Below are 60,948 nucleotides of genomic sequence, written 5' to 3'. Positions count from 1 at the left end.
ACTCCGTACAGACAGCACCCGTAGTCAGGATGGAACCTGGGTCTCTGGCGCTGTAATGCATCAACTCTACCGCCGCTCCACAATGCCCTCCCCCCCGCGTTAAATGAATGAAGGTTACATTGAGCTGGAGAATCGTTCAAAAGGAAATAAAGGGTTTGGGGTAAAGGGCAGGAAGAAGGAAATGCAATGGAAAATTGCCGATCATATTAAATGGTGGAGCTAGCTTAAGTGTAGACCAATCTTACCACTGTTTCTTAAATCCTTGTGCTCACCACCACTGCCACCAAGGTCCACTTTGAACAGATTCATTGAGATGTTACAATGTTTCACGTTCCTCGGGTAACTATGGATTGCTGATTCAAAAGTGAGTGTTTTATTATATATCCCAGACAGAACAATGACATTCTTGCTTGCAGCAGCACATCAGAATATGTTAGTACTCTGTAAATAATGTAATAAACAAAAAAAGTTCATATATATATATGTATATGTATATGTTATATATATACACACATATCCAATTAATGCAAAAAGACAAAACCAAGGCCCCCAAGTCTATGTAGTTCAGAGCTTATTTGGAGGTTGTGGTGTTTAATAGCCTGATGGCCGTAGGGAAGAAGCTGCTCCTGAACCTGAACGTTTCTGTTTTCAGGATCCTATACCTTCTTCCCGATGGCAGGGGTGAGATGAGTATGTGGCCAGGTTGGTGTGCTAAGATCTCACAATGATAATCCAGGAGATACTGTGAAATAGATCCCCTTCAAATGTTTCCTTGCCACAGTAGCAGTCTTTTATGGTGAAAGGAGCCGAATGGATAAAGTACTACTAGACTATTAATCAGAAGCCTGGAAGATATTACAGACACTCCCCGGCCTGTGTAATGGTTACATTCGGTGAACCCTTACGTAAGTCAGATTTTACGTAAGTCAGAATCTGCATACCCCGTCCAAAATAACTCACTGAGAGTATTTAAGAAGGAACTGCAGATGCTGGAAAATCGAAAGTCTGAAGAAGGGTTTCGGCCTGAAACGTTGCCTATTTCCTTCGCTCCATAGATGCTGCTGCACCCACTGAGTTTCTCCAGCTTTTCTGTGTACCTTCACTGAGAGTATTAACTGTCTCAGAGGAATCCGGCTCCGTCCAGGGCACTTTCTGCAGTGCACGGCCTTCTGGGTAAGCACCGCCGCCATTGCCGGCTTGTTTCTGAAGTAAACTTGAGTGTTGTGGAAATTGCACTCGGGACTGAACACGGAATGAGTGTGAGTAATTCGCCTATTGCGAAAGTCGGAGAGTGTCGGTACTTTGAATCCGACAGCAGCAGCTGGAGAATGTAACTTCAAATGCTTACGTTAATCATGAATAAAAAAACAAACAGTGACAATGAAAAGGCTGGATTGTTGTGACATGTTCTTCAGGGAAGTTAATCGGTCATCCTTACCCGGACAAACCTATTTATAACTCGATATCCTGCAACAGGGTTAACTTGCACCAGTGTAAAATTCTCACAGCATGGAAAAACTTCTGTGTCAGATATTCAGCTTGCAGCTTGAGTGAGCAAAACATGTTCATTAAACCAGCAAGTGGGGTTGCAGAGAATCCCATTGCTCAGCACTGACATCTAATCAGTGTAGCTTCCACTACATGTAACTACCAAGTGCACATTCGTTTAACCTTTTAACTTCTTGTTTAAGAAGGAGCTGCAGATGCTGGAAAATCTGAAGAGTCTGAAGAAGCGTTTTGGCCCAAAACGTTGCCTATTTCCTTCGCTCCATAGATGCTGCTGCACCCGCTGAGTTTCTCCAGCACTTTTGTCAACCTAACCTTTTAACTTCTCTTGGACTATTTAAGCTGTTTCACCACTTTACTTTACATTTTGATATTAAGGTACAGTGCGAAAACAGGCCCTTCTTCTCACCGAATCCGCGCGGACCAACGATCCCCATACACTAGCACTATCCTCCACACTAAGGATCATTTTTACAACCTCTACGTCTTTGGAGTGTGGGAGGAAACCGGAGCACCTGGAAAAAGCACATGCAATCACAGTGAGAATGACCAAAGAGCTTGTTCCAGTGCTGCATTGTTCTGTATTATATGTTTTATTTATCCCTTTGATTATTATCAGCATCATAACTCTACCTAACCCATTGGCCTCAGTGAGCACAGATTGGGTGCCTTGATTAATTATTGCATCTGTGGTAGATCTCAAAGATACTCTGTGGGATGACTGGAGGATATAGGAATGCAAATCCTGCTCAAAATCTTGAACATAACATTTGAGGAGTAATGGTGTAGTCTGAAGAAGAATTCCAACCAGAAGCGCCAACTATTCTTTTTCTCCAGAGATGCTGCCTGACCCGCTGAGTTACTCCAGTATTTTGTGTCGGTCTAATCAGCAATGGTATAGATCTGTGTTTTCATTTAGTCCTAAACTGAGTTATAATTCACTTCTGTGTTCAATCGTCACTTGGGGAAGGAAACAGTTTTAAAACCAGTTAAATAATATTGTCTTTAAATAAAATCTTTGGCTTAAGCAGGTTCCCACACGAGAGTTGAGTATCTTGGGCTTCTGCTAGAATATTATCAGGCAACTAAACCATCGTATCAACAACTAGAGAGTAAGTCCCCAGCTACCATCTACCTGATTGGACTCCCTCGGACTATCTTTAATGGGACTGTACTGGACTGTATCTTGAACTAAATGTTATTCCCTTTATCCTGTATCTGTACACTGTGAACAGCTTGATGAGCCGGGGTGAACCGCAGGAAGAGCGGGGCCATGCTCTTTGGCAACTGGCCCGACCGATCTTCCGTCCCGTTCACCTGACTTCAAGAAGCTTCAAGGTGCTGGGGATCGGGGGGGGGGGGGGCGGAGGCGGGGGACATGAATTGGCTGGAGCGGATAGCCAAGGTGGGGAAGAAACTGGAGCTGGGAAAAAAATTGGTCATCAGGTGTGTGGTGCTCTCGGGGCTGCTGTACTTGGCGCAAGTGTGGCCTGTCCCTCCCTCCTACGCCACAAGGATCACCCGGGCCGTCTTCCAGTTCATCTGGGGGTCGAGGATAGACCGGGTGCGACGGGCCACAATGCACAAGTCGGCAGACAATGGGGGTATAAGCGCGCCCAACGTCACCCTCACCCTGATGGCCACCTTCGTGTGTGGCTGCATCAGGCGGAGCGTAGAGCCCAGGCACGTGGACACCAAGTGTCACTACCTGCTGAGGTTCTACCTGTCCCCGCTGTTGTGAAGGATGGGCCTGGCGCAGATGCCACGCAATGTGCCAGTCAGCTGGACATTGCCGCCCCATCTGTTGTTTGTGGAAAGGTTCTTCCGGACAAACACCTTTGACCACAAGTCCATCGGGCAGTGGTCAGCACGGAACGTCCTGCAGGCTCTGCAGGGAAATGACTCCATGGATCCTGTGGTGTGGTTCCCAGAGCAGACTTCCCTGCTTGTCTGGCAAAACTTGTCTGATAAAAGGAAGGATGTGACTAGGAGGGCTCCCCTTATCACCAGAACTCACCAACAAGCACCAAGACTTGGCTTGGCTGGCAGTGAGGGGGGCCCTCCTAGTCAGATCCTTCCTGCACCATCGGAACCTCACGCTCTCCTCGGATCGGCTGCTATGGCGAGGAGACGGTTGCCCACCTCTTTGCTGAGTGTGGATTTGCAAAGCGAGTCTGGAGAGATCTGCAAGGGTTACTGACACGACTTATTCTGAACAGCTCCGTCACAGAGGACACTGTGGTTTACGGACTGTTCCCAGGGGCGCATTCAGAGACTGACATCGAGTGCTGCTGGAAGCTCATCAACTCGGTGAAAGACGCACTTTGGTCTGCCTGAGCTTTGTTGACCTCACAGCGGACGAGATGTCCGTCGGGGAATGTTGCCGACTGGCCCGCTCCAGACTGCAGGAGTACGGGCTGAGGGACGCACTGAAGCTCGGTGTAGCCAACGCCAAGGCTCGGTGGGGGAGGACCACAGTCTAAGATCCTTCCACTGCTGGACATGAGGGGCAGGGTGTGGTGGAGATGCCCCTCAAAATAAAGAGAGGGAATCCACGCCAGTGGACCACATGAGTGGCAAGGGTGGGGGATACATTTGTGTAATTTGTGTAAGCAGTATTGAATAATCTCAAATAAAATACATTTTGAAATTTAAAAAAAGTAATCATATCTTGTCTTTGCTAACTGGTTAGCACGCAGCTAAAGCTTTTCACTGTACCTCCATGTGACAATAAACTTAATACTAAACCAAGCTAACACAAGAGGGCGCTTTAGATAAAGCATTCAAGTTTGTACGTGGAAACATAGAACTGCACATGATGGGTTTATAGTTTAGTTTTTATTTTTAGAGATACAGCATGGAAACATGCCCTTCAGTCCACGCCGACCAGCGATCACCCGCTCACACTAGCTCTATCCTACTCACTAGAGGCAATTTACTGAAGCCAATTAACCTAAAAACCTTCACGTCTCTGTGGAATGTGGGAGGAAGCCATAGCATCATAGCAAAACCCACACAGTCACAGGGAGAACGTGCAAACTCCATACAGACAGCCCGTAGTCAGGATCTCTGGCGCAGTAATGGGAGCAACTCTACTGCTGCACCACTGTTACACAAATGGACACAAAGTGCTGGAGTAACTGCGCGGTTCAGGCAGTATCTCTGGAAAATATGGATCGGTGATGTTTCAGGTCGGGACCCATCTTCAGACCGATTGTAGGGGTGGGGGTGGGGGGGGGGGTAGAAGAAAACTAGGAGAGGTTCAACAAAGCATGTAAAGTTTATATCTTATAATCAGCTAACAAAGATGAACATATTATTCTGCAGAACAAGGAGAGACCTGGCGGGGGAAGGGGGGGGGGTCGCCTGCTGCCACATGCAGCAGCAGTCCTGGTTCACCGCTCCGTACAAAAGATAAAACTATACGATTTTACCGTGTTGCATGCAAAACAAATCATTTCACTGTACTTGGTTACACTTGACAATAAAGTATGAAGAAGGGTCTCGACCCAAAACGTCACCCATTCCTTCTCTCCAGAGATGCTGCCTGTCCCGCTGAGTTACTCCAGCATTCTGTGTCTACCTTCGGTTTAAACCAGCATCTGCAGTTCCTTCTTACACTACATCATTGAATCATTGACTGTTCACATATGGTGAAATATCCACTCTCTCCCCCAACAATAAACACTGCAGCCCTCTCATTTTAAGACGTTTTTTCCCGTCTCTGGGACTGTGAGCAGCCCTATCGCCTGGGCTATTTTTATTTAATTTTGCTTTTTTTGGTGAACTTTGTAACCATATTATTAAAACCTTAAAGACGCCCTGTAATCATGGGCGCCTCTCGAAGCTGGCAAGGGAACCATTAGTCTGAACCTTTTGCTGTTTCTGCTAGGATCTCTTTGAGTATTTAAAAAAAACAAATATCTGGATTTATTTATGACCCAGTTATAAGATTGTTGCAATTTGAAATTCTGTTCACAGATGAAATTAGCCAAGACAAAAAATTGTCAATTTTCTCTATGTGGAGAGAAGAAGGTTTAGTTTAGAGATACAGTGTTGAAACGGGCCCTTCAGCCCATCGAGTGCATGACTACCAGTGCTCACCTAATCACGCTAGTTCTATGTTATCTCACTTTTGCATCCACTCCCTACACACTAGGGGGCAATTTACATCGGTCCCATTAACCTACAAACCTGCACGTCTTTGGAATGTGGGAGGAAAGCAGAGCACCTGGAGAAAACCTACGTGGTCACAGGGAGAACGTACAAATTCCACACAGACAGCACCCATAAACAGGATCGAACCCGGGTCTCTGGCGCTCTGAGGCAGCAACTCTACCGCTGCGCCAGTATGCCACCCTGTGGAGCAGTGACAGGGTCTAGGACCAGAGAACGCAGACATTCAAAGTTGAAGCATTTCTTGAGGTAACTTCTTTGCACGGCAGAAGGTACCCGGATTTCCTGAACACAAAACGAAAGACCAACCACCAAAAATAAAAGCCAATGAATTCAAGCCTTCTGCAAGCTAAGCAGAGTGCAGCAGTGTGTGATGACTGGTCTGAGTAGCACTGATCCAGCTAGGTTGTAATTTGCCAAGAGTGCAGCCGCTAATTACTGATAAACCCCGCTGCGATCTGGTGTCTGTAAGTGTCGGAGGCTGCTCTGATTGGGGTCGTTCAGTTCGCCCGCTGACACTTGCAGTTAAAGGCTCATATTTGACAAGGCTTTGCCTGCGATTGGAACCCAGCCAGAATCCAAAGGGGGTGATTTTGACCCAGGTTCTACCTGCAGGCTGCTCAGTTGGTATTGAGATGCAAAGGGAGCCAGCACACTATATAAGTTCAAAAGTTCACAAGACTTTAGAGTTACAGCCTAAAAACAGGTCCTTCAGCCCGCCGAGTCCGCGCTGACCAGCGATCACCCCGCACACTAACACTATCCTACACACTAGGGACAATTTACAATTTTACCGAAGCCAATTAGCCGACAAACCCGTATGTTTTTGGAGTGTGGAAGGAAAACTGACGAAGGGAGAAAACCTGGGGAACGGGGAAAACGTACAAACTCCGTACAGACAGCGCCCATAGTCAGGATCGATCCCGGGTCTCTGGCGCTGTAAGACAGAAGCTCTACCGCTGCGCTATTGTGTCGCAAATATAACATGGGAACAGAATTAGGCTATTTGGTCCTTCGAGTCTGCTCCGCCATTTGATCATGGTTGATCTAATTGTTCCCTCCGTTGACTGGATCTGCCGCGGCCCGTGGGGAGAAGCCGCCGAGCCGGACCACACTTGTCTGCTGATGACCAGAGAGAAGGGAGCCGGCGATGACAGATGTGAGGAACAAGGCCGCTCGGAGAGTGAACCGTGGTCTGGCCTCCCGCTCCCTCAATGCCAGCCGCGGGAGGTGCCACGGGGGCACAAAGGTGGACGGGCGAGGAAAAGGGCATCAGTTCACTGGATGATCCAGATGTCCAAGGAAGGTGACAGCTGGGGGCAACTGCAGCAGCCTGGGGCTTGCCTAGATCAGTCGCTGCTCCATAAGTTCCAGTGCATGGACTAGACCGAGAAAAAATGGCACCAAAAACCTGGCACCTCTTGCATGTGGGCTCAGTAGACTATTTCTGTACACTTTGCTAATCGGGGAGATGCTTAGATATGACAATACTTTACTGAACTGCACTTTAAATAAAAACTGTCACTGTGCATTTGCACATGACAATAATGCACCGTTAGCCATTGACACTCCTGCCTTCTCCCCGTAACCTTTGACACATTTGCTCATCAAGAACCGATCAATCCCTTCTTTAAAAATATCCAGTCACTTTACCACCACAGCCGCCGGTGGCAATGAATTCCACAGATTCACCACCCTAAAGAAATTCCTCCTCATCTCCTTGTAAGAGCTACATTCTTGTATTCTGAGGCTGTGCCCTCTGATCCTGGCCTCCCCCACTAATGGAAACATCCTCTCCTCATCCACTCTATGTGGCCCAAAGTTGACTGCAGATACTGGAAATGGAGAAACAGCACTTCATATTCCCAACGATATGAACCTTTAAATTCTCCAATTTTAAGTAACATTCCTCCTTTCCCCTCTCTCTTTCCTGTGCTCCCTTCCCCTATGCAAACCCATTATTCCCACTATTTCCCTCCATTCCCGCCCTCTTCCTCCTTCCACCCATGTCCCTCCTTCTGGCTTTATATTTCACTCCTCACCTTACCTCACACCTTTTTGTCACCTTTTCATCCCTGGCCTTTGTCCACCCATCTTCCTATCACCCCGCAACCACCAACCTGTATCCACCAACCTGTATCCACCTGCCAGTCTTTGTCTGACCCCACCTCTCTTTTCCAGCTTTCTCCCCCTTACCATAATCAGTCTGATGAAGGGTTCCGACCTGAAACGTCGCTTGCCCATTCCATCCACAGACGCTGCCTGATCCGTTCAGTTCCTCCAGCACCCTGTGGTTTAGTCAAACGTTTAATTGTCTACTCACCTCACCGTACTTATTCATAGAACAATAAACTTGTTATCCTTTGAACCATCTCATCATTAACTGCAGAGTGATCTACCTCATTGTAGACCTGCAAACTATCTTTAATCAAACTTTATTGGATCAATTCATCAAACTTTAATTAATCAATCCTGCACTAAATGCTATTCCCTTCACCCCTCGCAGGTACTAGGAAGTAAGTAAGTGACTCAGAAAAGACCAAACATTAATAATCATAAAACATTAATGATAAAACACCATTGATCAAGTATGTGAACCAACAAAATACCAGATCAAAGGGAGGCTACAGATTTTTTGCTGTTGAGTAGAGCTACTACTACTTGCAATGTTTAAGAAGCATTCAGACAGGCACATGGATAGGATAGATTTAGAGGAATATGAGGCAAAAGCAGGCAGGCAGGACGAATGTAGATGGGGCATGTTGGTCGGCGTGGGCAAGTTGGACTGAAGGGCCTGTTTACACGATGTATGACTCTATCACTCTACCCTGTCACCCATTCCTTCTCTCCAGAAATGCTCCCTGTCCTGCTGAGTTACTCCAACTTTATGTGACTCTATCCTGCATCTGTACACTTGGACAGCTTGATTGTAATATTTTCTCTGACTGGATAGCATGCAACAAAATAGTTTTTTCACTGTACCTCAGTACATATAACCATATAACCTTATAACAATTACAGCACGGAAACAGGCCATCTCGGCCCTACAAGTCCATGCCGAACTAATTTTTTTCCCCTTAGTCCCACCTGCCTGCACTCGTACCATAACCCTCCATTCCCTTCTCATCCATCTGCCTATCCAATTTATTTTTAAATGATACCAATGAACCTGCCTCCACCACTTCCACTGGGAGCTCATTCCACACCGCCACCACTCTCTGCGTAAAGAAGTTCCCCCTCATATTACCCCTAAACTTCTGTCCCTTAATTCTGAAGTCATGTCCTCTTGTTTGAATCTTCCCTATTCTCAAAGGGAAAAGCTTGTCCACATCAACTCTGTCTATCCCTCTCATCATTTTAAAGACCTCTATCAGGTCCCCCCTTAACCTTCTGCGCTCCAGAGAATAAAGACCTAACTTATTCAACCTATCATGTGACAATAATAAACTAATCTAGACATGACCTCCCACTGACTACGCACCGAACACAGAGCTCCAAACAACTGCATGAAGGTTATAATCGCCTAGAGTTCCCCTCACCTAGTCTATATCAAACGTTTAACAAAACAAAAATAGTTTTAATGAGAACACGGCGAGTCGTGATTTAGATATGAAGACATAAAGTGCTCAATCATGCAACACGACCTGCAGCCCCGTGGGATCTGCTGCCCGAAAATGAGCCAAAATAACCACACTATTGTTATTTTTAGACCAGGGACAGAAATACATAGACACAAACACATCCCTACACACACACACAGAAACATGCACACACAAATAAACGCACTCGCCTACGCACAGACACGCAAATATGCACACACACACCTACACACAGAAACACATGCGCAGACACACACACAAATATACACACACCCCTACACACACACATACAGAAATACACATGCGCATACACACACATGCTCACAGAAACACACATACGCGCATGCATGTGCGCACACAGACATACAGACACCCCAGCGGACAAACACACACAGAAACACACAATCGCTCATGCACACATATACACTCAGACACACACACGTGCACACCCCTGCACACACACGTGCACACCCCCACACACACACATGCACACCCCTACACACACACGTGCACACACCTACGCACACACATGCACACACACCTACACACACACGTGCACACACCTACACACACATACATACTCAGACACACACACGTGCACACACCTACACACACACGTGCACACACCTACACACACACGTGCACATCCCCACACACACACGTGCACACCCCTACACACACACGTGCACACACCCCTGCAGTTGCGGGTTAGTAGGTTATTTGGCTTCTGCAAATTGCCCCTTGTATGTAGGATGTGGAAGAGGGATAACAGAGAACTAGCGTACGGGGTGATTGATGGTTGGCGCAGACCCGGTGGGCTGAAGGGCCTGTTTCCACTTTGTATCTACGCTAAAAAGCCACAAGCTTAGAGTTTCATGGAAAGAGTTATGCTACAAATTTGTGTTGAACCTGCCTGGTGGGATTATCTACCAGATACCAATCCACTAACCTCTGGAGAGGAGAGGAATTTGGTCTCCGTCTCCTAATTTTGACAGATTATGCCAAATTATGCCAAGCCAACGGCAGCCAGCATCATCAAGGATTCACACCCCCTTGGCCACACTCGTACATCGCTCCCACCATCGGGAAGAAGGTATAGGAGCCTGAAAACCGTAACCACCAGCTTCAAGAACAGGTTCTTCCCAACAACTATCAGTCTCTTGAACACACTAACCCCAGTAACACACAAGCCCTTCTTCAGTCTGAAGAAGGGTCTCGACCCGAAACGTCCCCATTCCTTATCTCCAGAGATGCTGCATGTCCCGCTGAGTTACTCTAGCATTTTGTGTTATCTTCAGTTTAAACCAGCATCTGCTGTTGCTTCTTACACATTTCGTCTTCACCAGAGATGCTGCCTGACTCGCTGAGTTACTGCAGCACGTTTCAAACCTCTGCAATTCCTTGTGTAACGTCAGTAACTATGATCTTCTACAGACTGCGGCTTTGGCTTGCACTAAGGATTTTTAAATTTTTTTTGCATTTGTATTACAGTCATTGTTTTATTGATTTAAAAAAAAAACGATTATATTGATCTGTGTGTGTGGTGTTTACGGGCCTGTTAAGCTGCTGCAAGTAAGAATTTCATTGTTCCGGTGTCGGTTACTTATGACAATTAAAAACTTTTGACTATTTCAGGGGCGGGCAGAGTGGCGCAACAGTAGAATCGCTGCCTTTCAGCGCCAGAGACTTGGGTTCGATCCTGACTGCATGTACTGTCTGCACTGAGTTTGTTCCTTCTCCTCGTGACTGCGTGGGTTTTCTCCGGATGCTCCGGGTTCCATCCACATTGCAAAGACGTACAGGTTTGCAGGTAAATTGGCTTTGGTCAAGATTGTAAATTGTCCCTAGTCTGTAGGATAGTGCTGGTGATTGCTGGTCGGCGCGGACTTGGTGGGCTGAAGGGCATGTTTCCACTCCGTATCTCTAAAGTCTAAAGTCTTGTTGTCTCTTAATTTGCAATGGGCAATGTTCAGAAAATAGTTTGCACTGTCACTAGGTGGCGTTCTAGAGTCAGCAGAGAGTTCAGATACAAAGGAGACATAAACTGAAGATGTAGGAATCTTGAGCAAAACACAAAGTGCTGGAGGAACTCAGCACGTATGCTTTAAACTTTACCCTTCTCACCTTAAGCTTTTTACTGTACCTCGGTACACGTGACAATGAACTAAACTAAACTGAACTAAACTAAGCTAAAGATAGACGCAAAATGCTGGAGTAACTCAGCGGGACTTTGCAGGAAGCAGGGTGGGAAGAAGTGTAGTCAAGGTAGTTGTGGGAGTCAGTGGGTTTGTAATAGACGTCTATCCCTTATGATGGAGACGGTGAGATCATAGTTCATTGTCACGTGTACCGAGATACAGTAAAAAGCGGAGGAAAGTGTCGAACAAGCTCTCTCAGGTCAGATAATCAGCTGCTCCTGAGTGGGCCTAAAACTAAGCAGAAGCTCAGAGGGGACCGTGTCTTTGCTGTGTCGGCACCCAAATTATGGAACGATCTGCCTCTCCACATTAAACAGGCCTCTTCTCTGTCTGTTTTTAAAGCCCTTCTTAAAACACATCTCTTCTCCGTGGCCTTTGATACCCAGTAAGATGTCGACTTTATTTACTTGATTTAATTTCTTATTTTGATTGCTTTATTGCGTGGTTATTATTTTTACTCATGTTTTATGTCTTTTAATTTATTGTTGTATTTCATATGTAATTTTTGCTCTTTAAGTGAGCTGTTATGTTATGTTCTGTTATGTTCTCTGTTTATGATGTCTTGTTTATTCTTCTGTACAGCACTTTGGTCAACATTGGTTGTCTTAAAGTGCTTAACAAATAAAGTTGGATTGGATTGGAAGTGAATTTGAGTGCAGAATGGAAATTGGTGGTGAAGTTAATGAAGTCAACAAAACTAAAGCTATGCCCTCTAGTGCTGGAATAAGGTACTGACTGTCTACCCTACATATACCTCTCATAATTCTATATACATCTTCTTAAATTACATTAATAATGATGTTAAATATTTTTGTGATATCGTTCAGAGGATAAACAGAGTGATGAGAAAATTACATTATTCTAGTACAATTGGTTCAGGAGTGATATGTGGTAAGATTTTAGGCTCTGTCCCTAGTAGCTAGGATGGAATTAGTGCACGGGTGATCATTGGTCGGCACGGACTTAGTGGGCCGAAGGGCCTGTCTCCACACTATATCTCTAAGCAAACTAAGCTAGACTCTGCGGATTCTGTTGAGTTTGTAGTGCCATACTGACCTCATTATCAACCACGGTATCAAAACAATACAGGTGGAGACACAAGGAACTGCAGATACTGGTTCATAAGAAAAAAGATACAAAGTGCTGGAGTAACTCAGCAAGTCTGGCTGCATCAAACACAATAGAAAACAAATGTGTACTAGTGCAATAGGTGGCCCGTAGTGTTCTGTGGCTGAGAGAGGATTAGGGTATCGCTGTGTCGGAAGGAACAGCAGATGCTGGTTTAAACCGAAGATGGACACAAAAAGTTGGAATAACTCAGCGGGACAGGCAACATCTCTGGAGAGAAGGAGTGGGTGACGTTTCGGGTCAAGAGTCTGTAGAAGGGTATCGACCCGAAAAGTCACCCATTCCTTCAATCCACAGATGCCGCCTGTCCCGTTGAGTTACTCCAGCTTTTTGTGTCTATCTTCTATCAGGGTATCTCTGTAAGATGCCACGGAACCTGGGTACTCGCTGGATGATCCGACCCGAAGGCTCGACGGAGCACAGAATCGGAGGTAGTCACTGGAGATGTCGGACACAAGGAGCAAGGGCCAGTCGGATGGTGAACCGGGGTAATGCCTCCAGCGCTTGCAATGTTGGCTACAGGATGCACCCCCGTGACACAAAGATGGCCGCCAAAGGAGAGCGCGCCGGTTTGTGGGCCGATCCGGTCGAGGGCAACGGAGGGAGGCCCTGCAGAAGCCTGGGTCTTGCCTGGATCAGGAACTGCTCCTGTAGACCGAGCGCACGCACTGTACTTTGGAAATGGCGCCAAAACATGGGGGCGCCTGCATGTGTGAATATGCAACAAGAATATTTCACCGTGCAGTTGTACACGTGACAAATAAACACCAAAGGTGCCCTAAGTGTGAAACAATATAAGCTTAGGCCAATTGTGCTCCCATGAAGTTACAGCCACTTTTATCCCGGCTGCACAGGAGATGCGAAGGGGCAGAGAGGGGAAGAAACAAAAGGCAGGGCGGAGAGAGGGCGGCAGGGTGGGAGAGAGAGATAGAGCGAGAGAGAGTGAGAAAAAGAAAGCCCAAAAGGGAGAGAAAGGGAGGCATTGTTTATGTGAGAGAATTAGAACACGAGGAAGTCTGAAGAAGGATCCCGACCCGAAACGTCGCCTATCCACATACTTTGTGCCTTTTGTTTAGTAAATCAGCATCCGCGGTTCATTGTGGGTAATGGAAGAAATCGGACAGGAAATGGGAGGAAAATCACAGTACGTGGAGGGGAGAGAGAGAGGGGAGGGGGGAGAGAAAGGTTCAGAGGGAATGAATGAAAGAAAAATGTTTCACAGAGGGAGGGAGGAGAGTGAGTGAGAGAAAAAAGATTCAGAGCGAGTGAATGAAAACGAACGGTTCACAGATAGAGCGAGGAGAGTGAGTGTGAATGTAAAAGGTTCATAGATGGAGGAGAGTGAGTGAGCTGGGGGGCGTGGGAGTGAGTGGAGGAAAACAAACGGTTCACAGGGAGGAGAGTGAGGGAGGGGTAAAAAAGAAAGATTCACAGAGTGAGTGGGTGAGTGAGTGAGTGAGTGAGGGAGTGAGGGAGTGAGTGAGTGAGTGAGTGAGTGAGTGAGTGAGTGAGTGAGTGAGTGAGTGAGTGAGTGAGTGAGTGAGTGAGTGAGTGAGTGAGTGAGTGAGGGAGGGAAGGAGGAGTGAGTGAGTGAGTGAGTGAGTGAGTGAGTGAGTGAGTGAGTGAGTGGTGGGTGGGTGGTGAGTGAGTGAGTGAGTGAGTGAGTGAGTGAGTGAGTGAGTGAGTGAGTGAGTGAGTGGTGAGTGACAGTGAGTGAGTGAGTGAGTGAGTGAGTGAGTGAGTGAGTGAGTGAGTGAGTGAGTGGGTGGTGAGGAGTGAGTGAGTGAGTGAGTGAGTGAGTGAGTGAGTGAGTGAGTGAGGGAGTGAGTGAGTGAGTGAGTGAGTGAGTGAGTGAGTGAGTGAGTGAGTGAGTGAGTGAGTGAGTGAGTGAGTGAGTGAGTGAGTGAGTGAGTGAAAGAAAAGGGCTCACAGAAGGAAGAGAGTGAAATGAGGGGGTGAGGGATGGAGTGAGTAAAAGACAAAGAAAGGTTCACGGTGATAGAGAGGTAGAATGTTTAGGACACTATGTAGAAACAAGGAACTGCACATATTGTTGTTTCATGGGGGGAAAGCACAAAGTGCTGGAGTAACAGTGGGTCAGGCAGGGGAACATTGATAGGAAACAAATGGAAAATAAAGAGAATTAGTGGCGCTGGGATGGAATCTGGGGTCAAGCTTGGCTCCAGTTTTATATCTCCACAAAGCATTTGGCAATAAGTTGTTTCTTTCTTACTCAAACATGTTTTCCTCTGGTTTTTTTTTTGTTGGCTCGTTATCTATATGGTGCAATCTCGCTTTAAGGGAGTTCCCATGCTTTTCCGGGAGTGCTGTGAATGCAGCTGGGCGACAGCTAGTGGTAAAGTAAACTCTCTGCTGGCTCCGGGCTTGTGTCAAGGGCAGGAAAGGCCGAGCGAGGCCAGACTGACTGGCGCCTCCGAACACCTGGAAGAAGTTCAGGTTAACTGCATTCCTATACACACAGCTGATTTACAGGATTAAATATACTAATCCTTTGTCAGCAGATGTGATCCGGGTATGACTCCAGGCACCACTAAACTCAGCCTGCGGCACATTTTAAAGAGAAGTTTCTTTTTTTTAAGCACAATTAAAAATCCTTCGCCACTCTCCCACTCGGTACTGACGAAGAAATGCATTTTTAATATCTTGATATGGCTTAGTTTTGTTTTAGGTTATTTAATTGTCACACGGCAACAGGGGAAAAGCTTTTTCTTATTGTTATCCAGTCTGCTATCCAGTCAGTGAAAAGACAATACGTGATTACAATCAAGAATTCCACAGTGTACAGATGCAGGGTAAAGGGGATTTTAAGAGGAGCATAGTAAGCATAAGAAATGCCTCTATTGGAGTAGAAAGAGAGGAGCATTTGTAATGAATGATTGTAGATTCACGTCTGGGACCAGCACGCAGAGATTAAACTAAGATTTTAATGAAACCTCTAATCGTGCATCTTATAAATAAATGATAAATAAGCTAAAGAGTTGGTGTCAACTACACCAAATTGTTTTTTGTTTGAAATCCCACTAGAAAAAAAAAAAAATTATATTAATAACCAGCAAAATTTACCCTTTCAAAAGCATTTTCCATGTATAATGTGCAACGCTTTTTTAAAAGAGATTTAGAAGGAAGTAGATGGCGAAGTAAAAGTTAAGCCTTTAAAGATACAGAATGGAAACAGGCCCTTTGGCCCGCCGAGTCAGCACCGACCAGCGATCACCCTATACACTAGCACTATCCTACACACTAGGGCTAATTTACAATTTTTACTGAAGCCAATTAACGTACAAACCTGTACGCCTTCGTAGTGAGGAACCGGAGCACCAGGAGACAACACAATCGGTCACAGGGAGCACATACAAACTTCGTACAGACAAGCACCCGTAGTCAGGATCGAACCTAGGACTCTAGCGCTGCAAGCCAGCATCTCTATCACTGCGCCACTGTGCCGCCCATAAGTTTTTTTTACAATAGCTTCAGTTTAAACTTATAAAAGTTTGATGTTATATATTTTATATGCTTGAAGAGTAGAAAGATAAATTATCTGAGGAAGAGTAAAAATTAAATGAGTTTGATTCTATAAACATTGATACGAATGCAGGTTTAGAATTGAGTACAGGTATGTAGGAAAGAACTGCAGATGTTGGTTTAAATCAAAGGTAGACATAAAATGCTGGAGTAACTCAGTGGGATAGGCTGCATCTCTGGAGAGAAGGAATAGGTGATGTTTCGGGTCGAGACCCTTCTTCAGACTGATGTCCGGGGAGTGGGTGGGACAGAGATAGAATGTAGTCGGAAACAGTAAGACTGGTGGGAGAACTGGGAAGGGGGAGGGGATGGAGAGGGAGGGAAAGCAAGGGCTATTTGAAGTTAGAGAAGTCAATGTTCGTACCGCTGGGGTGTAAACTGCCCAAGCAAAATATGAGGTGCTGTTCCTCCAATTTGCGCTGGGCCTCACTCGGACTATAGAGGAAGCCCGGGACAGAAAGGTCAGATTGGGAATGGGTGGGGGAGTTAAAATGCCGAGCAACCGGGAGATCAAGTAGGTTAGCGCAGACTGTGCGGAGGTGTTCAGAGAAACGATCGCCGAGCCTGTGCTTGGTCTGGCCGATGAGCAGAAGTTGACACCTGGAACAGTAGATGCAGTAGATGAAGTTGGAGGAGGTGCAAGTGAACATATGCCTCACCTGAAAAGACTGTTGGTGTCCTTGGATGGGGGAGGTAAAGGGACAGTTCGAATTGAGTAATTGCAAAAGGCAAATGCTGTGATTTTTATTACCTTTAATTATTCTGGCAAGAGATGTCTTTTCAGATTATTTAAGGAGGGCATACGGGGGAGTGGATCCTGGCATTGATAGTCCAATGATAATAGGTATTAGCACTGAGGAATTAGGTACATGGCAGTCTCTGTACTCTATCTCTGACTAGAGTTGTTGTGTTTGTTCAATGTGTGAATGCCCCCACTAACCAGCGGCACAGTAGTAGAGTTGCTGCCTTACAGCGCCAGGGACCCGGCTTCCGTGCTGTCTGTAGTTTGTATGTTCTCCCTGTGACCACGTGGGTTTTCTCTGGGTGCTCTGGTTTCCTCCCACAATCCAAAGACATACAGGTTTGTAGGCTAATTGGCTTGGTAAAATTGTAAATTGTCCCGAGTGTGTGTTGGATAGTGTTTTGTGTGAGGGGATCGCTGGTCGGCATGGACTCGGTGGGCTGAAGGGCCTATTTCTGCACTGTATCTCTAAATGAAACTAAACCAAACTTTTAGTAGCATCAATCCAAGTTCAAGTCCATTTGTTTACAATCAGATGTCTCCTCCTGATCACCACTGTCTTGAATGTTAGGGGGGAAAAGGGGAGACAGAATTAAATTGCACGGCCACCAATGTACAAGTATATTGGTCACACAGCTCAGAAACAGGCCCTTCGGCCCAAATTATCCATGCCAACCAAGTCATTTTAATTTGGTTTTCATTCATGAAATCTGTTACTGGCATTAGCATTTATAAATAGGTACATTCAAAACTGTGAACTTTAAGGCCTGGATTCACCCTTGTTCTGTTAACAATTTGCAAAGGAACTCCTTGCTCTGATCATTTAAGCTCCTTTGAAATTATGTTTAGGGTTGACGAAAGGGTCATTTTTCACAACGGCATGGCTTTGAAAGATGTGCTAGACAAAATTTTTTTTTTTTTAAGGATTCCCCAAACCCACAATATTGTATAAATCCTATTCTAGACCCCCCCCCCCCCCCCCCCTTGAAGTATGCACACGTGTATCAGGTGACAAGCCATTCATCAAATCCCTTTTCTTAATCTTCTGTATGTTAATTGTGTAATCTTGGTCATCAAGTTTGGATTATAAGAAACACTTTTTTGTCGCACTTTTGAGAAACTCCTTTCAGTATAATTAAGTCAATGTTTCCCATGTGTGTTTTCTTTAAAATGGGCTGGCTCGGTTTATAGATAAAACAAAAAGCGCAGGTCAGGCAGCATCTCTGAACAAAAAAGGATGGGTGATGTTTCAGGTCAGGACTCTTAGATCCAGAGCTTGTGTTATGTTATGGTTAGTTTAGGCACTTGCTTATTATGTGTGAGACAGAATTATTAGAAGGGTCTAGACTCGAAACATCATCTATTCCTTTTCTCCAAAGATGCAGTGACCCACTGATTTACTCCAGCTTGTGTGTATCTTCGACATACCAGCATCTGCAGTTCCTTCTTACACAAGACTGAATTATTTCCCTGGTTGTGAATTTACTTTGCATTACATTTAAATAAAGGCTCCCAACACCAATCCATGTTCTCATAGCTGCCAGACCCGCTCTTTAGTTACTCCAGCACTTGTGTGTCTATCCTTAAAAGAAACTTCCAGTGTAGCCCAAGGTACAATTACCAAATAAAATATTTTTGAAGGGTTTTGACCCAAACTATCACCTATCCATGTTCTCCAAAGGTGCTGCTTGACCTGCTGAGTTACTCCTGCACAAATATGGGTGTACAGAAAGATTGCTCAGTTTTCAGTGTTTTGAATTGTAAAATAGCCATCCAGGGTCAGGCCAAATGTAAAACTACCAATTTCTTCTTCAACCTTCATTTATAACTATCCATCAAATGTTTGTACAAAATTCACAAAGATATAATGTATCATTTCACTCGTTTTATTTCAGTACTTAAGACATACTTCAAAAAAAGATTCACTTAAAAAAATATTAATTTAGTACAACATTGTTGTAAACATTTGAATACACTTACAAAGTATAAAATTTACAAATGAATCACCCATAGATCTCTAAGGATGTTACATAATATCTGGCAATTCTAGATTCCCAACGAATGTCTCATTTAACAGCCTGGCGGCGACAGAAGCGACCGCACACACAGAGGAATGGCGTGTGTTAACTGCACTTAATACTCTTTTGCTAGGCGTGACACTAGGAGCAACTAAGTCCGATTTTTCCCTTCTCCTGGCTTCCGAGTCACCTGGATGGGATGGAGACTAACAATAATCAAACGGGTTCCCAGAGTCCTGGAGAGCTGGCCCCGTGCAAGTCTGTGCCCCCTTTTATGACAGTCTATGAAACGCGAGTTCCAAAACACGATGGTTGGGTTTTCCTCGCTGTTTCTCCGCTTTTATTCCCTTGCCAGGGACCGCGGACGTATACAGCATTGTCCATAGCCCGATCATTTTTGTACTTGGCATCTGAATACTGCAATGAGGAAAAAAAAAGCACATTAGATCTTTCATTCAAACGCAACTAATATTAAATTGAATATAAAATATTCCCATCTCATTTATTTTATTCTTAAGTGTCATGTGCCGAAATGTACTATAAATTATTGGCATCCCAATTATTTTTAAGTGTTGTGTTCTAAAGTGCACTATAAAGTATTTTCACCCCGATTATGCAAGTGCTGTTCCAAAATCTATTAATGATTAATGCAATTATGCAATATCTCCCATGCATTAAACTATTCCCAAGAAATTAGTTACAATTACATGGTGGCCCTGTTACATTTCACAAAACATCTCCGTTGTACGTACCTGCAAGTCTGTTTGACACTCAGCGACACAAAATGCGGTCATCACTGCTCACACATGGTGCCTGGAAACAAAATGAACAAAACATTAAATTCCATCATCCTAGGAGTCATTTTCATCACGTTAAAGGCAATTTATCTCTTTAACGACACAAAGTTAGAGAAGTTGAATAATTACCTCTGCTGAGATGACAGCCACATCTGCGTTGAGTGGGGTTCGGGACGGGGCAGTGTTCCCGGAAGCAATGTTCGACTGGCCATCTAATTCCAACTGCAAATCCCAGATATAGTCGATGACATGCTGCAGGATCTCCACTTTGCTGACTTTCTTGTTCTGGGGGAGAGTGGGCACCAGCTCTTTCAGTTTGCTGTAGCAGCCGTTCATGTCGTACAGGAACATGGTCATCTGCTCGTCCAGCAAAGGGGGCATCTTACACTTGGCGATTGCGATGCTTTGCTCGGAAAGGCATCTCACCACGTCCTCGTTGCATCCCTGTCGCTTGAGGGAGCAGGCACCACCAACCACTTTCATTCTTGCAGAGAGAGAGAAATGCACCACCAAAAGGTTTTTCACAAACCAGACTGAGCAATGCTATGACAAGTCTACAGCCGCCGAGTGCTTGCTTTTATAAGCGCTAGCTGCACAGTGGGAGTTTTCTATACATAAAGCCACCCCTCGGGTCCACAGCGAATCACATCTGGTGGCAAGGACTCAGTGGGCAAGGTTTGTTGCCTTTCTCAGCAAATGGGAAGTCAGTGTGTGTGTGTGTCAGGGTATGAACTCTTGTCAAGTATGGAAGGGAGGGGGGGGGGGGGGTTGGGAAACGGGGAAAGACTTGCAAAAAGGAAACAAATGTCAGTAGTTCGTTGAAGATGTGGGAATGCAGCTGTGTGTGTCTGTAGGCGTGGAGGTGGGAGTCGTGGGCGGGAGAAGTAATTCAAGGGAATGTAAACTTATCAGATGTGCAGGGAAGGTTTTTAAATTATCTCTAGATCCCATTATTTTCCTTATTTACCAGGATAGTCAAAAATAACCCGCTAAAATCCCAACATTTACTGTGAAATGGGTCTTATAGCGCATCTCGACTTATTGCAATATAAGCAACAAAATACCTTTGTATAGCCAGCATTGTCATTGTAATCGCAGTGTAGAGGCATTCTAACAGCTTGAAATGTACTGGAATGTTGCAAAGCAGAATAATTTCTCTTTCTGAAGGTCCTTCTGAAGCAGTTTCAGTGAAAACATTTTGAACCATTTGCAATTTCTCATTTGGATAGTTTAAAGAAAAGTAACAAAAGATGTATAATCAGCAAATGAATCGACAGTGGATTTAATACAGTAACTGTCAAAAGCAGGACAATGTTAGGTAGAAACAAGAAACTGCATATGCTGGTTTACGAAAGGGCACAAAGTGTGTCTGACATAAAATACATACTTTTAAGACATCTTAAAATAAAATATTACTTGTCGACAACCGTTAATATGTTGCAATCCTAAGCAGTATCCTATGCTTTATACATTTATTTATCACTAGTGTAAAATTACATTTAGATTTTTTTTTAAATCACTACTCTTGAGCTCAATGGCCTTTTTGAATGATAGAAAAATACAGCATGGAAACAGGCCCTTCTGCCCACCGAGTCCAAACCGACCCATTCACTAGTTTTATGTCATCCTACTTTCTCATCCATTCTTGCAAAAGAAAATATTTTTTAAAGTATTATTTTAAAATTGCTTCTGCTTATAATTATTTTTAAAGTGAATTAGCATTTTTTAAATTTGCAATTGTGCAATAAGTTTTGCATTAAAAGGAAAATAAGTAAAAGGTGCATTATGTGTATAATTGTTTTAATGTAAATTCGTTAATGTGCATTACATTTGTAATTGTGCAATTAGTCTTAAAAAATAAAATTAATGCATTCTGCATGTAATTGTTTTTAAAGTGAAATTGCAATTTTTGAATTTGAAATTAATTTATAATTGTGCAATAAGCGCTTTTCTTAAAAGTAAAAGTATTGAAAAGTGCACTATATAATTGTTTTATGTGAAATTACAATTTTTGAATTTGAAATAAATTTACAATTGTGTAATGTTTTCTCAAAAAGTATAACTATTGAAAAGTGCATTCAGCATGTTGTTTGTCGTGTGTAATTGCAATTTCATGAATTATAACTAAATTTACATTTGTGCAGTAGGTAGTTTTCATCAAAGTAAAACTATTGGAAAGTGCACTCTGCATATAATTGTTTGTAATGTGTAATTGCAATTTATGTTTACACTTGTGAAAATGTAGTTTTCTTAAAAGTAAACCTATTGGAAAAGTGCATTCTGCATATAATTTTAGTGTGTAATTGCAATTAATGAATCAGAAATAAACTTACAATTGTACAATAAGTAGGGTTGTGTTTTAAGTAAAACTATTGGAAAGTGCATTTTGCATATAATGGCTTTTTTAAACGTGAAATCTCAAGTTTTGAAGTTTGTCCAATAATAATAAAGTAGTTCTCTCTTTTTTGTGTCACACACACATGCACACATGGGAAAGCAAGCTGGGGCAGCGTTGTTCAGATGCGATCCATTTCGAGGAATAGGCAGGGCATTTTCCCACTGCTGGAGTTTGTTCGCCTTTAAACATGGAGCAAACAAGCCCGAGAGCTCCCAGACTGGCAGGCGCCAGCCCCGTGACGTCACCCATTCATGCAGCCTTGACGCCTGTCAAGCTGGCGCCGTGCAGGCGGTCGCCATGGAGACGCGCGCGCCAATCAAGCGCACTACAAGGGCGCCGAGCTTGCAGCAATTAACTGGCAATCATCTGCACCCTGATAAATCGCCCTTTAATTTGTCACCTTAACCCCTCTTAAAGAGTTTACACCCGCACACCTGCAAAGCCGTATTGTTGCTTGTGTTTTGGGCTGCGGAGTTCGCATGATTCGAATGCTTGCTGTTGCTAAATGCTTGCAGCAAGATGCGGGGAGGGGAGGTTTTTTTTATTTCGCAAGCAAGAGACGGCTTTCAATTGAAAGCTTATGGTTCAATCTGCATTGCAATACATAAGCCAGCTGCAGAGTTCTCGCTGCAGGATAGCAGTTAACACATTATAAAGAGATTACCCTTTTTATTCCTCTACAATCCAGTGTACATTTTAAACCGTAAATTAAAAGAGAGGCTGCCTGCAATGAATATATAGGTGTATGTATATATATATATATTCCATAACACACCACTTATGCGAAGTGCACTAGTCCCATACAGACACAAATTAAAAACACGTTTAGAGGAAGGGAATATTTGAAGCACATCTGTATGCGCTGCCTACATCTGTGAATGTGGAATGTGCCGGTTACAAGATAGTCCTGACTGTTGATATAAAAAGTGAAGGCATTTGTACAACATCGCGTGAAAAACGCTAATTTAACGTTATAGGGAAAATATTTCCTAATTATATATTTTTTAATATGATAAAGAATTTGTTTGGAAATGGAAAAAAATATATTTTCCGAATACCACAGCGAGTTTTTTGAGGGATGGTTAACAAAACTGAGGATCCACTTTTTTTTGTTTTTACAATCCACTCTCGTAGAGAGAATAATAACGCTAACGCTGAAATCAAATGCAAAACAGATTAAAATCGGGAGATTGCTAAACTTTGCAGAAACATGGTTGTATTAAATGTACTATTTTCCCATTAAATGTTTACAAATTTACTGTCTAATCTGGTGTAAAATAACACAAGGCCATCTCTTTTTAAAATAAATTTCTAAAAATCAAACTTTCATAATTTCCTAAAAAGTTACAGAAAATCACATTTATGTACATTATTAAGAGAGGGTTGTTACCTGACTATTTATTCATATGATACTATGCAAAAAAAAAACGGACACAAAAATGAGGTTAAAGCAAAAATCAGCGAACTGGAAAATTCATCAAGAGAACTTGATAAGAATATATATTAATTTGTGGGACTTGTTTTTCTTTTATTTCCCACTGCCAGCTTTGAACCGAAAAATTCTTTACTTGCACGTCCGTTTGCCTTTTGCTACCCTACAGTAGGTCAGAGCTCACAAGCTGTGCCCGAGACTAGGAGGGAGTTAGAACAATAGGGGGATAAGGAGCGAGTTTGTGGGAGAGATTGAGGCTGGCGACACAATGTCTGAGCCTCCTCTTTGCTCTCAACTCTTTGTTCAGCTGCAAAAACTATCAGCGTTTCCTACTGCCTTTCAACAATGACCCAGCCGGATGGGTCTTCGCCCAACCCCCCCCCCCCCCCCCTCCTTCCCTCAAACTAATCTTATTTACAGCGCATCAGACAAAATATGTTTAAAAAAAAGAAACACTTTAATCTCGCAGAGGAAAGACATATTCTGCCAGCACACACACCTATTAGGAAGACTAATTAGTTAAAGTTGGATTTTACTTAATGTTATTATAGCACTCTGTCGCCAGAAACAAAATTAACTTTTTAAAATGTATGTATTGATTCTTCCTTCTCCTGAAATACACGATGTACCTTTCAGCCAAGAAGGTTATGTTGTAGACAAGCTCCAAGGTTCCTGGCAATGCTCCAGTTACTGGTTACTGAGGCCCACTGGATCAATCCTGCTTCTATGTTGATTTAGCATCTTGAGAGGCTGAGATTGGCAGTGCCCGGTTTTTGCCCAGGGAGACTGGCACACATGAGCTCCCTGGAGATGCAAGGAACCACACGTTGATTGAAAAATACAGCATGGAAACAGACCATTCGGCCCACCGAATAGAGAAAGACCTGGATGGAGTGGATGTGGAGAGTATATTTCCACGAGTTTAGTTTTGTGTAGAGATACAGCTTGGAAACAGGCCCTTCGGCCCACCGGGTCTGTGCCGACCAGCGATCCCCATACACTGGCACTATCCTACACACTGAGGACAATTTACAATTTTTTACCAAGTTAAGTTAACCTACTGATCTGTGCGTCTTTGGGATGTGGGAGGAAACCAGAGCACCCAGGGAAAACCATGCAGTCACGGGGAAAAGGTACAAACTCCGTGCATACAGCACCCGTTGTCAGGATCGAACCCGGGTCTGGTGCAGTGAGGCAGCAACTCTACCTGCTACGCCACTCTGCCCCCTCCCCTCCCCTCCCCCGCTGCAGATGCGGAAATCTTTTGGGCAAAAGACAAAGTGCTGGATTAACTCTGGATCAGGCAGCATCTGTGGAGGGAATATATAGGTGACGTTTTGGATCGGAACCCTATTTCAGACTCTGAACTGCCTGACCCACTTGATTAGCCCCCTTCCTTGAGTTGTCTTTAGACAATAGGGTGGCATGATAGAGTTGCTGCCTTACAATGTCATTGACCCGGGTTCGATCATAAGGGAGCTGTCTGTTTGGACTTTGCACGTTCTCCCTGTCACCGTGAGGGTTTTCTCCGGGTGCTCCGGTTTCCTCCCGCACTCCAAAGACATGCAGGTTTGCAGGTTAATTGGCTCCGGTAAAGATTATAAATTGTCCCGAGTGTTAGTGCTAGTGTACAGGGATCGTTGGTTGCACAGACTCAGTGGCCGAAGGGCCTGTTTCCGCGCTGCATCTCTAAAGTTTAAACTGTCTTTGGTCTTCAGTTAACATACTGAACAGAACACTTTTTGCTCTCTCAGATCCCATGTATCAGCTTTAGGGAAACCTCCCATATCCCTGCATATTCATATGCTACCAAAAACCCTCTTAAATGCCACTAATGCTTTATGTCTATCTTTGGTATAAACCAGCATCTGCAGTTCTTTGTTTCTATATTCTCTGTAGTATTTGATTTTGTCTACTGTCTACCCTATCTACGCCTCTCATTATTTTATATAATTCTATCGGGTCTCACTGCAATATGGGTTATACGCAGGTAGATGTGATGGTCTTGCTATCATGTTTGGCACAGACATTGTGTGCCGAAGGGCCTGTTCTCGTGGCATACAGTTCTAAGTTCTAAGTGTACAACTCTATTTCAACTGCTTTATGTGTCGATGCAATGTCATCAATGAATGTGCTCTAAGGGATTGTCAGGCAAGGCATTGATCTGTTCTTTCAATATTTTCACAGCCCGAGATCATGCTTGACTGTACTAACTGCAGTGAATGTAGCTGTTTAGGTTACAAACTCCAACCATCTCGCTGATAAAGACAAACGCCAACAAATACCAGTGACGGGCAGCTGTGGACATTGGGGTCTAAAGTCCAGTCATTACAAGCGTATGTATGCCTCAGCAACCAGGAATCTTTCCAGCAATCAAATTATCGACAGTGTTATCAATTACTGACTTGCTAATTCGGAAATTTATTTATACCTTATAACAATGATAGACACAAAATGCTGGAGTAACTCAGTGGGTCAGACAGCATCTCTGGAGAAAAGGAATAGGTGACGTTTCGGGACGAGACCCTCCTTTAGACTGAGAGTCAGGGGGTAGGGAAACTAGAGGTATGAAAAGGTTCAGAACAGAGCAGAGCCGGCAATTATGTTTTCTGGCTTAGTTTAGTTTGGAGATAGCGTGGAAACAGGCCCTGTGGCCCACTGAGACCGCGCCGACCATGATCACCCCGTACATCCGCTCCATCCTACACGCTAGTGACTATGGACGATTTACAGAAGCCATTTAACCTACAAATCCTGTGTGTCTTTGGAGTGTGGGAGAAAACCGGAACGCCCGGAAAAAACCCACGCGGTCACAGGGAGAGAGTGCATATTCCGTACAGGCAGCACCTGTAGTCAGGATCGCAACAGGGTTTCCGGCGCTGTAAGGCAGCGACTTCACCACCGTGCCGCTGTTCCTACTTGTTATGGTCGTGTATAGTTTGCACCTTCGTGTCAGTGACGGAGTTTCTAAACTCTTTCACGGGGAGATTTCCTGGTTGCTGACCCGTAGAGCTGTGACCTCCTTCTCCCACTAGGCTGTCCAGCCAAGCAGCCCCACAAGCAAAGATACCGGAGTATCCTCTAGTATCTTCGCCCACAAGAGAAAGTTTTTTTATAACTGTGTTAGTGTTCAGTAGATTAATCTTCAATTTTGGAGACACCAGGCAATTTCTGGAGCATTGCCCAAGGTGAAGAGTCCAGGCCTGATATGCATTGATTGGCCCAAGCCCATGTAGTGATGGGGAGTTTAGTTTAGATTTTGTTTATGCAGTGCCCAGAATACAGTTTCGTTTCAAGATACAGCGCAGAAACAGGCCCTTCGGCCCACCGGGTCCGCACCGACCTGCGATCCCCGTACACTAGCATTATCCCATACACCAGGGACAATTAACTATTTTTACCGAAGCCAATTAACCTACAAATACGATTGTCTTTGGATTGTGGGAAGAAACCAGAGCACCCAGAGGAAACCCACGCGGTCACAGGGAGAATGTACAAACTCCGTACAAACAGCACCCGTGGTCAGGATCGAAACTGGGTCTATGGCGTAGGAAGCAGCAACTATACCACCATGCCGCCCAGTTGTGGGCAAGCCCTATCTATATGTTCATAGTACAAAGGACTAACTGCGGGTGCTGTCTGTACAGAGCTTGTACGTTCTCCCCGTAACCGCATTTGTTTTCTCCGGGTGCTCCGGTTTCCCCCCACACTCCAAAGACGCACAGGTTTGTAGGTTAATTGGCTTCAGTAAAAATTGAAATTTTTCTCAATGTGTAGGATAGTGCTAGTATATGGGGATTGCTGGTCGGAGATGACTCGATGGGCCGAGGGGCCAGTTTCCACATTGTATCTCAAAGAGTCTAAAGTCTAAAGGAGTAGAGTGCAGTTCTGGTCACCACACTATAAGAAGGACATGCTTGCACTGGAGATGGCGCAGAGAAAGTTGTCTGGGATGGGATGTATCAGTTATGAGGAGAAACTGAACAGGCTGATTTGTTTTCCTTTGAGCAGTGGAGGCTGAGGGGAGACCTGAGGTATCAAATTATGCCAGACATAGTTATGACAGCTAGTAAGAAGCTTTCCCAATAGCAGTTGGCCAGGAACAGAGTGTCTATGTAGGTCGAAGGTAAGGAGTAAAAGATTTATTAGACATCTGAGGAAAAATCTTCTCAGTTTATTTTAGTTTATTGTCACATGTACCGATGAAACCAGTGAAAAGCTTTTTGTTGCCTGCTAACCAGTCAGCAGAAAGAATATATACATCATTACAATCGACCCACCCACAGTGTACAGATACATGACAAAAGGAATAATGTTTAGTGCAAGATAAAGTCCAGTAAATTCCGATTGGAAATAGTCCGAGGGTCTCCAATGAGGTAGATGGGAGTTCAGGACCACTCTCTAGTTGGTGATAGGATGGTTTCTTTGCCTGATGACAGCTGGGAAGAAACTGTGCCTGAACCTGAACTTGTGTGTTTTCACACTTCTGTACCTCTTGCCTGATGGGAGAGGGGAGAAGAGGGAGTGAGACTGGTCCTTGATTGTGCTGGTGGCCTTGCCGAGGCTGTGTGAAGTGTAGATGGAATCAATGGAAAGGAGGTTGGTTTGTGTGAAGGTCTGGGGTACATTCACAGTTCTCTGCAACTTCTTGCAGTCTTGGATGGAGCTGTTCCCAAACCTTTAATAAGCATTCAGATGAGCGCTTGAATAAGCGAGTTCGGTATTCCGAAAACGCAAGGAATCATGGGATTTGTCAAAGGTCACAAGCAATAATAACTCTCGGCAGCCGTGCCGTGGCTACGGACACAGACCTGCGCTCCCGCACCGCAATCGCTGCTGAACCGCCACTGGACCATCCCCGTCCCCTCTCGAGTGCCCCCCCCCACCCGTCCAGGGGCGGCCAGAGACATCGGGAATCAGATGGGAGCGGCGCCCCCAGGCCAAAAGCCAGCACGGAGAAGCAGTGCTAAATCCAGCTCAATTCTGCCTGTCTCGCCGGGTTAACCTACCAGCCCTGCCTGGACTGACAGGACACCAGCTCGGAGCCGTGGAGTTAGCTAGCGCTGCTTCTCCACGAGTAAGCCTGGGCCGTCGTTCCTGTAAGTCCAGGCAGGGTTAACCCGACTAGACAGGCCAGAGACCCTGGATCGATCCTGGCTGCGGATGAGGCGCAGGACTGTGTCCATGCCACGGCACGGCTGCCAAGAGTGTTTTTCGCTTGTGACCTATGACCTGGGCATGCGCAGTCGGAATACCGAACTTGCTTTTGACAAGGCATAGTATGCTGTGGACTTTGCAATTAGAATTAATATAGATAATTCCTGCAGCACAATGGTGCAGTGGTAGAGTTGCTGCCTTACAGCACCAGAGATCACGGTTCGATCTGACTACCGGTGCTGTCGTAACAGAGTTTATAGTTCTCCCTGTGACTGCGTGGATTTGCTCTAGGTGCTCCGGTTTCCACCTACACCCCAAAACGTGCAGTTAAATGGCTGCTGCAAATTGTGCCCAGTGTGTAGGATAGACTAGTACGATTGGGTGATCATTGGTTGCCATGGGCCGAATGGCCTGTTTCCGCACTGTATCACTAAACTAAACTAAACTAAACATGGTTGATGGTCAATATGGATTCGGTGGGCCAGAGGGCCTGTTTCCAAGCTGTATCTCTGAACTAAACTAAACTAAACTATAAATTAAACTAAACATGCTTTGTGGTTCGTATGGGCTTGGTGGGCCGAAAGTCTATGTCTCTATAAGCCCTGCCGTCATCATCTGATTTTGGCGCTCAAATACTTTATCCACGCACCCATTCTTTCCTGAACCTTTATATCCGAGGGCGAGGTGCTCAGAACTGATTATATTACTGTAGTTGTGGCCGGCTAAATGCTTCACACATCAGCTTTGCAAACATTCTCAGGGAAAGATGGAAAATTTATGTGATGCTTCTTTATATAGGAGGCAAAGTATGTAGCTGGACTCACACGCTCTGCAATAAAAACAGATACACAAAATCACTACCTCAGTACACCCTTGTATTTATTTGGCAACTATCCAAATCCTTTATGTGCATTTTTTTTTTTTGTTAGCCTTAATTCTAAAAAAAAAAGGCACTTTCTTTTGTGATCCTGCCTAAACAAAAATAAAATAAGCGGCCAGAGGAAAGGTTTGCTTGGTGCCCCTGGTCTTGTTACAGAGTCAGTGTACTGTACGGTGTACTGTGCTGAACACAGGTTCAGTCAGTGTGACCCCTCTCACACAAGAGTCCCAGGGTGGCTGGGTGAACAGCTTGCATCCCTATTCACGGCACCTTCATTGAGCCTAGTTCCCACACAGCTATCAAAGCAGTTAATAGCTTATAATTAGCTCACCATCTGGTAGCAGGACTCTGTAGCTGTGCACCGATGGTATGCCCAGATCTATTGAGAGGAGGGATATTGTGCAACGGAATGCTTTCCACTCCACTGGCCATTGCCTAGAGAATTGGTACTAATACAATATCAGGGGGATCTATATACAATGAGACCCAGTGTCATTTCTTGTAGTCAGCCCAGTCGCTGTACTCTTCAGTCCCATAAACAACACTGAATCTAGTTAATACCAGCTTAATGACTGAGTTAAATGTACTCATTACCACATAAGCAGTGATCTTCGTACAATGGCTGGTCAAAGCAATATGGAAACTTTTTTCATATTCATTGCACTTAAATTAATCTCACACTTGCTCATCTCGAATCATTATTTCTTGATCTGTGATCTGCCCTAACAAATTTATTTTTCATCATCTTTCAGCATCTCTGCGCTGGGTTTCTTCGCCTTCGAGTGCGTGCCCTTAACAAGATGCACATGACCAAAGTCCTCAAGATGCCACACCAAGAGGTTATTATGTGTGATTGGGTTGTGTCTGTCTGCCTCTGTCTGGCTGAAGGGAGAAATCCACAGTTGAACTGCTCTCACCTCTACTGAACTGACCTATACAGCATTATGCATACAGCACAGCACTACAGCGGCTGAGACCAGGGTTTGATCCCGACTTTGGGTGCTGTCTGTGCGGAGTTTCCACGTTCATAAGTCGTAGGACTGGAATAGGCCATTCGGCTCAACACGTCTACTTTGCTATTCAATCATGGCTGATCTGTCTTTTCCTCTCAACCCCATTCTTCTGTCTTCTCCCCATAACCCCTGACACCCGTACTAATCAAAAATCTATCAATCTCCACTTTAAAAATACCCAATGACGTGGCCTCCACAGCAGCCTGTCTTTCTGTTTTTAGTTCAGATTTCTAGCATCTGCAATTTTTATTTGTTTTTGCAGCTTTAGACTTTAGAGATTTGAATTGATATCAACTTTTACATTGCCAGCATTTTTTAAAGGTGAATATAAGTTCAATGGTGCCTTTATTGTCATGGGCGAAGAGAGGGTCATTGGTTCGCACAGTAAAAACCTTTGCTTACACAAGAGGGTCCTGTACTGTATTCCCATACCTAAGCACATCCCCGATTAATAAGTGTACAGAAATAATCCACTGAGCTGCTGCAAGGCCTCCAACCATCGCCTTCCTTGGACGTGTGGATCGACTGGTGAACCGACGTCCCTCTCCTCGCCCGTCTACCTTTGTGCCCCAGGGGCGCCTCCTGCAGCCCACCTTGAGTGCGCAGAAGGCCAGAGCCCGGCCCCCTCTCTATAGTCCATATACCTAGTCTACTTATTCATTCACGGTTGTTACTGACTTCATACGGACATCTGTGGAAGAGTGTGTTCCCACCAATTGCATCAAGTGTACCCTAACCAGAAGTCTTGGATGAACAACTGAGGACCAGATCACAGGCCTTCCTGACCCGAAACATCACCTATCCATGTTCTCCTGAGATGCTGCCTGACCCATTGAGTTACTCCAGCACTTTGTGGCTTTTTTGTGTAAACCACCACCTGCAGTTCAAATGTTGAAAAAAATGGAATGCAAATGCTGATTTACACAAAAGTACACAAAGTGTGGGAATAACCCAGCGGGTCAGGCAGCATCTCTGGAAAACATTCCAGCGACCACCACAATAGGTCAACATGAGATGTGAGTTCACTGGCTCTCCATTCTGCAATACACCATGTGGACCATAGAAACACTTATGTGTAGGAAGGAATTGCAGATGTTGGTTGATATCGAAGGTGGATACTAAACGCTGGAGAGAGTTTTGAAGGGTTCCGACCCGAAACATCAGCTATTCCTTTTCTTCAGAGATGCAGCCTGCTCCACTGAATTATAGTCATAGTCAGAAACAGGCCCTTCGGCCCAACTTGCCCACACCAACCAACATGTCCCATCTACCCTAGTCCCAACTGCGTGCGTTTGGCCCATTTTCCTCTAAGCCTGTCCTATCCATGTACCTGTCTAAATGTTTCTTAAACATTACCTCAACAAACTCCTCCAGTCACTCGTTCCATTCACCCACCACAGATTGTGTGGGAGTAGTCACCTATCGGGTTCCCCTTTCCCCTGTCACCTTAAACCTATGCCCTCTGGTTCTCGATTCCCCAACTCTGGGAAAGAGACTCTGTGATCTATTCCTCTCATGATTTTGTACATTTGAGTATACCGGAGTTACCTCAGCGTTTTGTGTCTATCTTCAAGTCTAGTCGATCGGGCTGTTGTTCATTGACTACAGCTCGACGTTTAACTCCATCACCTCCTGTTAAGTTCTCATGAAACTCAGAGATCTATGTCTCTGTTCATCCCGAATGTAATTGGGTGCTCGACTTCCTCGTCGGCAGACCACAATCACTATGAATTGGAAACAACATTTCCTCCTCGATCAAAACACAGAGAGTGTCTCTCTCGCTCTCTCGCTCTCTCTCTTCCTGGAATACCTTTAACAATTACCAGTCTACAGTTTCACCTTGCCTCACCACATTCTTCCCGTTGTGATTTATTGCTTCATACTTCTCAGTGTTAGATTTCATCTGTTACATATCAGCCCATGTTACCAGTCTGTTAATGTCCCGGCTCTATTATTAGCTTCCTCATTATTTGTCATTGTCCAACTTTTGTATCTTTTCCATTCTTATGGTTTTTGTCGAAACTAGGAACTGCAGATACTGGCTTACACAAAAGGACACAAAGTGCTGGAGTAACTCAGCAGGTCAGACAGCATCTCTGGACTGACCGGTTTATGTCCTTACGTGACTAAAGTCATTAACCCGGAACAATGATGCAGCGGTCGAGTCTCTCCCTCACAGCGCCAGAGACCCGGGTTCGATCCTGACTACGGTTTTGTCTGTACAGAGTTTGTACATTCTCCCCATAACCGCGTGGGTTTTCTCCGGGCGCTCATAAGTTCTAGGAGGAGAATTAGGCCATTCGGCCCATTACATCAACCCCGCCATTCAATCATGACTTATCTATGTTTCCCTCTCAACACCGTTCTCCTGCCTTCTCCCCATAACCCCTGGCACCCGTATTAATAACCCCTGACACCCGTACTAATAAGGGTGCTCCAGTTTCCTCCCACATTCTAAAGACGTGCAGGCTTGTAGGTTAATTGACTTCTGTAAATCCTCCCTGGTGTGTAGGATAGAAGTTGTGTACAGAGATCGCTGGTTGGTGTGCACTTGGTGGGCTGGTGGATGTTCCCATGCTGTATTTTAAAAACAAAACTAAAATTAAATATAAAAACGAACTGCAGTCATATATGGCCTATGGCCCTAATACTGGCCCTGGATGACTCCGCTATATTAAAAAACATAACCATACCTACAGTATATTCTCTTAGTCCCTTTCTATTTTTGCAGTCCTTTTTATTCCTTGGACTTTGTTTGTTAACTGGGTATGAAGTGATTTTTTGCCACACACCGTTTAGGAAGTCCACACATACAACGCCAACCCTCTTAGTAATCCATAAAATAACTCAGGGAAGTTGGTGAAAGATGAGCAGCATCTAATAAATCCATGATGCCTTTAATTTTGTTTAAGAAGGAACTGCAGATGCTGGAAAATCGAAGGTAGACAAAAATGCTGTAGAAACCCAGCGGATGCAGCAGCATCTATGGAGTGAAGGAAATAGGCAACGTTTCGGGCTGAAAACCTTCTTCAGACTTTCATTTTACATTGCATTCTTTCCCAAATCCCAACTAACCTTCTCACAGACTATTGCCTCCATACTGTAGGGAGGAACTACAGATCTTCAATTTACACCGAAGATATAACCGAGGTTCTGAAGAAGGGTCTCGATCCTAAACGTCACCTATTCCAATTTCTCCAGAGATGCTGCCTGACCGCTGAGTTACTCCAACATTTTGCGTCTATCTTTGCCTCTATAGGTTGTACCATCACCAAAACCGGGCTGACTAACGTTAACTTCCAGGTTTATCTCCTTCCCGATTATTTAACAATACTGCAACCACATAATGCATCAAGTGTTCAAGGATGAGTGGATAACCATAGCCAGGCCACCAGCGTTTCCAGTCTGAGTCCTCAGTAACCCACAATCCATCCTAGTACCAGCTAATGATTTTACTTCAATAAATGTTACTATTAGTATCACATATTTTCTCTATCCAATACCAGAAGGAGGGTCCAAACGTCACTTATCCATGTTCTCCAAAGATGCTTCCTGACCCGCTGAGTTACTCCAGCACTTTGTGTACTCCAGCATCTGCAGTTCAATTGTTGAAAAAAAGGAACTGCAGATGCTGGTTTACACAAAAGGACATAAAATGCTGGAGTAACTCAGCGGGTCAGGCAGCTTCTCTGGAGAACATGGATAGGTAATGTTTCGGGTCGGGATACACACACACGTGTGTGTGGGAATACACATACACACACACACATGCACAGACACATGCACACGGGCACACATACATACATGCACACACTGGCACACACACATATACACACACACACATATACATATACGCACAGACACATGCACACAGGCACACATACATACATGCACACACACACATGTGTATACAGGCATACGCACACACACACACTTGCAGAGGCATATATGCACACACAGGTATACACACGCGCATACAGGCACACACACACGCACATTCACACACACACACACACGCACGCACGCACACACACACACACGCACGCACGCACACAAACACACACACTGTGAGATCACTGCCCTAACCAGCTCAGCCGAACCCTGGGAAAATGGGACAGGTGTTGTGGGGTGAGTAAGGCGGCAGGATGCAGGCGGGGGAGGGGAGGGGGGGGGGGGGGGGGGGGGGGGGGGGGGGGTTGGTGGTGCAGGGCTGTGAGGCCACAATGCCCAGACTCTCACCGATCCTCTGTGCAAAAGGCTAATGGCTTAATTACCATCTGAATTCTGGGAAAGGACTGGTTGATCCCAAAGGCAAGCAGAGAGCCTGCTCCATATGGCAGCCACTCTGCTCCAAAAGGGAGATCATCATGGTTTTTCCCAGTGGAAACTTCGGTGGCTGGCTATTGATCCGAGAGTCTTTGAGTAAACCGCATCCAATGGAACGTACAGCTTAGCCACTTGTCCCTTTCACAGCCAGCACGGACCACACAGGGCAAGCCCTTTAGTTCTCAGGCTCCGCTATTTTTTAATTGGAGCTTGTGACAGGCTTTCAGATTCTTTTTCTTTCCAACTTTGCTACTTCACGAAGTAAAATCTCCGCTGGAAAAAGTACGAAAACAAAAAAAAAAACAATACAATGCACATTGCTACAGGTTTGATTCCGAGACCGCACTGAATTAATTGGTGTTTGCCGGGGTTATGAGAAAAAGAGGAATAGACCGAAGCCGTTCAGCCCGTCTAAACTATTAGTTGAGTTTTAGAGATACAGTATTGAAAGAGGCCCTTCGGCCCACCACCCATCAATTGCCCATTCACACTAGTTCAATGAAGTTCCACTTTCGCATTCACTCCCTACTCACTAGGGGCAATTTTACAAAGGGCCCATTAACCTACAGACCCGCACGTCTTTGGGATGGGGGAGGAAATGGGAGCACCCGGGAGATACCCACGTGGTCACAGGGAGAACGTGCAAACTCCACGCACAGGCAGCACCCGAGGTCGGGATCGAACCCGGGTCTCTGGCGCTGTGAGGCAGCAACTCTAACGCTGCGCCACCATGCCGCAGATGCTGGGATCTTGATCGAGACTCAAAGTGCTGGAGTAGCACAGTGGGTCAGACAGCATCTGCGGAGAACATGGAGAGGCGATGTTTTGGGTTGGGACCCTTCTTCTGACCCGAAATGTCACCTATCCATTCCCTCCACAGATGCTGCCTGACCCAGATGATACACCAGGCTCTCCTGCCGGCACCAGGTTCTCTGTCTGGCGGGAGAGCCTCAAGCGTCTGCTGGCGGTCGGCGCTCCCGATGCAGCGGGCAATTCTCCTCTATCATCTTTGGTGTAATCAGTGTTGTTGGGAACAGTGTTTTATATAGCATCGATCACCACATATTTAGTTAATATCATTGTAAATTTTATTAATATCATTGTAAATTGCAGCCCAATAAAATGGCGTCAACAATCACCCACGTCATACTACTCTTTTTTTTGCAGAGTGGCGCATCTTGCTCTGCTCTATATTCTTTGGTACCGACAGCACCCGTAGTCAGGGTCGAACCCGGGTCTCTGACCTTGTAAGGCACCAACTCTACCGCTGCACCACTGGGTTGATTAAAAAAAAAATTCCACTTGGGGAAACAGGTCTGACCTGTCGGCGTTACTTTGCATTTTCCCATTGCTAATATTTGAATTCCCTTTCTCTGTTCTTTTGCTCTCGCTCGTTCTTAAGTTCAGAAGCACTTGTTCACTGAAATACCTTTTCTTTTGCCCTTCTCTTTGAGCTTGTGTGAGGTTGACAGTGTTTTTCCCAGATGGTGACAAGTGAAGGAGGGAATATTTTCTCATGCCTCCACCACAAGGAAGTTTTATTCTTCAGATGCTAAACCCACTTCAAATGCAAATAGGGCAAAGTTTCGCTCCTCTGTTAGCATAACAATGATGGGAAAGTTGGAGCCTCGAACCAGCCTTTATCAACACGCTGAAAGAACTGGAGGTTCACAATATTGGAAGCCGAGAAACTAGTGGTGGGTATTTTTTGCCCAGCCAGATTTAAATAAGGGAGAGACATTGTGAAAAGCAGAATAAGGTGTGCAATAGATCCTCCACACAAACGCTCTCCCTCCCCCCCACCACAGCCCATTGCCGGCAGAAGGCTTTTTGTTTGTTAATGAAGGTTTCACAGAGTTTGGCCACAGCTGGTTCGAGAGATTTAACTTTCGAGCGGGATACACCAAGACAGAAGATTGCTTGCGAGCGAGTTTAAGATTCACGATGTAAGGTTGAGCACAAGCCCCCTCCTGGCACGGCAGCTCAAAGGGAGCGCCGCACTATTGAAGATGCGGAGGGTCAGATAAGGAGTGAAACCAAGGTTGTGTATGCCTCCTCAGCTTGGACATGAAAGATCCTTCAGCATTGTGTTGACAAATAACTAGACAGACTGTCTCTGTTTGGAAAGAAACCGCAGATGCTGGTTTATACTGAAGATAGACACAAAGTGCTGGAGTAACTCAGTGGGTCAGGCAGCATCTCTGGAGAAAAAGGATGGGTGACGTTTAAATGTCACCCGGACATTTTCTCCAGAGACGCTGCCTGACCCACTGAGTTACTCCAGCACTTTGTCGCTTATTAGTTTAGTTTAGTTTAGTTTAATTTAGTTTAGATTAGTTTAGTTTAGTTTAGTTTAGTTTAGTTTAGAGATACAGCGTGGAAACAGGCCCTTTGGCCCACCAAGTCCACGCCGACCAACGATCCCCCATACACTAGCACTATCCTACACACGAGGGGCAATTCACCGAATCCAATTAACCTACAAACCTCCACATCTTTGGCGTGTGGGAGGGAACCGGAGCACCCAGAGGAAATCTACGTGGGCACAGGGAGAATGTACAAACTCCGTACAGAGATCACCCGTAGTCAGGATCGAACTCGGGTCTCCGGCGCTGTAAGGCAGCAACACTATCTCTGCGCCACTGTGCCATGTCTGATGTATTAATAAATCTCTCAATAGACATCAGTACAGTAAAACTCCAATAATTCACTGTCTAATTATTCAGAGTTGTGGACAGTTTGGGCTTCTGACATACCAGGTGATGTATGTTGCTCTCCTTTCCAACATATTCAGCCCCAGTTCCTTGCTCCATCACACTCGCCATGCCAACGTTCCCGCTGTCCAACCCGACTTCTCAGGATCCCAATTCACCCGCTTCCGTTCACTTACTCAGCCCCCGCTTCCCTGCCCTCCATTCAAACCTACCTGGTTCACTCAGAAATGTATTACAATACTGTGCAACATCAAGGAAAAGTGACTTTGAAATATACTGGAATATTAATGTGTGATTGATATCCACTAGACCAGAAAAGTTGCCAATGACACAGGACTCCAGCACTTTGTGTCCTTTTGTGTATTAACCAGCATCTGCAGATCCTTGTTTCTACAACTGCAGATGCTGGTTTACCAAGGAAAGACACAAAGTACTGGAGTAACACAGTGCATCAGGCAGCATCCCTGGAGGACATGGGTAGTTGACCTTTTGGGTCAGGACCCTTCCTCAGACTTGTGTCTCGGAATAGAGGAATCTGTTTTGGGAGTCTGGCAGCAGGCATGTGAGCGGCATGGTTTGTCCTTTGGAGACATAGAATAATGCAGCGTGGAAACAGGCACTTCGGCCCAACTTGCACAGACTGACCAACGTGTCGCATCCACGCTAGTCCCGGCATAAACCAGCTTCTGCAGTTCCTTCCTAAGCATCTCTGGAGAATAAGAATACCTGATGTTTCAGGTTGGGACCCTTCTTCAGACTCAGCAGGTCAGGCAGCATCTCTAGAGAACATGATAGGTGATGTTTCAAGTTGGGACCCTTCTTCAGACTCAGCAGGTCAGGCAGCATCTCTAGAGAACATGATAGGTGATGTTTCGAGTTGAGACCCTTCTTCAGACTGACAGACCAGTTTGAAGAAGGGTCCCAACCCGAAACGTCACCTATCATGTTCTCCACTGATGCTGCCTGACCCGCTGAGTTACTCCAGCACTTTGTGTAAACCAGCATCTGCAGTTCTTTCTTTCCACACCTTCAGATGGGAAGCAGGTAAACAAGCCATTAACTGTCGGCATTCACATTGGATTGTGAATCAGTCTGCAGAGATTTTCATTCCCCATTCAAACACCATTTCCGCCCCCAGGCAATGCACAGACCTTCCATTGCTGACTGATGATTGAATACCACTGACAGAAGAGATGATTAATGAAATCTCGCTTCCCTCCTTCCTGAGGCCGATCTCTCTCCTCTCCACCATCCCCACCTCCATCTCCAGATCAACCAGCTGCACAAGAAGTCAGATCATCGTCTCACAAATCAACTTCAGGGTGAAACCAAAGTTCCTTAATCATGACGAATCTCATGAATCTTATCCTCAGCTGGGCCCCCTGTACTAGAAAGACTTGGATCATCTCCTGGTGAGTCAGCCAAGCCCACATCTCTTCCAAACAGGTGCCAGATCCCAGAGGTTAACACGAAGCACACACATATGGGGAGAGCTCTTCCTGCAATGCAACCTGTAAATTAATCTCAAGAGTCAAGAGTCAAGAGTGCTTTACTGTCATATGTCCCAGATAGAACAATGAAATTCTTACTTGCAGCAGCACAACAGAATATGTAAACATAGTACACTGTAAGCAATATAATAAATGAGAAAAAAGGTTTGGTGAGTGTAGACATATACACACACACATATACATACATACATATACACATATACATACATATATATATATATATATATATACACACACACATGCGTACATACAATAAACAAACAATAATAGTGTAAAAATTGAAGACCAATGCCCCCAAGTCTATGTAGCTCAGAGCTTATTTGGAGTTTGTAGTGTTTAATAGCCTGATGGCTGTGGGGAACAAGCTCGAAAGCAGCGTCCAAGATTCTGTTTGAAGAAGGGTCCCGACCCAAAATCTCTTCTATCCATGTCCCCCAGCGATGCTGCTTGACCCAGAGTTACTCCAGCACTTTATGCTTTTTCTGTAAACCAGCATCTGCAGTACCTCGCTCATGTCATTTTAATTTAGTTTGGAAACAGGCCCTTCAGCCCACCGAGTCCAATGATCTCCCATGCACTAGTTCTATCGTACATACTAGGGACAATTTACAGAAGCCAATTAATCTACAAACCTGCACGTCTTTGGAGTGTGGGAGGAAACTGGAGCAGCCGGAGGAAACCCACATGGTCATAGGGAGAAGGTACAAAGTCTGCACAGACAGCACCCGTAGTCAGGATCAAACCCGGATCTCTGGCGCTGTAAGGCAGAAGCAGAATAGGAGCAGAATTAGGCCAATCAACCCATCGAGTTTACTCCACCATTCGATCATGGCTCTTCAATTTTTCCTTCTCAACCCCATTCTCCCGTCTTCTGCCCATAACCTACCCTTATTATCTACCTATCACTCATCAGGCTTTGTCCTACCCCTCCTCTCTTCCAGCTTTCTCCCCCTACCTCCGCAACAATCAATGTGAAGAAGGGAACCGACAGGAAAAGGTCACAGTGGCTACATTTTATGATTTTAACTCCAGTTTAATTAGTTGAAGTTCAGTTTACAATTGTCGCCTGTACAGAGATGAAGTTCTCTGGTCTGAAGAAGGGTCCCGATCTGAAATGTCACTTATCCATGTTCTTCAGAGATGCTGCCTGGCCCGCTGAGTTACTCCAGCACTTTGTGTCTTATTTAGGGTCCTGCTGTTGCCTAACTCTGAGGGTCCTGTGTAGCATCCTGACAGATTCTTCACTGATGTATTGTTTAAGAAGCAAACATGAATGGCATTGACTGAGTCATAGAATCATACATGTGTGGAAACAGGCAAACAGGCCCCGCTCCCTGCCATGGATGCCCTCCACCGAAAACGGTGTCTGAGTCGGGCCGGGAAAATCATCAAGGACCCCTCTCACCCTAACCATGGACTGTTTGCCCTCCTCCCATCAGGGAGGCAGTACAGGAGCCTCAGGTCTCGCACAAGCAGGCTGAGGAACAGCTTTTTCAATAACACCATTACACTGCTGAACTCAAGAGTCCCGTCGCTAGATATCTTTAGACTCTCCCATTTGTATACAGTTATTTGCCTATGTACCAGTTTTAATTCATCCACAATCCACACATTGTTAACCAGTATTTTTTTTTATTGTATGCTTATTCTGTATTTTTATTTTTACTTCTACTATCTTGCACTATGACTATGACCAGACGCTAAACTGCGTTTTGTTGTACCTATACTCGTATTTGTGCAATGACAATAAAGTTGAATTGGATTGAATTGGATTGAATTGGCCCAACTTGCCCACACCGGCCAACATGTCCCATCTACACTAGTTCCACCTGCCCGCGTTTGGTCCATATCCCTACAAACTTGCCCTATCCATTTACCTGTCTAGCTGTTCCTTAAATGTTGTGATAGTCCCTGCCTCAACTACCTCCTTGTTCCACACACACACTAACCTTTGTGTGAAAAAGTTACCTCTCAGATTCCCATTAAATCTTTTTCCCTTAATTACAATGCATTATATTGAGTTGATAGTACAGTGATTGTAGAGAAAGGCATATTCCAAGTGTTTTTACTGGAGGCCCGGCAGCAGCCTGGGACTCACCTGAATCGGGTGCCGGTCCAAACGAAAGAGCACGTTGACCGGACTAGACTTTGAAAACGGAGCCAAAACCTGGCGACTCTTGCGATCGGTCTCAGTGGACTATTTCTATATACGTTGTACTAATCCAGGATTGTGCTTAGGTATGGTAATACTTTACTGAGCTGCATGCCAAAACAAATGTCACTGTACATGTGATGGTGAAGAACCATTGAACCATTGTAACCTCATTGAAACTTAACGAATAGTGAAAGGCCTGGATAGAGTGGATGTGGAGACGATGGTTCCACTAGTGGGAGAGTTTAGGACCCGAAAGCAAAGCCTCAGAATAAAAGGTTGTACCTTTAGAAAGGAGATGAGGAGGAATTTCTTTAGTCAGAGGGTGATGAATCTGTGGAACTCATTGCCACAGGCCAAGTTATTGGGTGTTTTTAAAGCGGAGGAGGATAGATTCTTGATTAGTAAGAGTGTCAGGGGTTATGGGGAGACGGCAGGAGAATGGGGTTGAGAGGGAAAGATAGATCAACCATGATTGAATGGCAGAGTAGACGTGATGGGGCAAATTACCTAATTCTGCTCCTAAAACTCCTGAACTTGTGAACCATTGACATGTGGAGATTGTGAAAGGTGCCCTACAAAAGCGGTCCATTGTTTCGGAGAAACATCAGTTGAGGTAAGGATGCTATTTAAGGGCAAGTTGCTGCGTAATTAAAATTTTCACCAAAGTCCATCGGAACTCTATCCTGCCATTCCTACAGGACGTAGGAAACTCCAACTAATTGGACTGTTGAGCGAAACAGACCTGAGACGCACGGTGTCCAGGGTAGATAGAACACTCTGGAAGCTATTTATAATCACGTTGAATATCCGATAAAACCAAAATAACTGATATATCATTTCATTGGTATTGTCTACAGGTCCTTACAGACAGTATGTGTTAAGTATTTACTGAATGCGATGACTTGACCGCACTTCCTGTGGTTTTAGTAAACACTTCTCAAATGTTCTGTCATTAGCCACCAATTCACAATCAATGTTGTTCACACATTAGAGAAGATGCTTATCTAAGGAAACATCCGCTGAGTTTTCAAGCAAACACCAGTTGAAGTGACTGTAGAATGCTGGCTGATGCAGTTGACATTGGGCGATAGCAGTGGGACTTTGCCCTGTGTTGATCGCAGATGTGGACCTTGCTGATGTCAATAGACTATGTCCTCATGTCCCCTTCTCTTTAACATACAAGGAAACATCAATGATTCAAATGAACAAGGCTGTTACCAAAATGTCAAGAGTCAAGAGTTTTTGATTGTCATATGTACCGGCAATGGAACAATGAAATTGGTTTTATATGTATCCATGTATGTATGTATGTCATCCACGATAACAATCAGCACGGGAACACCTCAAGGCTGCATGCTCAGCCCTCTGCTTTACTCACTCTATACTCACTCTATACTCATGACTGCGTAGCCGGACATAGTGCAAACCCCATCATCAAGTTCGCCGACTACACCACTGTTGTGGGACGAATCACTGATGGGGACGAGTCGGAGTATAGAAGTGGGATCAACCGATTGACCAAATGGTGCCAGCACAATAACTTGGCTCTCAACACCAGCAAAACCAAGGAACTGACTGTGGACTTTGGAAGGGGTAGGATAGGGACCCACAATCCCGTTTATATCAAACAGACGATGGTGGAAAGGGTCAAGAATTTCAAATTCCTGGGCGTGCACATTTCCAAAGATCTCTCCTGGTCCCAGCACACTGATGCTATTATAAAGAAAGCACATCTGAGAAGATTACGGAGAGTCGGTATGACAAGGAGGACTCTCTCAAACTTCTACAGGTGCATAGTAGAGAGCATGCTGACCGGTTGCATCGTGGCTTGGTTCTGCAACTTGAGCGTCCAGGAGCGGAGAAGAATGCAGAAAGTTGTGACCACTGCCCAGTCCATCATCCCCACCATGGAAGGGAATCTATCGCAGTCGCTGCCTTAAAAAGGCAGCCAACATCATCAAGGAGTTGCGGCCTTACATCATCATTAAGAGTTGCGGTCTTACAACCCCAGAGACCCGATTTCAATTCTGACCAGAGGTCTGTACGGAGTTTGTACGATCTCCCCATGACCATATGGGTTTTCCCTGGAATCTCTGGTTTCCTCCCACACACCAAAGACGTGCAGGTTTGAGGTTAATTGGCTCGGTAAAATTCTACATTGTCCCCAGTGTGTAGGATAGAAACATAGTTGGGGGAGTATGGGGCATTCACTGGTCATGGCGGCACCAGACTCGGTTCTCTCCATACCCTCTGCTGAAGGGGCTGTTTTAAATATAGCCAATGAACTGGCCTCAACTACCCTCTGTGGCTGAGATTCACCACTCTATTGGGTAGTGTTGGGGCATGGGGAACACTGGTCGGCACAGACTCGGTGGGCTGAAGGGGCTGTTTCTGAGCTGTATCTCTAAATTAAACTAAACTAAACTAAACTAAAGTAAGATGGAAATGGGCAGTGATGGCTCCCCGGTTGCTCCAAATTCCTCCCACACTGCAAAGAAGGACAGGTTTGTAGGTTCATTGGCTTCTGTAAATCGTACTAGTTTTTGGGATAGTGCTAGTGTACAGGGTTGGCGCGGACATGGTGGGCCGAAGGGCCCGTTTGCACGCTGTGTCTCTAATGATTAAATTTGAGACAAATGGATTGAAGAGTTGCGATGGGGAAAGTGAAGCTGTTTGGAGCTTTCTGCAAGTGGGAGGTGTGAGGCACAGCAGCAGTTACTAGTGAGAAGAGGGATCTGCCAATACCGTCTCACAAGAGGCAGCAAACTAGAAACAATTTGCTTTATTGCATTTTCTTTGGGCCAGTGCCTCCTGAGGGAAGGGAGATTTGATGTCACATTGCTTTGAGCTGCACTCAGCTACCCGTAACATTATACTGGTGGTGGTGGAGTCATTCGCTGTTCTGTGAATGTCGAGCTTGTTTCTACTCTGCAGGTGAGTATCTGGGTCAGGATGCTCGATCATCCTTTTGCTCTTTTGTGTAAAATGATTTTCTTTCACCTCGTCCGTAGCGATACATCAGAACAAACGACAACAGCGTGGTTCTGATGTCGAATTTGTTAATCCAGGAGGCCCTGTCTGAAGAAGGGTCCCGAGCTGAAACGTCACCCATCCTTTTTCTACACCCCTTTCTGGGCGGCACGGTGGTGCAGTGGTAGTTGCTGCTTTACAGCACAAGAGACCCGGGTTCGATCCTGACTATAGGTGCTGTCTGTACGGAGTTTGTACATTCTCCCTGCGACCGTGTGGGATTTCCTCCCACACTCCAAACATGTACAGGTTTGTACATTAATTGGCTCTGATAAAAGATTGTAAATTGTCCCTAATGCGTAGGATAGTGCTAATGTACAGGGATCGCTGGCCGGTGCTGACTCGGTGGGCCAAAGGGCCTGTTTCTACGCTGTATCTCTAAACTAAACTAAACTAAACTTAATATTACTTAACTAAACTAACTAAACTAAACTAAACTAAAATGCTCCCGGACCCGCTGAGTTACTCCAGTACTTTGTGTCTACCTTCAGTATAAACTAGCATCTGCAGTTCCTTTCTACACACCCCCGTCTTTCAGGTTAGTTTAGAGATACAGCGTGAAAAACTGGCCCTTTGGCCCACTAAGTCTGCACTGACCATCGATCACCCATACACCAGTTCTATCCTACAAGCTGGGGGCAACTTACAGAAGCCAATTAACCTACAAACCTGCACGTCATTGGAATGTAGGACGAAACCGGAGCACCCGGACAAAACCCACGCAGTCACGGGGAGAACGTACAAACTCTGTACAGACAACACCCGTAGTTAGGATCAAACCCGGGTCTCTGGCGCTGTAAGGCAGCAACTCTACCGCTGCGCCATGGTGCCGCCCCTAATCCAAACTATTCGGATAACATTTTTAAAAAGCCCTCATATGTTCCTTTGGTTTACAGAAGATTAACCCGGACAATCTGGGACATTCCTGGAGAATCGACACTTCATTCAATAACACAGAATCAGGATCTAGCCACTTCTGCTTAGAATCATTCTCTGGAAAAGTCAGCAAAGAATCCAAGCAGCCATTCCAAAAACAACAATTAAATAAAGTCAGGAATTCAAGCCGAGTTGTGATACGCTGGGAATAACGTGATGGATTGCAACGGGTAGTCTGAGTGAACTCCCAGCTTTAATTGATTTCTTTGTGGGGGTCCTGGAGATTTTTTCCTTTGAATACTTTTGACGAGAAGACATTTATCCCGCATTTTTGGCTTTTTTGCAAAACCTCAGGAGTCACATTAGTCAGTACCAGGGAGCAGAAAAGCCCTTATAAGGACATTCGGTGCGTATGGGTAAAGGGCTGATTGTTGGGTGGATGTTCATTTAGTTACATGCATCCTTCATTCAATAGAGTACTAGCAAATGACAAGCCAAATACTGCAGATGCCGGAAATATAAGCATAGGGTCATACTGCATGGAAACAGGCCATTCGGCCCACCATGTCGATGATGACCATGTGCACCCACCTGTATTAATTTTGCCTGTAGACTTCTACACCTAAGTGATCCAAGAGGTCGCATTAGACATTCCACAAATGGTCAAAAGGATATCAAGTGCTGGAGTAACTGCTGGGTCAGGCAGCGGGCAGCATCTCTGGAGAACATGGACAAGTGACATTTCTAGTGTTGCACATTTCAAACCCTGGGGAAAAGGTTCGAACAGTCTTCTCTTTCTGCCCTTAAGGGCTGGGACTCTTCAGAAGAAGGGACCCGACCAGAAACATCACCCATCCATGTTCTCTAGAGATGCTGCCTAGTAGCATGGTGCCAAGACAACAACCTCTCCGTCAATGACAACAAGACAAAGGAGCTAGTTAAGAACTGGCGTACGTACATGCCCCAATGGTGCTGAAGTGGAGATGGTTGAGAACTTCAACTTGCTGGTGTAAGTATCATCAACAATTTGTACTGGACAAATCATCGACATTGAAGCTGCAGCCAAGAAAGTACACCAACCTCTACTTCCACACAGGTCTACTGAAGTTTAGCAAGTCTCCAATGACTCTCACTGAATTCAATGATTCATTGATTCATTAACCAGCTTCTACAGATGCATCGTAGAGAGCATTTCATCGGGATGCATCACATCCTGGTTTACAAACAGCTCTGCCCACGACTGCAAGAAATTACAGGGAGTTTCGTTTTAGGAATACAGCGTGGGAGCAGGCCCTTCGGCCCACCGAGTCCGCACCGACCAGCGATCACCTGTACCCTAGTTCTATCCTGCACACGAAGGACAATTTACAGAAGCCCATTACCCAACAAGCCTGTACGTTTTTGGAGTGTGGGAGGAAACCTGAGCACCCGGAGAAAACCCTCACGATCACAGGGAGAACATACAAACTCCATACAGACAGCACCCGTAAGTAAGTAAGTAAGTAAATGTCATTTATATAGCACGTTTAAATCAACTCGCGTTGAAACCAAAGTGCTTTACATAGAAGAAATAATTAAGTTTCCGTACATCCATAGAAAAATATTAAAAAATAAAAATGACACAACACATTATAGAATTCAACATGATCGTCCCCCCCCACAACAGAATGAACATTTTCCACTGTGGGGAACGGCACCAGAAAGTTCAGTCCTCTTCCTCTATGATCACCTGAGGTCAGGGCCTATTTGTTGCCTCCGCAGCCAGTCCGATGTTTTCAGGCCCTCTTGCCGGGAAGATGAAACTCCGGCGTTGGGTGAACACTGCTCAGCGGCTTGGAAATGTCTGGAACGGCCTCCTCCCCGTAGTCAGGATCGAACCCGGGTGTCTGGTGCTGTGACCGTCTGGGTTTTCTCCAGGTGCTCCCTTTTCCTCCCACATTCCGAAGACGTGCAGGTTTGTAGTAAACTGCTTCTGTAAATTGGCCAAAGCGTGTAGGATATAACTAGTGTATGGCGTGATCGCTGGTCGGCATGGACTCGGTAGGCCGAGGAATCTGTTTCCGCTCTGTATCTCTAAACTAGACTTAAATTAAATACTGATGACTGACAATTTAAAGAGTTAACTGTGGATATCCATTGAAGGTCTGTGCCGTAGCCCAGTGGATTGGCAACGACTAGGGCAAAACCAAAGTGTATTGTTAACAACAATTGGTCCTTTGACAGGGTTTGTGCCTGTTACAACTTGCCAACGGCTCTGTTACTGTGACAAAGAGTATCGACCCGAAGCGTCACCTATCTACGTTCTCCAGCGATGACGTCTGACCTGTTGAGATACTCCAGCACTTTGTGTCTACGAGATATAGACGCAAGGTTCTGGAGTAACTCAGGGGGATCAGGCAGCATCTCTTGAGAAATGCGATGCCTCACTTTTTGGGTTGGGACCCTTCATCAGGCACCCAGTGATTCAATTCAAAAAATACTTTATTGTCGGGTGTATCTAGGTACAGTGAAAGTCTTTGTATTGCAGACAATCTGGTAAAGTCGTACAGTAGACTTCACTGGGCGGTACACAAGAGTCACCGCCTTTCTGGCACCAACAAAGTTACAAACGTTCCTAGCACAGTCTTATCTTCTTGCCCCCCCCCCCCCCCCTGCCCCCCCTGCCCCCCCTCCCCCTGCCCCCCCCCCCCCCCCCCCTTAGTTCTTAGTGGGCTAAGTGCTTGCCTTATGTACAGTGATACTGACACTGAACTGTGTATAAAAATGAATTTCACTGTATCTCGGTACTTGTGACAAATAAAATTCCATACCATACCCCTGCTAGGTCTCTCTTATTATTGGTACCCTCCCCCCCACTCCATCCCCTCCCCCCGTTCCCCCCTCCCCCCTCCCCCCCTTCTTAGCTCATAGCGCCCCCCCCCCCCCCCCCCCCCCCCCCCCCCCCCCATCAGGTCTCCCTTTCCTTCTAGCAGCCCCCCGGTCGATCGGCACGGTGAAGGATCCCGGGAGTTACTCCAGCACTTTGTCTATCTTTGGTATAAAGTAGCATCTGCAGTTCTTTGTTTCTATGCTCTGTGCCTACGCTCGGTTAATGCCGGGTTATTGAGGGAGCTGATGCTCGGGCAGTTGTTTGTCAACAATGCAGAATTCAGATTTTGGCACAAACCCGTTCACAAAAGAGTTACGTGTGAGCTTGGACATTATAAATGGAACAGTCGTCACAGACCTTCACGATCTGGCCCAGCCCGCTGAGCTGTTACCCTGGCAGCTACCTGTCCCACAGATATGAAATTTCATTTAGTTCACAGTGGGGAATAAGGTATCAGTGAGTGGGTACAAGATACACTGAGGATCTTCACACAGCATAATGAGAGATTGGACAGAACTCTTGGGTGGAAACAGGATCCCAAGGTTCAGGTGACAGTACATGCAAAAAACAACTGTGTCATTTACACCTTCACTGGCTGATGTTTACACCAGAGCTACTTCAGCAAACCATCCTCTCCCATATTTCAGTGCCTCCTCCAAGTGTTGTGAGTGAACATAGATAGTGACAATAGACACAAAGTGCTGGAGTAAATCAGCAGGTCAGGCCACATCACTGGAGAAAAAGGATGGGTTTCGGATCGGGACCCTTCTCAAGTCAAGTCAAGTCAAGTCAAGTCAAGTTTATTCGTCACATACACATACGAGATGTGCAGTGAAATGAAAAGTGGCAATGCTCGTGGACTTTGTGCAAAAAGACAAACAAACAAACAACCAAACAAACTACAAATGGAATGGAACAGAATCACATATTACATATTGTGGGTGGAAGGAAAAAGGGAAAAAAAAACAATTTAAAAAAAAAAGCAGTAGTGGTACAGTAAAGTTAGTCCCTTCAGACTTCCCTACTCAAAATATCACCCATTGCAGTCTGAAGATAGGTCCCGACCCGAAACATCGCCCATCTATTTCTCCAGAGATGCTGCCTGACCCGCTGAGTTACTGCAGCACACTGTGTCTATTTTCACTATGAACCAGCATCTGCCGTTCCTTCCACACATAGAATAGTGAGTGACATCAACAGAGTTAGACTACAATATTTAATTGGACTTTACTGGATTTTATCTTGCACTAAACGTTATTTCCTTTATCCTGTATCTGTACACTGGATAACGACAAACAAATTATCTATAGTCCTTTTATGTACAGTGATACTTGCACTGAACTGTGTACAAAAATAAATTTCACTGTACCTTGGTACATGTGACAAATGAGTCTGAACGCCAGTCTGAAGAAGGGTTTCGACCCGAACCGTTGCCTATTTCCTTCGCTCCATAGATGCTGCCTCACACGCTGAGTTTCTCCAGCATTTTTGTCTACCTTCGTCCTTTTCACCGACTGGTTAGCCCGCAACAAAAAGCTTTTCAATGTACATGTGACAATAATAAATTAAACTAGTCTGGCAGTACCTTGTCCTGCACCAGCCTTTCTGTCCTGGGCCTCCTCCATTGCCAGAGTGAGGCCGCATGCAAACTCCCTCACCTGGCAACTAGATTACTGGCATTAGTCTCGCTTACATTCGAGACCAATGCCCTATTTCTCTAGAGAACCAAGGAACTGCAGATGCTGGATTACAAAAAAAAAAGACACAAAGTACTGAAGTAACTCAGCGGGTCAGGCAGCATCTCTGGGGAACATGGCGAGTGACGATTTGGGTCTGAACATTGAACAGTACAGCACAGGAATGGGCCCATCGGCCCACAATGTTTAAGCTGAACATGATGCCAAGATAAACTGGTCTTATCTGTCTGTACATGATTCATATCCCTCTATTCCCTGCACTTCCAAGTGCTTGGCTGAAAACATCTTAAAAGCCATTGTATCTGCCTCAACCACCACCACTGGCCATGTGTGCCAAGCCCCCACCACTCTGTGTGATAAAACGTGCCCCGCACACTGACACCACCATTAAACTTCCGACCTCTCCCCTTATAGCTACGCCCTCTAGTGTTGGGAGAAAGGTTCCGACTGTCTACCCTGTCGGCCCCCCGAAACGTCACCTACCCATGTTCTCCAGAGAGGCGGCCTTGAGTTTCTCCAGCACTCTGTGTCTTTTTTTCTCCGATTTCCCTGGATTCCCACACTAGCAAATAAAATCTGGTGACGGGGGGAGTCTTTGGAATCAACAAGACAGCTGAGGAGGTAAAAGAATAGTTGTCGGAGCAAAATAAATGTTTCTGTGAAAGAAAAACAAAAGGAAAAAGCTCTGATGATTCTTAATGCAGATGTACGATCAGAAACAGTGTCTGCAGTAACTCATCATCTCAAACTGGTTTGGGATCCTGGTTCAAGTTACCTTCTGCTTGCCAAGTAGGACTAGTCATTGACCTCAACTAGATTAACCTTTCAGTTTCCAACAACCGGTTCATGATGAACCAAAGGCTATTGTTGCAGGGACAGTGACTTCATTAAATTCACAATGTCTTCAAAGCAGGTATATCTTGAGGCGATATCGCAGTCATAAGGTCATGAGTAGGATTAGGCCATTTGGCCCATCAAGTCTGCTCCACCATTCAATCATGGCTGATTTACTGTATCTCTCCCTCCTAACCCCATTCTCCTGCTTTCTCCCCATAACCTCTGACACCTGTACTAATCAAGAATTATATATCTCTGCCTTAAAAATATCCACTGACTTGGCCTCTGCAGCCTTCTGTGGCAAAGAATTTCACAGATTCACCACCCTCTGACTAAAGACATTTCTCCTCATCTCCTTCCTAAAAGTACGTTTTTTAATTCTGAGTCTATGACCTGCAGTCCTAGACTCTCCCACGAGTGGAAACATCCTCTCCACACTCACTCTATCTAAGCCTTTCACTATTCTGTATGTTTCAATGAGGTAAGCAGTGGAGCTTACAACTGAACGGTATGTACATTGAGGATAGACACAAAGTGCTGGAGTAACTCAGCGAGTCAGGCACTTTCCCTGGAGAAAAAGGTGACGTTTTAGGTCGGGACCCTTCTTTAGACTGAAGGTAGACGGGAGGGAATTAGAGGTAGGAAAAGTCACAGCCGGCAACAGATGACCAGGGAAGGGTGAAGCCCATAGTGGTCCATTGTTGGCTGGGGAAGAGGTGATAATGAAGGGATGCGAACAGTGGAACTAGCGGGACAACTAGGGTGGGGGAGGGTGGAGAGAGGAAATGTATGAACATTGAATTCTCCAATTTTAAGTAACTCTAACACTCCCCCCACCCTCCCCTGCACAAGCACCTTTCTTCCCTCCCTTTCTTCCCCTATGCCCCACCTACACTTGGACCTATTTTTCTCCCTCCACCGACATTCTTTCCTCTGACTTCACGATTCGTAACTCTTCAATTCGTGTGTCTCACATCTTTATTTCTCATCTCTGGCCTTTGTTCGACCATCTGCCGATCAAAAACCCTCCATCGCCTTTGTTCACCTGCAACGCGCCACGCTTTGTCCTGGGCCTCTTTTGGAGGCGGACGCCAAGCGGCTGCTGGAAGATCATTAACTCGGTGAAAGACCTTCTCTGGTCTGCCCGAACCTTGCTGTTCTGCCAGCAGAGCGAGATGTCCGTCGGGGAATGTTGCCGACTGGCCCGCTCCAGACGGCCGGGAGTACGTGCTGTGGGACGCACTGAAGCTCGGTGCAGCCAACACCAAGGCTCTGTGGGGGAGGACCACAGTCTAGGGTCCTTCTGCTGCTGGACATTGGGGGGCACGGTATGGTGGAGACACCCCTCAAACAAGAGAAGGGATATCACCCAAGGAGGGGCAAGAGTGCTGGGTATAAGGATAGTTTGTGAACACTACCAAATACAACTCTAATGAATGTACCAACGCTGAGAATGTCGGAAGATTTTTTAGACTGTTCTTGTTTTGTTTATATATTTTATTATTCTGAGTAAAGTTTATTTTTGGAAAAAAATCCATATTCTCAAGAGATGCTGCCTGACCCATGTGATTTATTTTGTCTCTTTTCAGAAAATTCAACAGTGCTTGCCAGCAGATCACAGCTGTGAAATGATTCCATCAATAATTACAGTCACAGCCACTCATCCTCCAAATTCATTCACTCACCTACACATTTGGGACAATTTACAATTAACAAATTAACCTTCCAACCCCGCACGTCTTTGGGATGTGGGAAGAAACCGGAGCACCTGGAGCAAGCCCGTGTAGGAGAACATACAAACTCCACACAGACAGTGCTGAGATCGGGATTGAACCCAGGTCACTAGAAACCAGTGGATATGGAGAGGATGTTTCCAGTAGCGCGAGAGGTTAGGACCAAAGGCTGGAGCCACAGAATAAAAGGAAGTACCTTTGAAAATGGAATGAAGAAGATTTTAGCCAGAAGGTGGTGAATCTGTGGCATTCATTGCCACAGACAGTTGTGGAGGCCAAGTCATTGGGTATTTAAAGCGGAGGTTGGTAGTCTCTTGATTAGTAAGGGTGTCAAAGGTTCAGGGGAGAAAGCAGGAGAATGGGGTTGAGAGGGAAAGATAGATCAGCCATGATGAACTGGTGCAGCAGACTCAATGGGCTGAATTGCCTCATTCTGCCCCTATGTCTTATGTCCTAATTTGCCCAGAGAATCTTCTTCTCAGAGTAAAGGAATCAAGAACCAGACATAGGTTTAAGGTGAAAGGGGACAATAAAGGCTATCTCTATCTCTATTTAATAGGAACCTGAAGGACGATTTTCATTCACAAAGTGTGGTGGGTGTATGGAATGAGCTGCCAGAGGAGGTAGCTGAGGCAAGTATCATCACAGAGTTTAAAATCATTTGGAGAGGTACATTGATAGGAGTGGTTTAGAGGTATGTGGGCCAAATGCGGGCAGGTGGGGCTAGTGTAGATGGGGCATGTTGGTCAGCGTGGGCAAGTTGGGCCTGAGGGCCAGGGGGCCAGAGGACCAGAGGACCAGAGGGCCAGAGGGCCTGTTTCCATGCTGTATCACTCTATGCCTCTATGATTCTAATTTTCGAATCTTATTTTCAAACTCTTTCTTGGCCTTATGCCTCCCCGGCCCAGGACCACCTCTATCTTTCCAGTCCTTCCATCTCAGTGATCTTCAACATTCCCAAAGTCCTTATCTCTGGTGGAAGAAGGAACTGCAGGTGCTGGTTTACATCAAAGATAAGACACAAAACGCTGGAGTAACTCAGTGGGTCAGGCAGCATCTCTGGAGAAAAGGAATAGATGATTTGGGTCGAGACGCTTCCAAAGACTCCAGACCTATCTCTGGAATTTCATTGCCTGGACACCTCCACTTCTGCTGTTTTCTGCTCATGAAAAACTTTTTGATCCCCTGCCCTAACATCTCAAAAGGCTCAGCAAACAATTACGCGTGGAGTTCAGTCCTGGGGATGTGGCAGGTGCCATGTAACAGCAGCTGCTGGAGTGTCCATCACAGAGGCAAGGAAGAGGGGAGATATCAAAACCAAAACTACCAGGAAAAGGCATCAGCAGTCACAATGCGAATGTCCTAACAGGGGAGAGACACTGTCTCTTGGAGCAGATGTTTTCAGAGAGGCTCAATGGGGCATCTGTGCCGCAGGAAGGCAGCCTGAAGCACGGGGGCCAAAAGCCCAATCAGTGAGGTGTGGCAGGATGCAGGAGAAAAATCAAAGGAAGTTGCTTGTGGCTCCGACTGGTCTGATCTGTGAAAGATGGAACCGGCAGAGGAAGGGCTCCACAAGCTGCGATTTAGCACAAGAGCAAGCCCCAGATTCCCAGGCCACGAGATCTGACCTGTGACAGCTGTGTGTGTGTGTGTGTGTGTGTGTGTGTGTGTGTGTGTGTGTGTGTGTGTGTGTGTGTGTGTGTGTGTGTGTGTGTGTGTGTGTGCGCGCGTGTATGTGCACGTGTGTGTATGTGTGTGTGTGTGAATGTGTGTATGTGCATGTGAAATGAAATGAAATGAAATGAAATGAAATGAAATGAAAATGAAATGAAATGAAATGAAATGAAAAAAATGAAATGAAATGAAATGATTCAATTTATTGTCATTGTCAGTGTACAGTACAGAGACAACGCAAGAATTGCATGTGTGTTTGTATGTATGTGCATGTGTGTGTATGTGTGTGCATGTGTGTGTGTAATTGTAATGTGTGTGTGTAATGCGAATGTGTAAGTGTGCGTATGTGAAAGTGTGTGTATATATGTGTGTGTGTGTGTATGTGAGTTATGTGTGAGTGTGTGAATGTTTCTGTGTGTGTGAAGAGAATGTGTTTATATGTGTGAGAGTGTAAGTGTGTGAGAGTGTATGTGTGTGTGAGAGACTGCGTGTGAAAAATGTGTGCATGTGTATTTGTGAGTGTGTGTGAGTGTGAAAGTGTGTGCATGTACTTCTGTAACTTCTTATTGAAAGAACAAGCTACTAGTCAACAACTGGCACACACCAAGTAATTCCAGCGCTCCGTTTAACAATATAACATCCACCTAATTAGTAACACTGGGTGACTAGAGCAGTCTTTCAGCATTGCAAAGGTTCGTAATGAGGTCAGTACTTTTCCATTTAAAGCATTGGGCTGTTCCGTGAGTCCACACATATATAACCGCGCAGCCGTAATGGGGCATCATATTGTTACCTTCATAACGGCTACAAAATGTGTGTAGAGAGCAGGGAGTGGATGGTGCGGGGATAAATCAGGAACACATCTGAATGTGACACTGTATGTAACTGTTAACCATTTCCACCATTCGCTAAACCATCCTAGAGCCTGGTTCAGGAGACCTAATGAACCAAAAATTGTCACTGAGTCAAATGTTTAGTTTAGTTTAGAGATACAGCATGGAAATAGGCCCTTCGGCCCATCATGTCCACACCAACCAACAACAACTCCATACATTAGCACTATGCTACACGTTAGGGACAATTTCCAGAAGCCAATTAACCTACAAACCTGTAGGAAGGAACAGCACCTCATATGTCGCTCGGGCAGCTTTCAAGAAGATGGGTCTCGACCCCTGAAACATCACCCATTCCTTCTCTCCAGAGGTGCTGCCTGTCCCGCTGAGTTACTCCAGCATTTTGTGTCTATTTTCGGTATGAATATTGATTTCTCCAACTTCGAGTAACCCTTGCATTCCCTCTCTCTCCGTCCCTCCCCCACCCTGGTCATCGTACTAGTTACACTGTCGTCCTGCTTAGTTTCACTGTTTGTACCCCTCGCTATGACGTTTCCAACAGCCAACAATGCCCCACCTCTCCTTGATCAGCGTCGCTGGCTTCGATTTGTCCTTTTGCATACAGTTCATTCATTTGTTCTATGTACCTTCTCATAGCTCTCATTTCCCTCTCCCCAGGCTCTCGGTCCGAAGAAGGGTCTCGTCACACGAACGTCACCGATTCCTTTTTCTTCAGAGATGTTGCCTGACCCGCTGAGTTACTCCAGCACTTTGTGTTAACCTACAAACTCACTGCCGTCTTTGAAATGTTGTTGGAGGTACTCTAAAATTGGAGATGTCAATGCTCACACAGTTGGGTTGTAAGCTATCCTAGCGGAATATGAAGATACCCAGTGCAGAGTATAGATCTCAGCATTCTGGCGCATTGTAGCTATGAGTAGCAATGCTTTTTTGTGGCTGTACATGCCAATACCTTGAAAAAGTTAAACCTAGATTGATACATAGCAAAAAGTTATACACATAGTAATATGGCTACTGACACCTTTATGCAAACAAATATGAAGCACTGGTTACTGGCAGCACCAACAGTTTGTTTCCCATCATTAATTGTCCACAAGAGTCTGGAGATGCTGGAACTTTAGGTTACTACGTAACCTTCCCCCCTCTCCCTTCCTCCCCCATATACCCCATGCCCACCCCCTTCATCCCCCTCCCACTGCCCTGTGCCCAACCTAGACTCACACCGGTTTCTCCACCCCCCCCCCCCCCCCCCCGTCCCCCCCCCGTTCACCTATGTTCCTTCCTCCAGCTTCACAATTTGTAATTCTTCAATCCTCTTGCCTCACAACTTCCATCTATAAACCATCTGCCTATTGATTCCCCCACCCCCCTCATCACCTGTATCAAACTTTTACAGAAGATAGACACAAAATGCTGGAGTAACTCAACGGGTCAGGCAGCGTCTCTGGAGAAAAAGAATAGGTGGTGTTTCGGGTCGAGACCCTTCTTCAGACCCTTTTTCCTGTCTGTCCTCTCTTCCAACTTTCTTTCCCCTCCCCCTCCCCCTCACAATCAAACTGAATAAGGGTCTCAAACCGAAATGTCACCTATCAATGTTCTCCAGAGATGCTGCACTTTGTGTCTTTTTTTCCTGCAGATGCTGGAATCTGGAGCAAAAAGCAAACTGCTGGTGGATCTCAGCGGGTCAGGCAGCGTGACCAAATGAATTCAGCCAGCATTTTGTTTTTGGTTAGTCTGGAGTTACATGTAATCCAAACCAGCTAAGGACGACAAATATCCATCCTGGTAGTTTCATGGTTATTGTAACAATTTAATTTCAGATTTTTTCATTTTAGTTTCTTATGTTTAAATTCCCTAGCTGTCAGTGTGGAATTTGAACCGATGTCTCTGGATCCAAACTTCCAGTCCAGTAACTTAACTTCCACTCCACTAATTTAGACAACGTTACAGAGGTGGAAATTAACTCCAGGTTCATCACTGGGGGAGAATTATTATTGGCATGAACATGAGAGTAGAACTAGTATTGGCATGAACAGGTAGATAGAAGAGGCAAACAAAAGTGCTGGAGAAACTCAGCGAGTGAGGCAGCATCTATGGAGAGAGAGGAAATAGGCAACGTTTCAGGCCGAGACCCTTCTTCAGACTGATGTGAGGGTGGGGGGGACGAGGAGAAGAAAGGAAGAGGAGGAGCCAGTGGGCTGAGGGAGAGCTGAGAAGGGGAGGAGAAAGTAGGGACTACCTGAAATTAGAGAAGTCAATGTTCGTACCGCTGGGGTGCAGACTGCCCAAGCGGAATATGAGGTGCTGCTCCTCTAACTTACGGTGGTCCTCACTCTGGCCATGGAGGAGGCTGAGGACAGAAAGGTCGGATTTGGAATGGGAGGGGGAGTTGAAGTGCTGAGCCACCGGGAGATCAGGTTGGTTATTGCGAACCGTGCGGAGGTGTTGGGCGAAGCGATCGCCAAGCCTACGCTTGGCCTCACCGATGTAGAGCAGCTGACATCTAGAGCAGCGGATGCAATAGATGAGGTTGGAGTAGGTGCAGGTGAACCTCTGCCGCACCTGGAAAGACTGATAGAAGAGGCAGGATGTGTTTACGTGAGTGGTAGAGAGCGAGAGAGGGTGAAGGGGAGACAGAAACAGAGGCAGAGCGGGACAGAGAGAGTGAGACAGAAAGAGGCAGAGACAGAGAGACAGAGAGAGAGAGAGAGAGATTGAGACAACCCCCTTAGTCAGGATCGAAGCTGAGTCTCTGGCGCTGTAAGGCAGCATCTCTACCCCTGTGCCATCCCCTAGTGTGTAGGACAGAACTAGTGTATGGGTGATCGCTGGTCGGCATGGGCTCGGCGGGCCAAGAGGGCCAGTTTCCAAAAGGGCCCGTATCCCTCAACGAAAGTAATCTCTGGAGAACATGGCATGGTAACGTTGTGGGTCGAGACCCTACACGTGAAGTGTTAGCAGGTAGAACTAAGCCAAAAGATAAAGCACACATGGAATGTCATGTTACACACATGAAAGTTAAAAAGCAGTGCAGCAGGGCATATTCACTGCAGAAGATCAATAGTAAAAGGAACACAGTGTGTCTCAATTCCCAGTAAAGAGCAACCAACAGCCATTACCTCTGTTAATGAAAGCAGGTTCCTGGGCACCAGGACTAACTAACACTGGTTTCATCTTCCACACAGGTTCCAAACACATTGGCGTGCTCATCCTCGTGGCAACATGCCCGATGCTCACCAAACAGGCACTGCTTTGTGACTACATTATTTTTGGAACATTTAGTTCAACTGTTTTTTTTCTCGTAGCTATTTGTTCAACGCGGCTCAAAATGAACACCGCAGTCTCTTCCGCCATCCTTAACGTACTTTGCAGTCAAGGAGTTATCTTTGGAAAGCGTGGAGGTCACAAGTTACTCCAGCACTTTGTGTCTATCTTCACATACAAAGAGCAGCCACACGAACATTTGCGCTGCCTAACATCCTAACCCGCAGGCAGTGGCGTAGCGTGGGGGGGGGGCCAGTGGGGCGGTTGCCCCGGGCGCTAAATTTTTAGGGGCGCAAAAAAATTGTTGGTTAAATTTTTTTAATAAAGTTAAGAGGCCCGGGGTGCCGTTGGAGCGAGGAGGGGTTACCTGGAGCTGTAAGTATAAAAACACGCGGGGCAGGCCGCCGCTGTTGCTGTCCCCGCTCCGAGGCCAGGCCGCCGCTATCGCTGCTGCCGCCGCTGTCCCAGCTCCGAGGCCAGGTCACCGCCCCAGCTCCGAGGCCAGGTCACCGCCCCAGCTCCGAGGCCAGGTCACCGCCCCAGCTCCGTGGCCAGGCCGCCGCTGTCGCTGTCCCCGCTCCGAGTTCCGGTCGCCGCTACCGCTGTCCCAGCCGCCGCTGCCTCTGCCCCAGCTCCGAGGCCGCCAGCTCCGCCATTAGGCCTCGGTGCAGGCGGAGACGGGGAATACGACAAAAAAAGTCTCATCCCCCGAAGGAAGAGACCAAAAACGTGTTCCTTCCCCTTCCCCTTCCCCTTCCCTTCTCCCCTTCTCCCCCTCTCCCGCCCCCCCCCCCCCCCCCCCCCCCCCCCCCCTGCTAATGAGAAGGCGCAAAACTTTAAACTGCCCCGGGCGCTCAAAACCCACCCTACGCCACTGCCCGCAGGAGAGTCATGGATCAAAAGTTGACACCTGGCCTTCAAAGGGATATGGGTTAAATGCAGGCAAATGGGACGTTTAGAAAGGCATCTTGGTTGGCATGGACGGGACGGGCCAAAGGGCCTGTTTCCTTGCTATATAATTCCATGACTCTAAGGAGATTTAGACTTTTGAGATACAGCGTGGAAACAGGCCCTTCGGCCCACTGAGCCTGCGCTGGCCAGTGTTCATCCTATACACTAGACTATCCTACACATTAGGGATAATTTACAATTTTACCAAAGCCAATTAACCTACAAACCTGCACGTCTTTGGAGAGCGAGAGGAAACTGGTGCACCCGGAGGAAACCCACGTGGTCACAAGTAGAACATACAAACTCTGTACAGACAGCACCCGTAGTCAGGATGGAACCTGGGGTCTCCGGCGCTGTGAGGCTGCAACTCTGCTGCTGGCGCCACCCTTTCCGGTGTTCCACAGAAAATAACCCAAGTTTGTTGAATCTCTCCTTATAGCTCCATGTTCTCCAGAGATGCGGCCTGACCCACCACAGAGTTGCTCCACGACGTGGTGTCTTTTTTAATCCCTCCTTGTAGCCAATATCCTCTAAACCCAGTGTTATTTCAGACCAACTTACCTGCCAGCCAACTGCATCATATTTAGACGACAAAATGTTTCCAGAGTTTAAACAGGATCACGTTAAGGAAACATGTTGGGAAGCATTGGTTTGGGCCACGACCAGCAGAAAGAGCAGTTGCCAGAGGTGGGGAGATTAATACCAACTCACATAAAACCAACTGCTGTGTGGATCGAAGTGCAGACCTTGAGAATTTTGCTTCTTTTTTATTGCAGTCCCAAAACAGCTCGAGTTCATGTAAAACGCACCTACCATTAAAAATAATAGTGAAGTGAAAGATAATCTGAAGACAGGATTAAGTCGGAGTGATTGATTTGGAAAAGGATTTGTATCGAGGTACTAATCAGGTTACACGATAGCTTCTCATTAACGCCATTCAGAAAGCATCTAATGTGTGAGCAATGGACTAATAACTTGCAGTGAAATAGCTCACACATTATTACTGCATTACTCATGCACAAGTCTCAGCTTCAGCCGTTAGACTGGAGAATTCCCTTAACGTGTGATTTAATTCTGGGAACCCTTATGGTTATGAATGCACTAAGATTCGCATGTTCAGTAAAAAGATAAACGCAGCTGGTTCGTGAAGAGATAGTGCCGCTGTTAACAATAGCGACTTGTATTCGTATGGCAACATTAATGTAGCAAACCCCATCCCAAGGTGTTCAACGAGGGCTTTATCAGAGAAAAAAGTTGGCATGCTTAAGGAGTTGTTAAGGGTTCTAAGGGTCGGCTGAAAAAAAAAGACACAAAGTGCCGGAGTAACTCAGCGGGTCAGGCAGCATCTCTGGAGAACACGGATGGGCGACGTTTCGGGTCGGGATCCTTCTTCAGACTGAATTAAAGGTTTTGCTTAACCAAAAGTCATCGTGGATCAGCAGGTACCGGGGGTGACGAGCGAATGGGAATTGGCACGAGATAAGACACTAAAACTCCATATTCTTTCTGAAGGTAGACAAAAATGCTGGAGAAACTCAGCGGGTGAGGCAGCATCTATGGAGCGAAGGAAATAGACAACGTTTCGGCCGAAACCCTTCTTCAGACATTCTTTCTGAAGAAGGGTCCCGAAACGAAAAGTCACCTATCCATGTTCTCCAGAGATGCTGCCTGACCCGCAGTTACTCCAGCACTTTGTGCCAATGTTATCTCAGTTTGGGATCCTACACATCAACATCTAGAGAGTGGTCCTGAGCTACCATCTATCTAATTGGAGACCCTCGAATGATACTTTACTGGTCTTGCACTAGATGTTGTTCATGTTATCCTGTATCTATACACTGTGGGCAGGTCAGCTGCAATCACATATAGT

The 60,948-nt window shown here is 45.6% G+C and overlaps 1 protein-coding gene and 1 long non-coding RNA gene across 2 annotated transcripts; one reads left to right on the top strand and one right to left on the bottom strand.

Moving 5' to 3' along the window:
* Positions 1-18,762: 18,762 nt before the first annotated feature.
* Positions 18,763-20,291, bottom strand: id1 (inhibitor of DNA binding 1, HLH protein). Its single transcript, XM_055652228.1, has 3 exons — positions 19,837-20,291; positions 19,663-19,723; positions 18,763-19,327 (listed from the first exon to the last, which is right to left on the bottom strand). The coding sequence occupies exons 1-2, from the start codon at positions 20,188-20,190 to the stop codon at positions 19,682-19,684; spliced, it is 396 nt and encodes a 131-aa protein (XP_055508203.1). The 5' UTR covers positions 20,191-20,291; the 3' UTR covers positions 18,763-19,327; positions 19,663-19,681.
* Positions 20,275-32,524, top strand: LOC129707292 (uncharacterized). The gene is made up of 3 exons (XR_008725169.1): positions 20,275-20,382; positions 25,725-25,873; positions 30,327-32,524. It is a non-coding gene; the product is annotated as an uncharacterized LOC129707292 (long non-coding RNA).
* The last annotated feature ends 28,424 nt before the right edge of the window (positions 32,525-60,948 follow it).

The sequence above is a fragment of the Leucoraja erinacea genome, chromosome 21 (assembly GCF_028641065.1).
Source record: "Leucoraja erinacea ecotype New England chromosome 21, Leri_hhj_1, whole genome shotgun sequence".
NCBI classification, from domain to species: Eukaryota; Metazoa; Chordata; class Chondrichthyes; order Rajiformes; family Rajidae; genus Leucoraja; species Leucoraja erinaceus.
This window is presented reverse-complemented; position numbering and strand designations above follow the sequence as displayed.

What these genes read in the sequence shown, in the direction of transcription:
- id1 (XM_055652228.1), bottom strand. Translation starts at nt 20,190, where the DNA reads ATGAAAGTGGTTGGTGGTGCCTGCTCCCTCAAGCGACAGGGATGCAAC. An exon ending in TGGCTGTCATCTCAGCAGAG is followed by an intron (nt 19,724 to 19,836) that starts GTAATTATTCAA and finishes TTTTGTTTCCAG; the next exon opens with GCACCATGTGTGAGCAGTGA.